Source organism: Tympanuchus pallidicinctus, unplaced genomic scaffold, assembly GCF_026119805.1.
Source record: "Tympanuchus pallidicinctus isolate F22 unplaced genomic scaffold, pur_lepc_1.0 scaffold85, whole genome shotgun sequence".
Lineage (NCBI taxonomy): Eukaryota > Metazoa > Chordata > Aves > Galliformes > Phasianidae > Tympanuchus > Tympanuchus pallidicinctus.
In genome coordinates this window covers 58-69,394 of record NW_026294808.1, presented here as the reverse complement: position 1 = coordinate 69,394, position 69,337 = coordinate 58, and the positions used below count along the sequence as shown (strand labels likewise).

At 51.6% G+C, this 69,337-nt stretch overlaps 3 protein-coding genes across 3 annotated transcripts in view; 1 reads left to right on the top strand and 2 right to left on the bottom strand.

The window, feature by feature from the left end:
* Positions 1-12,400: 12,400 nt before the first annotated feature.
* Positions 12,401-22,936, bottom strand: LOC128074205 (maternal embryonic leucine zipper kinase-like). Its single transcript, XM_052669810.1, is given in 9 exon segments — positions 12,401-13,358; positions 13,894-13,996; positions 15,121-15,213; positions 16,274-16,351; positions 18,373-18,516; positions 19,061-19,177; positions 19,634-19,719; positions 20,003-20,102; positions 21,351-22,936. Coding segments are annotated over 8 exon segments (702 nt in total). The 5' UTR covers positions 20,067-20,102; positions 21,351-22,936; the 3' UTR covers positions 12,401-13,341.
* A 25,468-nt stretch (positions 22,937-48,404) lies between these two features.
* LOC128074199 (nascent polypeptide-associated complex subunit alpha, muscle-specific form-like) lies at positions 48,405-59,624 on the bottom strand. The gene is made up of 9 exons (XM_052669807.1): positions 59,193-59,624; positions 53,091-53,162; positions 52,829-52,922; positions 52,692-52,751; positions 52,080-52,175; positions 51,556-51,663; positions 51,154-51,216; positions 50,369-50,516; positions 48,405-50,086 (listed from the first exon to the last, which is right to left on the bottom strand). The coding sequence occupies exons 1-9, from the start codon at positions 59,622-59,624 to the stop codon at positions 48,502-48,504; spliced, it is 2,658 nt and encodes an 885-aa protein (XP_052525767.1). The 3' UTR covers positions 48,405-48,501.
* Positions 59,625-64,339: 4,715 nt separating this feature from the next.
* The window catches only part of LOC128074198 (maestro heat-like repeat-containing protein family member 7), a gene marked incomplete at its 3' end in the record, with an annotated part of 5,047 nt that continues 49 nt past the window's right edge, over positions 64,340-69,337 (top strand). The window contains exons 1-15 of the mRNA XM_052669806.1: positions 64,340-64,803; positions 65,223-65,311; positions 65,421-65,552; positions 65,650-65,729; positions 66,292-66,400; positions 66,507-66,596; positions 66,720-66,824; positions 66,923-67,097; positions 67,313-67,413; positions 67,516-67,665; positions 67,990-68,144; positions 68,427-68,559; positions 68,654-68,838; positions 68,928-69,065; positions 69,312-69,337. The exon at positions 69,312-69,337 is cut by the window's right edge and continues 49 nt beyond it. Coding sequence (XP_052525766.1) covers positions 64,542-64,803; positions 65,223-65,311; positions 65,421-65,552; positions 65,650-65,729; positions 66,292-66,400; positions 66,507-66,596; positions 66,720-66,824; positions 66,923-67,097; positions 67,313-67,413; positions 67,516-67,665; positions 67,990-68,144; positions 68,427-68,559; positions 68,654-68,838; positions 68,928-69,065; positions 69,312-69,337 — 1,930 coding nt within the window. The remainder of the gene's footprint in view (positions 64,804-65,222; positions 65,312-65,420; positions 65,553-65,649; positions 65,730-66,291; positions 66,401-66,506; positions 66,597-66,719; positions 66,825-66,922; positions 67,098-67,312; positions 67,414-67,515; positions 67,666-67,989; positions 68,145-68,426; positions 68,560-68,653; positions 68,839-68,927; positions 69,066-69,311) is intronic.

The window sequence follows — 69,337 nt, the reverse complement described above, 5'->3', positions numbered from 1 at the left end:
TGAAAACAACAGTTCTATCCCAGCTGAAACGAAGACATTTGCCGACATAAAGAATGATGAAGGGCATCGAAAAGCAGAGGAGCGAGGTTTTTTTTGCATCCTTCAGCAAGGTGGATCACACTGCTCCCTGTGAGCAGCAATCCATCTTGCAGTTCAGAAATACTTGGTAACCTTTCCGGAGACTGCAGCTCTCTGTAGATTTTTGTTCTGAAATTTCTCTTTCTCAGTCAAAGTCCTCCTCCATAGGGCCTGTTCAGTCAGGAGTGAGCAAAAGGCTGAACACCACAATCAAGCAAGCTCCTCCTGTTTCTCACCTTGTGAATTCAGCATCACTGCAACTTGAGCTGTGCGTTGGACAGAAACCTTCCAGTGCTGCTGGGATAAAAAGGGTGCAGAATTGGCTTCAGGATATTTCACAGGCAAAAGAATTCACAGAATCTGATTCAAAATCCCAAAGTATCAAATAAGCAGGACGAAAAATGGCTTCTAAACAAACGATTAAAATGAGATCTTAATGGACGGGTAAAAAGGAGGCAAATAATCTCATGTTCACTGTCAGCATCTGTTTAAAGTGACTAATTGTTGCTGTTAGCAATGCTTTGGTGTTTTTCTTGTTGCTTTTGTGAAATAAAGCCATATATTGCATGTATATAAACAAAATCCACTAATACCTTATTAACTATATTAACGGACGTGAAAAAGTATTTTGGTATGATATTAAAGCTGATTTACACAGCTTTTCTTTGATTGCCAAATGTTTTGTTTTGGTTTTTAAAACACAACTGAATCTGTCATTAAAAAAATCAATTCTTAATCACGTGCCTTATGTCAAGGCTCATTTGTTACATCCCCATCCCTCTCGCTCACCAATAAAGGAGTAAAATTCTTCTTTTTGATAAACTGGGAAAAAGGGAATCTGAATGGTTTTAGTGTAAATGCAAATGAACTTTTTGGAGTGGGATGAATATGGGAACTCATATGTCATGAATTACAGTGACAGACCGGAAGAAAGGTGTGTATTTCACACATTATTTGTCCTGATTACGTTATACTCTGCTCAGCTTGTAAAGAGATGTATCAAGGGGAGTGGTGGTATCGTGTCTGGAGTGTGGACAGCAGTGGTGGAACAAGTTTTGGGGATTGTTTTGGGGAATCTTCAGGGTAGAAGGAGTAATTTGTGGAAATGTTAATAAACTAATAGACAACACAATAGCGCTATGGGAGGGACACAAGGGAAAGAATACCAACAAAACAAACAAAGCAACCAAACTCCTCTCAGGTGTGTGTTGGCACATTGGAAGGATGCTGCAGGAGGGCCAGGGATCCACTGAGAGATGAGGGGCTGGAAGAGCCCAGAGAGGGCTCTGCCCCATTGGAATGAAAGGAATGTGTAAATTACTGAGAAAGGGGCAACAATTTGTGGTTGCAAAGATGAAGGATGGGAATTTGGGGAGTCTACCCTAGCAGATCCATTGCTTAAATTACAGCTGGGGGAGCAGGATAAAGAAGTTTATCTCTCGGTGGATACGGGTGCCTCTTACTGCCTGTGGATGATTTTGTAACAACAGAAGGAGCCAGTGCCCAATAAATGAATGAATGAATGAATGAATGGCTTGCTTTTTGGGGTTAATTGAATACAGACTGAGAAAACAAGTAGGAATACATGAATTGTTGTACATGCCAGGTTACTCTGGCAAGAAATTAAGTACAACTGAAGCTAAGGATCAAACAGTATTAACTGATTGAGAATGGTAAGTCTGCCCTTAACACAAACAGGGGAAAACAAGGCTGTAGCCCCAGAAGTTACAGAGATCTTGAGTAAGATACGCTTAGGAGTGTGGGTATCAGGGATCCCTGGCAGAGCCAAAAATGCAGCCCTGAACAGAAGTGAAGTTAAAAGCAGGAGTGAGCCCAGCAGAGCCCTTTGAGGATATGTGACTGCAGGAGGATCAAAGATAATTTTTGAAGTTTGGATCACTAATTGAACATGAATGCAAATGCAGTACTCCAAAGCTGCCAAACTAACTAACTAACTAACTAAATAAAAATGGAAAGCAAGTGCTATAGTTTGGAACAAGATTTGAGGGTAAGCAATAGAACAGTTGCATGTATTCACTAAGTGGTGAACAATCCATGCACTTGATTAACCATGTTAAGGAATGAGTAAGTGGATCTTCTGGACTTGAAGGATGTCGTTTCCTTTGCACTCAGGGCTCCTTACTATTCTCCTGCCTGTTCTGCAGAACCATCCAACAAAACAAGTTATGAAGAAAGAGGCGGGGAGAAGAAAAATAGAATGACATTCTCTGTGACAAATAATATTTTATGTGTTAGGATTTTTAAGCAGTGCATTTAAGAAATGTCTTTACGTCAAGCTTTGAATGGAAAAAATATAATCCAAGTTTAGTTATCTGCTGAGAGAAATGGTAGCGTAGAGAGCTAAGATTGAAGCCAAGCAGCAGAACACACTGCTGTACAGCGACCATAAATTAACCTTGGGTGTAACAGAGGATCCTAGCGAAGGGAAAGCAGTAAGAACAGCCTGCTGGGCACAGCACAGCAACCCATTTAGTCTTACAGGTATGGCTGTGTGCAACCTGTCTGCCTGCAAAATGAGAGATTAGGACTCAGTGAAGCAGAACACACGTTCTGACCCTGTGTGTGGGCACTGCCATAAGCTTGGCACACAATGCGCTTCTTCATCCCCACAGCTTCTTCTGCCTCCCAGTTCTACCTGTGATAAGCTGACACAAGAGAATTCCGGAATTCTCAAGATAAAAACAACAAGATAATCTATCACCATGGGTGTTGTTGAGCTTCAAAACAACCCACAAGTGAATCTTGCTTCTCACCCATTCTGCTGGTTCCTACCACCAGTGGTCATTCATTCCCAGCAAGAAACATTAGCCAAAAAACAAATACACTAAAAATGTAAGGTTATTTTTGTGTTAAATTCTTAAATTAAAACTCAGGGAATGTCAAAACAAGCAAAAATGTCAATTATTCGACCACTTGGGATTAGTGCTCTAAGATACACGTGGCATTGCCCTGCTAGGCATTAACGAGGCTGTTCTCAACATGCCACATGCAGCCAGCTCTCCCATTTTCTAGGCTGAGAGCAACTCGGATCAAGTCTCAGGGAGAATCCGAACTCTTGGGAGAGGTTTGTGTCCATGCCAGAAAGCAGAGCAGGCAAGCAGAAATCAGAGCTTGCACAGCAGCCCAGCTATGGGCCAGTTACAGCCCTCAGCTGCAGCGCTGGCATCGTCAGCTGATTCCTGATATTTAGGAGGCTTAAATTTCAACATTTGAAAACCAAACAGAGGCCTAATATTGCAGCAGGAGGGGTCGTGCACAGAAGTTATTTAAGCACTGATACGAAACTTGAGTTTGTTGGAACTGTATGTTATGTACACTTGGTCAGCAATTATCAAACTCAATTTATTATCCTTTTTTAAAATTTAATCAGTTATTATCAAGCCCAACCCTTGTGCTGGTCGTACCACCTGTAAAATCTCACTCTGTGGCAATCACTGTTTGCATTGAAGTTTAAGGGACTTAAATCTCATTGCTGCTGTGGTTTTTTAGGCCCATCTCAAGGCATGGGTCTGTGGGCCCCCAGCCCATCAGTCACAGAACCAGGTGAACCAGGCCTGGACCATGGGCACACATTCCATACGCAGCTGTCAGTGAAAGCCATTGACCAGGCTGGGCTCACACTGCAGCCTTTCCTTGCATTTGTTGGTCAGGTTTGTATCGCTGTATGTTCCTGTGAAGTGTTCCTCATTTACGTCATTTCGCATCTGGAAAGTTCTGGACCAGAAACAGAAAAAAATTGGTAACATTTTTAACCCTTGAAATTCATTGAAAACATTCCCAATTCTCTCCCTGCCTGAAGAGCAGCAAAGTGGTAACTTAAAGTTCGAAAGAAGTGATGGAGACTTCTACCTTAGTCAGCCGTGCTGATGAATGTATCCTTCTGGCTCCTGCTTTAAGGGCTGTGGATCGTTGGAGCCCCTGTAAGTAGCTTCTGGATGGGAAAGTCTCATCCAGGAAAGAGCCAGTAATGTGGCTCACATACAGAACAGACTCACGGTTCCTTTGATGAAGGAAAACCTGCAGCACAGTGCTGTGAGCCATAGCCCCTGTCTAGGTGTTAGTGGGCATTTGTGTGCAGAAAAGCTCCACCAGAACTACCTCTGACACTGCTGTGAGTTGGGTATCAGGGTGGTTGGTGGTGCTCACATTCTCACACAATCCTGACGCAGGCTAAAGGTATAATTGCATAACAGAAAAAATCAAGCTTGGAGATGGACTGTTTTGTGAGGGATATCCTAACACCTCTGCCAGCTCCTGTGTTTCCTTCCTAGATCTCAGAAGTTACTTGTATTAACCTAGGGTCAGCGCTTGCCTCTTACACTCAGCAAAGCTAATAGCATTTGGAGAGCTGTGGAGAGTCCTCTCTACGTGTACCTGGCCATTAAGGGCAGTAAGTTAGTGAGCAAGCGATGGAAACCAGCCCTGGTCAGAGCCACTGATCAGCAGGGCCACCTGAGAGCATAGAAAGGGTGATCTGGCCAAGGACTCCTCAGGGGTCTGCGCTTCTCTGGGTTGTGTGCTCAGCTGTGTCGCAAAGGGGAAGTGGGGGCTGTGTCCCCATCTTGGGCAGAGACCTTGGGCAGCCCGGCAGCAGGGCTGTGGGGCAGCAGCAGCTGCAGGAGGCTGCCGCACTGCTCTCTGTGCACTGTCACACCATCCCTTCTCAGCTGCTTGTAAAACCTAACAGAAATGCTTCCTTCATTCACCTTCGTTCACTGAAAGGTGCTGAATTATCTTAGCATGACAACCAGGGAACAGGGGAGCATCAGAAAGAACGCTCACTTTTTAAGCATCACAGAGGCTTAGTAATGAGCTGCAGCAATGTTTTACATAGGACCACAGTTTAAGTCCTGGCCCTCTCGACTTCCCATTTGTTGAAGGTGGCTCTATTTGGTATGGCACTGAGCACATATTTCAGCTCTGTGATCCGCAGCTGTGACTTAGTTAATGATCTCAATAAATCCTGCTTACACAGAGACAAGAAGAGAATTATGCAAATGCATTTCTGTACCACATCTATTAATAACTGGAATGGTACCATTAATGAGCCCCAGCATATCAACACCAATAACTTCCTTTTTGTAGCAGATACGAAAAATGGGGTAGTTTAAGGAATTTTATTTCAGTCAAGTTACATCTGCAGAACGTGTAGCAAAAGCTGACAATTTTGTGAGAAAAGGAAACGTGCCGTGGGCATATACACATCTACACAAAGGGGGTGGTTGAAACTGTTAGAGCTGACAAGATTTCTCAAACACAGCTGTGAAGGAGATCACAAATCACATTTCCAAACCGATTTTTCTAAAATGATGATTAAAGTCTCAGCACAGCATTGTGGCTTTCTGAGCAGCAGTCACACTTGGCAGCTGGATAAAATGTCTTCCACCAGTCTCTTGCAGACCCCCGCATCCCCTCTGAGCCTCTGTCTTCTGATACCAACTGCTTCGTCCTTACTGAGCCCACACACTTCTAGCTCAAACTTCATGGATTCTTTGCCAAAATCTGCCTTTGTTTGGCATTTCAGGGTGTAGCTGTACAAAACAACGGAGAACAGAATAATCATTTAATCATGTTTCAAAGCTGGCGTCGGACAATTTCAAATGAATAAAAGCACTTCATTGCAGTACTCCACTGGCATTCATATTACTGAGAAAACAGCCCAGGATGAAGTCAGCTGAGAGCTGTGACACCCAAATCCAGCAGTGGCACCTTCTGAGGTCCCTTCCAACTCTGAGGATTCTGTAATTCTGTGACCTCTTGGCCAAATATTTGTGTGTTTTAACTACAAGAATGGGCATTACAGTTACACACAGTCTCTCTCCCAGCTGTACAGCTCACCTTTTGTATTACAGTTTTACAGGGGCAGACAACACTCACATCAGCCTCTAAGTGCCACATCATCATTACTGCTCCATGTTCATCACAGAGCTCTACGGGAGCTCGTTTAACTCACGTAACACTGTTTTGCATCGTGGACAATGTTTCATGCACACATCCATTTACGTTCCCTATGCCTTTTCTAAAATGTTTGTATTTTACAGAGTGGGGCAGAGAAAGCAAATTAAAATATCTGCTTCAAGGGCTGTGGAACTGGCTATTTAGGCACATACAAGGTGAAGCCTTTCTGTTTTCCACTGACCCCTTTGAAAGGACAGAGATTATTTCATTCAGCACTTGGTCTGGATTCAGCAGTTGAGCCATGGTAACATCACAGTGTGCCTGAAAGCAGCTCCTTCAGAAAAATCAGCATCGTAGAAAATGTCTTTTTCCTAAAACTGAAGATATTACGGAACCTTTTCACGCTGAAAGCTGCAGAACATCCAACCATGCAGACAAATGCTTCAGCTCCCCAGTGTGATCATCGTACTCTGGAATAACAGCAGGAACGCCAGCCTACAACTTCTCCACAACTAATATCAAAGCACTGCAAGTTCTACAATCAGCACAGAATCCAAAGCAGCAGAGATGGGCCAGGGAAGCACGGAGACAGGCATGTAGCCAGAAGTGCTCCCTTGACAGGATGGCAGAAGACAGGCTTGAAGCCACGTTTCCAGTATCCTATGGCACTGCCCCTACCACACAGCTGGGGAACTGCCTGTGCTGTGCTGCTCTGCTGAGACTGAGCGCTTCAGATGTCAAGGAACACACAAGGTCCCATGAGGCTTTTTTAGCCCTGAAGTATCACAGTGCAAAAAAAACACAACAAAACAACAAGGTACTTTCCAACCTTAAGTTAATGGTCGCAGTTTTGTTTGTTTGTATCGTGTCTAATGCTACATGCAACAGATTTGTCCACTAAGTAACTTCTGCAACCTTCAGACAGCCACGTGTAAAAAGAGACAGAGCACAGCAATCGTCATGTCACAAACACACCAATACTGCAACTGTCACAAAGATCAGAGAAGGCAGGAAGGTAAAACAGCTTGAGAAATGAATGTAGGTTGTGGATGTAAAAGGCAGAGAGAGAAAAAAAAGAAAAAGAAAGTTCTTCAATTTCCTGTTCAACCTCGAATACGCAGGACTCCTTTCTGTAACATCTGCAGCAAAAATTGCATAAGGTTTCATCTTCCACTGTTGTAATCTAGTGCCCATAGAAGTGCATCAGTGATCTTGCATAATGCTGTGGGCAAGGGAAACTGATGCAGAATGATAAAAGCTTTTAGAGGTAAAAAATCTCACTTAGGCTTGTTTCCAATTACTCGACATCCTGAATTATTGGTGCAGCCTGGATGCTTGTCAAATTAGCTGGGTAGGTTTGTAGTCCCAAGTGTCTTGAACTTGTAACAGTGCCATCTTATATTTAACAAACTGCTAATTGGATAAGCTTCCAGATGAGAATACAGAAGCTAAACTGCATTTAACCAAACTGCAGAACACAAAGTAATCCTCTTATTATAGACACGCTTGCATGCATCGACCATGAGACAGCTGATAACAGGATCTTGCATGGAAGAAACACAGCAATAATTAGGACAGCGGTCCTGGGCTTCAGGAGATCCAACTTTGACCACTTCAAGGGCCTAACATCCCATGAGCTGGAGCACTGGAATGTAAGGGAGTCCAATAGAGCTGGTAGACATTCAAGCACCACTTCTTCCAAGCTCACAACTGGGGAATCCTTATGGGTAAGAAATCAAGCGCAGGTGGCAGGAAACCTACAAGGATGAGCACAAGAGAAATCTCAAATGGAAAAAGGAAAGTCTATGAAATGTGGAAAAGGGTCTGTGCACTTCGTAGAAATATAGAAATGTTGTCAGGACATGCGGGGTTACAGCAAGGAAGGCTAGGACACTTTTGGAATTATATCTGGTGAGGGAGGTCAAGGACAACAAGAAAGGCATCTTTAAGTAAATCAATAGCAAAAGGAAGGTGAGGGAAAGGGAGTCCCACGGCCGAATGCACTGGGTGTCCTGGCAACAAAGGACAGTGAGAAGGTGGAGTTACTGAATGCTGCTTTTGCTTTAGTCTTTACTGATAAGACTGCCCTGCAGAAACCCAGACTCTGAAGGTAAGAGAATGAGTCTGGAGAAAGGAAGATTTCCTGATGGTCGAGAAGGATCTGATTAGAGATAGGCAAACTCAAGGCACACAGATCCATGGCTTTGATGGCATGCACCCACAGGCAGTGAGGGAGCTAGGAGAACTGACTGCTGAACAACTGTTTCATTTTCAAAAGGCCAGAGAGAACAGGAGAAAAGGCCTGAGGACTGGAGGACAGTCATGTCAGGTCACTCTTCAAAAAGGGCAAGAAGCCAAGAAACCGTGGGCCAGGAAGCCTCACCTCTGTCACTGGGAAGATGATGGAGCAGTTTATTCTAGATGTCATCTCCAAGCAGTGGAAGAAAAGAGGGTTATCAGGACTGGTCAATGTGGGCTCACCGATGGGAAATCACGTTTGACTGATCTGGTACCAATTTATTCTATACATCCACATTTATTTATCCACCCTGTTTATTTTACACATCCACAAGTCTAAAGAGATGCATCCCAGTCCTAATGGCATTGGCTGATATAATCTTCAAGCCACTCTCCATGATATAAGTTGTGGCAATCAGGTAAAGTCCCTGGAGACTGGAAAAAAGGTGACATCATTTAACAAGGATGACCCGGAGAACTGCAGACCTGTCAGTCTCACCTCTGTGCCAGGAAAAATCACGCAACAGATCCTCCTGGAAGCTACATCTAGACAGGCTGCAGAGTTGGGCAGGGAGGAATTGAATGCGATGTAACATGGGCGAGTGTAGAGTCCTGCATCTGGACAAAAACAGCCCCAGGTACCAGGTAGGCTGGGACAGACCTGTGGGAGAGGAGAGCAGGGGAAAGGGACCTGGAGTCCTGGTGGACAGCAGGATGACCATGGGCCAGCACTGTGCCCTTGTGGACAAGAAGGCAAAAGGCATCCTGGGGTGTAATAGAAGGGCTGTGGTCAGTAGGAGAGAGAGGTTCTCCTCTCCCACCACTCTGCCCTGGTGAGACTGGAATATTATGTCCAGCTCTGGGCCTCTTCATTCAAGGACAAGGAACTGCTTGAGAGTGCAGGACAGAGCCACAGAGATGATGGAAGGAGCAGAACATCTCCCTCACAAGGAAAGAATGAGGGAGCTGGGTCTCTTCAGCTTGGAGAAGACAGAGGGGTGACCTCATTAGTGTTTATAAATATGTAAAGGGTGAGTGTCACGAGAATGGAGCCAGGCTCTTCTCAGTGACACCCAGTGACAGGACAAAGGGCAGTGGGCCCAGGCTGGAACGCAGGAGGTTCCACATAAATATGAGAAAAAAATTATTTAGGTGAGCGTAACAGAACACTGGAATGGGCTGCTCAGAGAGGTTGTTGGGTTTTCTTCTCTGGAGACATTCAAAACCCACCTGGAAGTTCCTGAGTGACCTAAGACAGGAGCTCCTGCTCCGGCAGGGGGCTGGAATAGATGGATCTGTAGAGGTCCCTTCCAATCCCTGACATTCTGTGATTCCATACTGAGGCACATGGAAGGCAAAGAGGGGATACAGGAGAATCAGCATGACTTCACCAGGGGCAAATCCTGCTTGACCAACTAGCGGCCTTCTATGATGGTGTCACTGTATCAATGGACGAGGGAAGAACCACTGATGTCACCGACCTCAATTTCAGTAAGGCCTTTGATATGGTACCTCACAACATACTTCTCTCCAAATTGGAAAGATTCACACCTGATCACATCAGGCTAGTTTCAGACCTTAGCTGCTCACACAACAAGTTTAAGATAAAGAAGCAGACTGCTCTTGTTTTTGCTTGAGAGCAGCACAATTGCTGAAAGAGAAAAGTAAAGCTGGTGCCAGAATGGCTCTACTGAAGTGAATGGCAAAGCTCCTGTTCATGCATTTTGCACAGTATTCCATCTGAACTCCCATTTTTGGGGGTCATGTTTCAGCCCAGCTCCAAGGAGCATCAACATTCAACTCGATTTTCAGCAGCTTTTTGACTACTATGAGAACCATGGGTAAAATGCTTGATAGACTGACAGTGCAGTACAATCAGCTTGAATTACTTGTAAGGCATTAGAAGTCCTCTGATAAAGGACTGTGAAAATATCACAGACTAACATGGAAGAACTTCTTCCCCTTGTAGGTAGATTGTTCTCATTATTTTCTGTACCTGAAAAAATGTAGACGTGTCTCTCCTAGGTAAAACTTACATTTTATATCTATTCCTACTAAAGTTATATGGAAATCTTAACAATCCTTCCAAATTCTACCACTTTCTATTTAATAGAAAGACAATTCAATTTCAAGAAACAATTTTCAGATTCAGGTTGAAGCCAGAGTACTCATCGTGTTTTAAATCTCTTCTGCAGCTTGGAATGTCATTAGTGACATTGATACAATATCTCGAGAAGCACTCAGTTTAGCTTTTCTCATTTATTTTCAAAAGTTACTGGGATGGATTCATTTCTTTAAGAGTTTGTGAGCTGTAATTCCCAAAACTTGTTTGGTTGTCTGAGTGAGGTGTTGATATTTTCCACTTCTTAATGAAACATTTCAGAGCAGTGAGTTCAGCCAGCACCTGACACCTGCTGTGCATCCATAAGTTTCTGTTTTGAGTCTATCTGGACTTCCAGATTTCAGCATGGTAGAAAATAACAGAAAGGCTTAGGAAACAAAACTAAAGGAGAAAAATCGAATAAATGTGAACTTCAGAAATGTAGTTATTAGCTACAGATAGACTGTGGAGTTCAGCAGGGGTGCCTTAGCTCTGAAAGGTATGAAAGATTTCATGTTTGAGAAGAAGCAAGCATTAGAGTCTGTTAATACAGCTTAAATACAATGAGCTTAAATACAATGAGTTACATACATTCATTACCTCTGATATTAATGCTGATATACTCTCTCTGCTCTGGTGGTGAAACACAGCAAGTTCTGTTGCACAGTCTTCATCAAGGTGCCCCAGCTGCAAGAACAAGACCTGTACTGAAGAAACAGCTTCCAAGTCATCTCACAGAGCCAATATCACCATGACAGTCTTCTGATATGCAGCAATCAAGTCAGTAGTTAGCCACCATTTCAGATTTTCTATTTTAAATAGTTAGCATCAGGGCTAAATACTGCAAGGAGTAAACAGAGTCACCAAACTTCAGCAACTGGTCCCTCTGTGGCAACAGGTTCTGCATTCAAGTACAAAAGCCTGTCAGCAGATGAGATTTTCACTAGAGCACAAGTTACACCTCTATCCCCTCTTAATTATTCAGTTGCACGGCATGCACAGCACAGTGGTGTAAGATCAGCACAGCTGTTCTTCAGAGAAACAGTGGCACCCAGAGGCCAGCAGCAGCCATTGGCTGCAAATACACACCAACTTCAGGATCCACAGCAAGAATCTCCCTCACACCCCCAATTCCCACCCCCACCCCAACCCCGCCACCCCAACCTCTCTCACAGGTCAGACAACTGAGAGATAAGGAGCACAAGCACAGTTCCAGAGAATCACAGAACGGCTTGAGTTGGAAGGGACCTTAAAGACCATCAAGCTCCAAGTTGCAAAGCTGCAACTCACCAGATCAAACTGCCCAGGCCTCATCCAACCCGGCCCTGAATGCCACCAGGAGGAGACATCCCTACCTCCTGTTTGATCCACCGCACCTCTCAGCACGGGGCTGCCTGCAAACTTTCTGAAGGTGCAGAAGAACTGGAGACAGTTATTCTTTTCCTAAGAACTTCAAGGTGCCTGGAAGCACAAACAGTATTTATTAGTATTTCGTATATTAATAATACTATTAGTATTTATTCACTTCACCAGAAGGAAGGTCAAACACCTGAGCTGTGAAGAACAGTTACAGCACCTATGGTTACAGTAAATGTTCCACGAGCATTTTGTATGTGAGACGGCGTAGATACAGCCCAAAGGCACACTCAGTACGTTCAGCTTCCTTTGAGAAACAGCTTTTGTGTACTGATCACTTTTAATTACACAGCACAATTAAGAACATCCAAATGCAAGCTGCTTGAAGACTGTGTAATTATTAAAACTGTCATCATTTCTATAACCATTAACTAGTACTACGTTATTATTGGAGAATTTTCAGCACAAGGCAATGCTAACCTTTTCTCCAAGGACATCAGGCGTGGAGCAGTTTAACTTGTTTAAACACTGCATATTTTCTAAGCACTCCATCAATGTTTTGAGCTGATGCAACAGCATTTTGTAGATCACTCTGAATAGAAGCAGCTCTTTTACCTGTAGCAGTTGGTCAAGTAGCAGCGTGCTGCTAGGGGAAAGCCATTTTGGAACAGTGTGTTTTCCTCTCTGCAATAAAAGTTATTTTCTTCACTAAAATAAGAGAGGATTGAGAATGAACCTTGAACAACTAGCTCAAAAGGAGCTACTAAATCATTTGGATGATATTGACATCTCTTTTCTTTCAAAGCGTAGGAACAGAGATTACAAACTCTGCTTTAAGAACAGCTGGAATAAATTTAATGGTAAAAATCAACACGTGCTTGGCTGAGGGCAATGCTGGAAGGGAAACTGCTCACAAGAGCTACAAAATGCCCAACAGCACACCAGAAATACTTTGTTCTAACAGCAGTTATGGCACATAGTCAATTTCCTTTCCAAAATGAAGTGATGTGGAGCATTGCAGGGAAAAGAACACTGAACACAGATGCTGTGATCCTGATTGGATTCAAGCAGTAGACTTAAACCAATTCTGAGTTTTAGATTCCAGGATATCTCAGGATCTGTAACGTGTGACAGTCAATTACACAGCAATGCCTCGGTGTCTGCATTTCAAGCATTTTCAGATCACAGCCACATAAAATTAAAACAAATTCAGTGCAGAAATAGCAAGCCAGTATCTTAATACTTGTGAGAGTATCCATTTTTTACTGCATTCTGACTCAGTTCTGAAACTTGCTCATCCCAGTTCACTTAAACAAGTTCCACCAGTTCAAGCACTGCAGCCCTCAGCTCCTGTGTGCATCAGACAGACAGAACTAAATGGGGCAGAAACAATCTTGGACAGCTTTAAGAGCTCCATTCTGCTTACAGGCTCTCGGTCCAAAACTACCCACAATTTTAAGGAAATGTACACCTGAAGCAGTTGGATCATTTTCCATTCGCCACGTTCTGCAAATTGGAGTAGTGATTAGCACAAAGGATTTTCTGCAGTCCTGCAGAAATGGACAACGTCCTAATTACAAAGGGACAAGGGCTCAGTGCACAACACAGTTCACACCAGCCTGGAAAGCCCTGTCACTTGATTCACACGCTCAGCTTGTTGTGCGCTCTGAAGGGAAACAGAACGAACTGCTGAATTCGAAGGCAATCAGTGGGGTCCTACATTTCCTCCTGGTTCTGGAAGAGGAAATTCTGAATATCTGAATAATATAAAATTCTAATTATCTGAATAATCTGAATAGATGCAGAACTTTGCTCTTCCTAGACATGAGAAGAGCTGGCATTCAATAACTTTCATTGCTGGTAAATCAAACGATGCATTTATATTTTTACTACAGGTAGTACAGGGAGCAGCCAGTTGAAGAACCAGATACAGAAATTAGCCCATTGGCAAGTAAATACTTCTCCTCAAACTCTGCATGCTATCATATTATATAATCAGGCTCCAGCGCCGCATAGGCCAACCAAGTGTAGAACCAGATCCACAAAATACTGGTAGACAAAGCAGCAAAAAAGGGGACAATATTCAGCAGACAGGCCTTTCCACACACAGCACAGCCCAGCATGTTCTGCCATCAGAAAAGCAAGGCCTCCTGTCATGCTCAGCTATTTCCCTTCTCAGTGTATTCTAGCACCATCGATACCTCCTGTTGTCCTCCTGTAGAGTGCCATCACACTGCCATCATCAAAAGGAAGAAACCCACACAGCAGAGCGTACCGCAGTGCACCCATGCTCCAAAAATCTGCCTAAAAAATAAAAGGACAAGTTTACAAACCTGAAGCACCTAAAATGGCTTACTGACAGATTGTATTGTCTGCCCTTGCCAAAGGCCACATGCAGCCTATGAAAAGCTGGCTCTTTCCCTCAGGAAAAAAGCCTTATGGCTCCAGACAAAGCATATGACCCTAATTCAATTGCTCTTCCGCTCAACTTAAAGCACTACTAAAACCAATATCTTCATCTTAGCTCATCACCCTTCTGCAGTACCTTATACCTACAAGGATTTCACTGGCAAAAATGAAATCAAAGCCATCGCAAAGGATTTGGCACAGTTACCTGCTACTGGCTACAACGAGAGCTGCCAGCAGTCAGCTGTGAGGCTCTGCTGCTGTTCTCTTTATGTACAGGCACAACAAGGCTCTACACCTCACAGTGCAATTCTCACTTTGACTGGAAAGAAAAAGGAGGCTTGAAAAGCAGTCTGGGGAAAACAAATAAATAAAGCAAGAATTAGAAGCCATCAACAGCGGTGCAATGGTACCCGAAAGAATTGCTCCAACTTTAACAGCAGAGCAATTCAACAAGCATGAGGGCATTTCAAACCAGACCAGTTGGGACAGATGAACAACTGCAAGTAGTGGGTTCCAAAGTTCTAGACATGAAATCAAAGCTGGAAAAACTCTTCACGTTTTCATCTCTCAATTTTTAGTACGTTGTGCATTACAATGGAAGCAAGTCTTCACACACAACTTGGAAGCTAAAGACAAGTCTAACAAAACACGTAAGATCCTGAGACCGCACAAAAGTTTGACCAATGATGGACAATTAGCAGAGCAAATCGCTCTTCCAAAAACTTACTAATAGAAGGAGATCTCTGAAGTTGCTGTTTTATAGAGCCCCAAAGTAGGGAACAACTGGTGGAGACAGATGAGGATCAGCCAGAGACAAACCAGCCAGCTGTGTGAACTGCGGCCCATTGCACTTTTCAGTCTGTGGCCACTGACAGCTTCTGAGAGCCACTGAGCAACGCAACCCAGCAGAATTCAGGAGGGGAACCAAGGGAGCGCATCTGAGCTCCACTGCCTTTAAACGCTCTCTGGGGAGGGAAAGAGGGGAGAGGTGCAAAACAAACAAACTCTGGTCTGCAGACCTCTGAGGCAATATAGGCTTTGCCCTGGATTAGCTCTGGTGCTGCACATGCTGGGCTTCCACAGCACGTGTTCAGGTGGTCATCAAGGCCTCCCTGGAATCACACAGAAAACAGAAGAGTTTGCTTTAACAGAGTTCACGCTTTCTGTAATGACACTTCAGAAGCTGCAGAGGCTTCTTCTCCTGGGCATATTTTCATTCATTACATATTTGGTTTTCATTCAATAGTGACCTCACTAAGCAAATATTCTCTAAGACCATGAGCATTGTACAACTATGCAGATCCCAAGCTGCTCACTTATCTGATGTATCCTTGGCATGATGCATTATTTCCCTTAGCTGATCACCTACTAAGATGAACTGCCTGTGCAAACACAGATCTGAGAAAGAAGTCATGCAAGAGCTGTTGTGTTTGAGGCTCGCTGGTCATTTAGAACAACTTAATGCAATCACTTCACAAACTTTACAAAGAACAACTGATAGAATACTTCCTTATTCAGAGTATCCTATTACTCTACTTGGGTTTTGTTCTAAACAGGTCAGAGCAAGATGACATTATAGCACTGGGACAACAGCCTGTTGGGCTTGGTTACCTGCGAGAGGCTCTAAATTTGGCCAGGAAAAGCGATTTGAGGATAAGTAATTCTCTTTGAATCAGGAAGGCACTCTTCCCATTGAATTCTTTCTTACCAGCACCCACCTGGCATGTTAAGTAAAGGCTCCTGGAAAGCAGTTTTAAGATCAAGAAACAATTCAGTTCAAGCATAAACAACCACAGGATCTGTTTGTCACCTGCAAAACTCATTTGGTTTTATCCATGATCTCAATCTACACACAGTTCCTTCGAAGAGATAATGGCATGCCAGCCCAGTGCTCCTATGACAGGCCCTTGCATAAGACAGGTGATACACGTACAAGATTATCTACAGCTTACACTATGAAAATAGGAAGTCTGGGTAGAGAAAAGAATCTGAGTGTGCTTCTGAGCAATCTGTTCACTCTCACACAGCTAAGGCCCTTCCAAGCAAGATGCAACTGCATGTCAACCATAGAGACAGCTTGAATGTAGGGTGTTTGGGCAAGTCCCTGTTGCATACTGTAGAAAAACATGCATTACTTGGGGGCACATTATATTTGATTTCAGATACTCTTACCTTTGGCTTTGCACAGAGTCCAAAGTCTGTCAGCTTCAAATTATGAGAAACATGTTTCTCATCAATCAGCGGATTTTCCTGGTGAATGAAAAAGCAGTCAGGAATTATTTTCTCCTGAACACTCAAGGAAACATATTTTCTCTTCTGTTATTTCTTGTCGTGGTCAGCAGTCTACTAAAAGCCCTCTCTCTTTCTCTTAGAGATTTTCAGTGACTGCTAACAAGTTCCCATATCCCAGGTGGGAAATACTGGTTTGTATCTGTTAGAAAGGGCCCGGGGACTAGGAGGACAAGTGGTGAAAGACCACAAGATGAATGCAAGCCAGCAGTGTGTGCTGACAGGGAAAAAAAGCACAACAGGATAATTAGCTGCATTAAAAAGCAGCACAACCAGACCAGGACAAGTCACCCCTGTTTGGTCCACTCATTGGACCACATTTACAATACTGTATTTAGTTTTTGGCTAGGAAAGATAACAACCCGAAGCAAGTTTTGTGGATGGCCTCCAGTCAGTGCAGGGAGCTGAAGCTCCCACTCTGTGAAGAGAAACCGGGGAGAAAGAGGTTTGTTCAGAGTGCAGAGGAACCTCATGGCAACTTCTAAACACCCACAAGGGAGGGATGAAGACAGACTGAGAATCCGTACAGCAGGTCATGGTGGGAGAGTGACAGAAAACAGCTGTTCATTGAAACAGCAGACTGGATATAAGGAAACAAAACTGCTCAAGCATTGAACAGATTGCCCACAGAGAGCATGCAGCCTCATCCTTGGGAGAGGTTGAGGATGAAAACAAAAAAGCTCTGAGAAACTTGGTGTCAGGATTCTCGGAGCAGCAGGTTCAGGCACAAACCTCTAGAAGTCACCTCCATTCCAAGTTACTGTCTGAGCCTGTGAATCCATCAACTTTTCAGCTGGAAGCCAGTTCCTTCCAAAAGTACAGGCAATGCTTTATTTTTCAGAGCGGAAAGATTCTTTAGATAAAAGGATTTCATAAGATGCCTAGGAAAATGCTTGTGCTGTGATGATTTGCTTTACTCAGCGATATCAGCAACTTAAGAAATGCAAAGTTCTAACCTACTTGTGTAGAAAGACCCAAACCTTCCAGTATCTAACCTGTGCTTAAAGCCTTCAGTGACAGAAAACCCACTGGATGGAGCCAGAGGCATGCATCTCATCCCATACTCTGCACAGCCACTGTTTGTTTGAAGGATCACTCTTCCTTGAAGCACAAAACTGGAGCAGTCTACATAACAGACTGACACCACAAGGGCTCTCTCTAGATACAAACTGCAACAAAGGGCGTAAGGAAAGTGTGAAAACAACTTTCATACCAGATCTGTGTCTCTGCTCCACTCCCATTAGGGCCTTGATGTTTTACTCCCCTTTCAGAGGAAGATATTTCTTCAAGATAACAAAATCCAGCTCAGCTGCAGAACATAGTATCGAATGGTAATAATTATCTAACATTTTCTGTAATGGAAGAGTTCTAAGCACAAGATAATGAAGGGTGTCTGAGTTTCAGCTTGGATGGAATTGTTTTCTTCAGTGTCTGATATGATACTCCAGTTTTGCTCTAGACTGCACACTGACATCTGTAGTTACTGCTAGGCAGTGTTGCACAGAGCCAAAGTCATTCTCAGCTGAGAGCCCAAGGAAGTGAGAGGGAACAGAATTAGGATAGCTGACTTAAACTGGCCAAAGGGAGATCCCATACCATATGACATGGTGTGGAAGGAGTTCTGAAGGGCGTAGAAGTTCATGTAAATCTCTTCTACTCCTAGGAGCCTAACTGGACATTGATTGGTAGGTGGTGAGCAATTGCTTTTGCATTCATCGTAACTGTTATCCTTTTCCTTTCCTCTATCTCAGTAAATAATTTTATCTCAACCCATGAGTTCTACTTTGTGTTGTTTTCTCCCCCCTTCCATTATCTCCTGCAGTTCACTGGAAAGCAGTGGATTGAGTGAAGCACTGCGTGATGCTCAGGCACCTGCCTGGTTAAATAAACCACAACCACAAAGGAACAACTTTCTCTCCCAATGGAAAAATAAAAACACGTTCATTATTACTTATGAAAGACTGAATACAGTTCAAACTTACTGGTTTGAGGTCTCTGTGGGCACGACCCTGACTGGGAACATAAGCAATTGCTGAAACAGTCTGTCGAAAAAAGACTCGAGCTTCCTCTTCTGAAAGGTGGTCCTTAGAAACAATATAATCAAACAGCTTCCCTCCAGGACAATGCTTTAATGAGAAAGGTAAAGTTACCTGACAACGTGTTTAGAATGCATCAGAGAAAAATAAGCAGCAGTGAGAGCACAGCAAGCACAGGACACCATTCCCCGTGCTCAGTCAGAGCAGTACAGAGTGCTCCAGTTATGCCATGGGCCAGCACTGTGGCACACCACACAAGCCAAGAAATCTGACCCTTGCCTCCAATCTGGTAACTGAGGCACTGCACTCAATGTCGTGGGTGGCATAAATCACTCAGGAGATGGCAACAACGTGGGGGCTCTGGTGTCCTGCAGACCTTGCAGATGCTACTTTAAAAACTGAGTGTGAGTTAGGAATTAAAACCAGTTCCCTTACTGTGAATGCTGATTAGTGTCTTTTACAGAAAGACAGAATACAGAACACTGTATTCTTAATTTTAAAACCAATGAATCTTGAACCCATTCACCATTGAGATATTTAAGAATCATTTCGTTTCAGCTTCATTTTTATATTATTGTCTACTGCTAAAGATAAAAACAGTAGCTTTAAGCGTGGCACAAACACTATTTCTTACCTCCAAGACCATGAATATTTTCTTTGATGTCTCTATCACATGATGCAATTGGCAAACATCTTGATGACTTCAGTTCTTCATGGCACCAATTTCTGTTCTAACACAAGGCAAGTCATCCTTAAGAGACCATAAAAGCAAGCTATGAAATTGCTAATTAATTTGGCACACCAGGTACCACATCTGACTACTGTGTAACAGAAGATGTCAAAGCCTGTATGTGACAGTACACAATTCAGCATCAACTCAGCAATGGCTGACATTGCTCCCACAGGAATTCTAAAACACAGATCAGCCAAAGCTGAAAGGTAAAATATCCAGTATTTTCATTAGCACTTTGTTAAAGTTGCTGCAATAATGTTGAACTTCCTCCATTTTACAGCCAGAGAGTATTGCCCTCTGAACAACGAGGAACAAGATTCGTGGTGTTCTGCTCATCTTTTTCCACTCCTACAGCATCCTTCACAAGGCAATGGCACTAGTATGCTGCATTTCTATATACCACCTCCCTGTGTTCTTGTGAACTCCACAACTCCAACAGAAGGTGTTATCACATTTAAATATCTTTCGGCTTACCCCTAAAGCAACTTGGTCCATGATTTCTGTTGCAACTTCTTCACCAGTAAGAAGATGCCGTCCGAGTTTCACCTTTGCGAAACCACCTAAAATTCAAAACAGAAACACCTAAAGTTGAGTGTGAATTCTTCTCTAATATAATGGTACAGGGAAAGCAGAGTACCTAGCACACATTGTGTGTAATGTTTTAATTAGAGGAAGAGGTGATCAGCATAATCAATTCCCAACTGGTTTCAAAATTCAGTTTCAAGTTTATACACGTGAAACCTGATGTCGGGATCCTTTAAGAGCAGTTGATCTATTCTCAGATAAAGAGAGTGCTGAGTCAGACTGTTAGGCACGCTGTTTTTGTACAAAGATCACGCTTACCCGTTCCAATTGTTTCATGTAATTCATAGTGCTTGAGAATTTCCTGGTAGTCGATGGCAGACATCCTGAATTCCACAAGACCTTGAGATCCTCCAAGCACCTGCAGTGAGGAAGAGCCAGCAGGGTTTACATCCTACTTAGGACACACTCTTAGAAGCACAAGGGGCAGCTCCAGCACTGCCCATCTCCTCACCAAAGCACATCCTGTCTCACCTGGCAGTAACAAATCACACTGCATGGCTCGGACTTCCCTACTGCTAACAGTACAGAACATTGCTCAGAGCTTCGTGCCACAGAGCAGCAGCAAGGCTGGACTACAGCTTTAGAATCATAGAATCACAAGGTTGAAAACCACCTGCAAGATCATCTAGTTCCAACCGCCCTCCCGTCACCACTGCTCCCACAAGCACTAAACCAGATCTCGCAGCTCCTCATCCAGACGCCTCTTGGACGCTGCCAGGGACGGCGACCCCGCCACCTCTCTGGGCAGCCAGTAGCCTATCCTAATTCTGTTTCTCTCCCTGAGAGAAAAAGTTCTTCCTTATGTCTAACCTAGACCTCTTCTGGTACAACTTGGGGCCATTTCCTCGAGTCCTGTTTGTTGCCTGGGAGAAGAGGCCAAACCCCTCCTCATCACAAGGAGCTTCAGGAAGTTGTAGAGTGCTATGAGGCCTCCCCTGAGCTCCTCTCCTGCAGACTGAACCATCCCAGCTCCCTCAGCCGCTGTTCATAAGACTTGTGCTCCGGACCCCTCACCATTTCGTTGCCCTTCTCTGCACACGTTCCAGGGCCTCAATGTCTTTCTTGTAAGGAGGGGCCTAAAATCAAACACAATACTTGAGGTGCGGCCTCACCACAGCTGAGTACAGGGGGATGATCACCTCCCTGCTCCTGCTGGCCACACTATTTGTAATGCAGGCCAGGATGCCGTTGGCCCTCTTGGCCACCTGGGCACGCTGCTGGCTCGTGTTCAGCCAAGCACCCCAGGTCCCTTTCCTCTTCACAGTCATCCAGCCACTCAGCCCCAAGCCTGGAACGCTGCATGGGGGTTATTGTGGCCAACGTGCAGGACCCGGCACTCGGCCTTGCTGAACCTCGTTAGGAAGCAGCGGGAGCCTCTCCCCATAGGGCTAAGCGGCCCAGCAGCGCTCTGTCCGTTAGCAGGGCCGTCTCAGCTTCGATCCCACCCCGCGCGCCGCTCCGGCACAGCGCAGCCCGGCCTTTCTGCAGGCCGCTCCAGGAAGGGCCGCTCCACCCGATGAGCCCCGCCGCCTCAGCGCAGACACACGGAGCGCTACTCCCAGCCCCCCAACCCCCTTTCCAGGGCAACCCGGCCTCCGCCGCATACCGGATTCGCGCTCCGACGGGCCGAAAGAGAGCGGGGCAGCCGGCAGCTGCACAGAGCGCGGCCCGGCCGGCAGCTCGCGTTCGAACTTCGCTGTCGGAACGCCCACTTCCGGTCAGGGGAGAGGATGGACCAATCACCGCAGCGCCGAAACCGGAACGGCTGTTGTCGTGCATTGCATGATGGGAGGAAGGTAGGAACGGGATGCAGAGCGGTGCCACGGCGGCGCCATGTTGAGTGGGTCTCCGGCTCCACTGCCGCGCCGAAGGGAGATGGAACGCGGTGGTGAAACTGAATTTACGCAGCCCAAGGAGGCCCGGATTGCCGCATAAGCACGTTAATGACGAATCTGTCAGAGCCGTTTTATCACTGCCCCCAAACGCACTCTGAGTGCTGTAGGAGCATCAGTGGAATTTTGAATAAACTCAGCATATTTTAGCAAAGCTGAAACAGCTGCGTGACAGAACTTTGGGAAAAAAGTATCTTTAACGAATGTTGAATAGTGTTATTTAATTATCATCCGGTAATTAAATTAATCAAAAAAAGGGAATCACCTCCCAGCCAATCAGCTCCCAGCCAAGCAAGTGTGACCAGCCCGAGCTGCTCCTACACTCCAGGGCCCATGGAGTCTTACCAAGGGGTCTCCAAGGACTCCCCTGTTGACCTCCGGCTTCCAGTGCTCCCTAATGTGCCACAGAGGTTTCTCAGGGCCCCACAGTTTGCTCTGCAGATATCCAGACACGCCCCAGAGCAGTCATGCATGCTGCAGGGGGACCAAGCGACATCTCAGAGCACCCTAGAGCCTTCTGCATCCTGCTCAGTTTCTTGGTCAGTTCCTTTAGAAAGAAAGCAGGACAGTAGGAATGGATGTGATGCGCTCTCATTGGGAACTGAGCTACTCCAATCCTGAGCTCAGGCAAAGTCTGCTGTCCCAGCCCCCCACAGCCACTGTCTCCCCCTCCGTTGCCCAAGGACTTTTGGGACCTCCCAGGAACTGGAGGGTACCGACCTTCTCATGCCTCCTCAGCTCCTATGCAAGGCCTTCACACCCTGATGTGATGCTGTGAGCATCACCAACCACCACAGCCAGCTATGTGCAGGCTGAAATTCAAGCTCCAGCACAAGCACCTTCAGAATCAGCATCTCCAGCCCATGGCTTTCACCTGGCACATCTCCACCTGGCACATCTCCAACGCAGTTTCTCCCTCTGGGCAAGTCAGCAGTGCCTCCAAAGAGTTTGCTGTCTCAGTAAGTCTCTGCCCACTGCTTCTTCTGGAGGAAAGCCCCGAGGAAAAGCTTTGCCACAGAGCCCCATAAGACCCCATAGAGCCCCATAGTGGTGGGAGCTCGCAGAGAGCTGTGGTGGGCTGCTGCAGAGCACGGCGTCCTGCCCACGGGCACGGAGCAAGTCAGGGTTCTGCGGCTGGCAGAGGGGGGCCGTGCGGATGTGCCGCGGCGCTTCCCGCTTTGTATCAGCAGGAGCCCCGCAAAGCCCTCGGCCGTGTCAGATTGGAGGCGCGGAGCAACTGGGGAAACGTAGAATGCACCTGTGTGTGCCGAGTGGAAATTCACTGCAATTCGCAAAAGACATTTGCGAGATTTTTAGTAGCAATAATGAGAATAAAAGGTCGGTTACGTTCTGTCCGCGCTGAGGGCGGTTACTGGAGCGGCGCGTTGGGGCCGGACGAGGGATGAGCTGCGGAGCCGACTGCAGCGAGATGCGCGGGGCCGTGTGACGTCATCACCCTGCGCCGCGAGACGGAAGCGGCCGTGCGGAAGTGGTGCGGGGCCGCGCGTTGCTCCAACGCCGCAGGGCAGCTCCGGGCTCCGAGCGCCGCTTCAGCTTCTACAGGTGGGTGTTCGGGGGGGCACCGGGGCGGGGGCCGCTCTGCGTTGGCCCCGTGGGGCTTCTGTGGTGCTCAGGGCCTCTGCTCGGTATGGGGAGGTGCGCTGTGTCATCCCGCCCCCAATCCAGGGTACATCGCTGCCTCGTTCTCCTCCACGGTTCGGCCATAAACTCCCCCAGTCCCTCTTTCTGTCCCCCACGGTCACACTCTCCCCCCGATCCCCCCCAACACTGATCTTTAGAGACCCCCCAACTCCAGTTCCCCCATTCCTTTTCGACCTCCCCCCCCCCGCCTCTCCCCTAGTTCTCCATTTTTACCCCCAGGGTTCCTTCCCCACCCTCACCTCGTCCCTCCCCTCCTTATTCCCCCATTCTGATCCTCTCCCCCAACTCCCAATACCCCCCTCAGTTCCTCTTGCCTCAGATCAGATGTCCACAACATAGACACCTCCCTGTGAGGTACCTCACTACTGCTAATTAGTGAGCTACTAATGCTCACATGTGGAGATTAAGGATAGGAAGGAGCAGTTCAGATGCAAATATCTGGTGAAATGTGGGCTGTTACTCCCAGAGCGTGGAAGGACATTCCTTTGTCCAACAACACCTGCACTGTCAGTAGATACCCACATCTGGGACAGCTGAAGCTGTCCCTGCTGTGCATAATGGGGGCAGCCTATAAAGGGATTTAGCCGAACAAATGGAGTCGTGTGCCACAGGAGCATGATTAAGCTTATTTCTTTCTCTTCTGCTTTATCACCTGTATTTTCTAGATCTTCCTTGACTGCAGTGGCTGTTGTATCATGGACATTCCCGCGTGTCCTCAGCTGTTCTCAGCAAGTTTGTCCCAGCTTTTGTGTCTTCTTGCAGGACTTTATTGGATACAGCTAGTGATACATGGAGATAAAATGAGGGATTCCTTTGCAAACTGTATCCTTAAGTGTCCAGAAGTGAAAGAGCCTACGACTCACGTGCAGTACACCATGAAAAAGATTCTCTCATTTTGGTCACTTGAGCTATTAAGGATAGCATCATTAACTGTTGTGTGGTCTTGATCAGGCTGCTTCCCAACTGCTTGATCAAGGAGAGCAGGCAGAAGCCTTTGGTCAGCAATCTGAGGTGTCTGCAGATCAATGAGCAGCTGCCTATGGGAGCTGCAATTGCCCTGGCATTCTCTGGCCGAGCAGAACAACAGGCCACCGAGTTCAGCCAACTTCTTCACACAGCTGCTGGGGGGAAACACAGGTGATGCTCAGCTGGGTGTCACACTGGCCAACAGGGAGCTGGTCAGGGCTGTGATAGTCAGGGCAGCTTTGGCTGCTTTCACCTGACATGGACCTGATACTCACAGAGGAGTGCGAAGGCTCCAGCTGATAGAGTTTCCTTACAAGTAAAGGAGTAGACAGGGGTGGTGCGGGCCTCCTGTTGTGTCAGTAAGCACAGGAGCAGAGAGGGCTGATGCACCTCACGGCTTCTTTGCCTCTGTTTTCACCAGCAACGCTTCCCTGGCTTTCATGCCTGAAGGCAGGATTCCAGAGCACAACTACCAAATGGTGGGAGAACTCCTCGACGGCAGCCCTGCCAAGAAGCTCTTGGGCTTCCCTGGGAGACAAAAAGCTTCACCTGTGTCAGCAGTGTGTGCTGGTAGCCCAGAAAGCCAACAGTATTGTGGTCTGCAACAAAAGAGCGGTGGGCAGCAGGGCAAGGGAGGCGATCATCCTTCTCTGCTCTGCCTTCATGAGGCCCCAACTAAAGTACTGTGAATCCTCTTGTGGTGTCCTGGCCCATCTCGTGGCTTGGAAGATCATGGTGATCTTACTTCTGTCTCGTCAGCTGATGGCAGGTCACAGGAACGCTGGCGGGTTGGGTAGTGGGTGGTTGCTGAGATGATGGATCTCTGCTGAATGACTCTGTTGGATGACTGTGAAGAGGAAAGGGAGCTGGGGGTGTTGGTTGATGCTCGGCTGAACACGAGCCAGCAGTGTGCCCAGGTGGCCAAGAGGGCCAACGGCATCCTGGCCTGCATTAGAAATGGTGTGGCCAGCAGGAGCAGGGAGGTGATTGTGCCCTGTACTCAGCACTGGTGAGGCCGCACCTCGAGTGCTGTGTTCAGTTTTGGGCCCCTCACTGCAAGAAAGACATGGAGGCCCTGGAACGTGTGCAGAGAAGGGCAACGAAATGGTGAGGGGTCTGGAGCACAAGTCTTATGAACAGCGGCTGAGGGAGCTGGGATGGTTCAGTCTGCAGGAGAGGAGCTCAGGGGAGGCCTCATAGCACTCTACAACTTCCTGAAGGGAGGCTGTGGTGCAAAAGGGTCTGGCCTCTTCTCCCAGGCTTGAGGAGGTACAACCCCAAGTTGTACCAGAGGAGGTTTAGGTTGGACATGAGGGGAAACTTTTTCTCTCAGAGGGTGGTCAGGCACTGCAATGGCTGCCCAGGGAGGTGGTGGAGTCGCCGTCCCTGGCAGCGTTCAAGAGGCGCCTGGATGAGGAGCTACGAGATGTGGGTTAGTGCTTGTGGTACTGATAGCAATGGGAGGGGGGTTGGACTGGATGATCTTGCAGGTCGTTTCCAACCTTGTGATTCTGTGATTCTGTGTTTTTTTTCTTTGTAAGAAGAATACACCATTGGTCATCCTGGGACTTCCTGGGTTTTAGAAACCAAACAAATACAACAGCGAGGGAAAGGCAAGCTACAGGAAAGAAATTCACACTAATTGGCCTTTAATCAAGGGGCAAGGAACTTGTGAATAAATTCTGCTAAGTACCACGTGTAACAGAATTTACCTTAAGAACAGTGTCAGCCCATTAGCGTTCTGTGCAGTCTGAGAGTGAAGGAGTGCTGCTTAAGGTGTGAACTTCCACATCATCTTATAGAGGATTTGCTCAAACAAAAAGAAACAATTAAGAAACCCCGGCACACGTGGCAGGCAGGAGGTAAATTGAATCAGTAGAGTTTTCCTCTTAGGGTATGTTCTGTGAAGGCTTTTTTGTGGGAAAGGTTTGAGGGATGAGGGAGGAGGAATTGCTTTCGTCAGCAATCATCCGAAAACACTGTGCAGAAATTGTAACACTTGCAGAAGGAACATATTGGCATTTTGCAGTTGTGCCGGATGCTGATTGGGATGGAGATAAGGAGTATCTGCACAAGACCGTTCTCTTCTGGTTTTAGGAACCCAGGCAGAGCTCAGGTTGCAGCCCAAGTCATATTCTGTTCCATGCTCTGGGTGCTGTGTTACGTTCCCCAGAGTTTCATCTCTCCTTCAGATTCCAGTTCTCCTGACAGGTTAGGCTTGAATTCAGCATATCTGCTTCTCCCTGGTTTTGGGTTCTTCGGGTCTCCTGCCTGCTTTTCACCTTTTTATTAATGGAGAGTGGAGTTTCTACCACAGAGCAAAGTTTCAGGATTAACAGAAACAAACACGAACTTTCCAAACGGACGGAGTCGTTTCTTGGTAAGCTGGCAGTCCTGCTTATCTTCACCATATCAGCTGACCTGGATTTTACCTTGTCGTGGATAATGACTGAGATTTCTGGGGACAACATCAGGTGAATGTAGCTCTGCCTTTTTTTTCCTTCTCCAAATGCCTCGGGACTGCTGTGCTCTCATTAATACCATCAGTGAGTAGATGCTGCCTCCTATTTGAGCCTAGAATGCTTTCCATAGCAGAGTGGTTGGAAATGTAGGGTTTTAACTTAAAACTGTTTGCACAGAGCGAAGGTTGGGTTATCTACCCGTAGTTATTACATTCTCATTTCTTTTATAAAACTTGTTGTCATCCATACACTCTACTCTGTTGTCATCCGGCCCTCTGCTCTGGTTTGTGTGGGACTTTTGGGCAGGAGATAGGGGTGGAGTTTCTGGCGTGCCCTGATGGCAGGAAGGCGGTTTCCAGTGCTGGCAGCCAAAGCTGCCTGGGCGGTGGCTTGAGCTCCGCAAGCGAGCTGTCAGCCGCTTGTTAGCTGTGAAGGCCTCACCTCCCCGGCCTTCCAGACCACCTCCACCCACAGCCGCAGACCCCCATCAGCAGCTGGTGCGTATTCTAGGGCCAGAATCCACTCCGAGCTGTGGATTCTCTGTGCAGTCTGAAAATGAGCCAAACGTTTTCCGATGCATAAAAACTAGTTTTTTTTAATGGTAAATTCTGGGATACACAACTTCTATTTTAACAGCTTGCATTCTGTATCATTGTACAGAAAACCCTTCCTCAGGTTCGGCTCCTCTGTGCCCTGTTGCTGGCCGCAGAGAAGGGCTGCCCGCTGGGCACAGGGAGCGCCTTCTCGCCGCCGTCCCGTGCCCTGCAGCCCCCTCCTCATCCCGTGCGGAACGCCGCTCCCAGCAGCACAGGTGCCATTGTGGAACCTTCCCCATGTCACAGCCGTCACCTTGGTCACTGCCGCCCCACCCGGCGCACTCGTCTCTGAGAGTGCTGGGCAGGTGGCAGCCATGTCCAGCACGAAGAGAGCGAGAGCGGAGGAGGAGACAGTGGTTTTAAATGGGAAGAGGGAGCTGGGGGCCCCAGAACCAAAGAGGAGGAGGGGGCCCACCATGACCATCAGGCAGAGGAGGGAGAGGAGGAAGGGAGCCCGGTTCCATCGCGCCCGGGCCAGCGCTGTGAGCGACCATGGGGAGCCCATGGAGGTGGATCCGCCTCCAGAGGAGCCCATGGAGGTGGATCCGCCTCCAGAGGAACCCATGGAGGTGGATCCGCCTGCGGCACAGCTGGCCTGGCACCACACCACCGTGCCAGGCCCTGTGTTGGCGCGCTCACAGCTCCGCCATCGCTGGTCCGGGCGCTCGGCCCCTTACCCTCTGCGCGGCCCCCGCCCCCGGCATTAGCTGGGTGGCATTGCTAACATCTGCTCCTCCTCCACCTTGTTGCTCCTCTGCGGTTCTGCGGGCCCCCAGCTCCATCTTCCCCCCGTAGGAGTTAGGCTTTGTTCTGGACTTTGTTGTTGATTTTAGTGTTAGCTTAGTTTTAGTGTTGAGTTCAGTTTTAGCGTTAGGCATAGGTTACTGTTAGGAGCTTAGAGTTAGGCATAGGTTACTGTTAGGAGCTTAGAGTTAGGCATAGGTTACTGTTAGGAGTGTAGAGTTAGGCATAGGTTACTGTTAGGAGTGTAGAGTTAGGCATAGGTTACTGTTAGGAGTGTAGAGTTAGGCATAGGTTACTGTTAGGAGTGTAGAGTTAGGCATAGGTTACTGTTAGGAATTTAGAGTTAGGCATAGGTTACTGTTAGGAGTGTAGAGTTAGGCATAGGTTACTGTTAGGAGCTTAGAGTTAGGCATAGGTTACTGTTAGGAGTGTAGAGTTAGGCATAGGTTGCTGCTGCCAGCTGGCAGTAAATGCTGCTCACTCGGTAAGCCCTCCCCTGATTTATCCTGCAGAGAAATGAGTGCGACTGCCCTGAGAAGGAAGGTTTGATGGCGTCTGCGATGAATTGAATTTCTGTCTTGTGACTTTTCTGTTGTAGAACATGGAGGAGCAGAGCGTGAGTGGCTGAGAAATGGAGTTGGGACTCAGGGGAGCCATAGGTGCTGTGTCACAACCTTCCTGAGCGGCCCTTGCAAGGTATGTGTCTCTTACTGTAAGCGTGTGCTAAGGCACTGCTGTTCAAACACAGCTGGTGGCACTGTGTGCAACAGATCTGCTTTCTGTTAAGCTTTGCCCTTCTTTTATGTCCTCCTGTCCTTTTCAGCTCCTGCTCCCCTCGCCTGCAAGTGGAGCAATGCTCAAGCTTGAGGAATCTTTTCCTTGGCAGGTGGAAAAGATGGCGCAGCTGCAGGTTTTGTGTCCTTCGTTGTCATTGGGTCAGTAGACCAAGGAGATGTTCAGAACAGCTCTAAGTCAGCCTGTAACAGCAGTGTGCGTGAGAGAATAACGACTCCTTCTCCCCTCTTGTAGAAAGCAGCCTCCTTGAGAGTAGGAGAGCAGCAGGCTGCCTGCTGTGTGGCTGCTGAAGGGCATTTCTCCCAGCTGAGATCTCTGAGCCCACGCTGGCAGAGAATGTGCTGTGCCACCATCTCTTCTGTGGAGCCACTTTGCAGCTTCTCTGCGTGAGCTGCAGTCGTGCCAGTTTCCAGGTGCCATAAGCCAGTAAGTCGTGCTCTCTGAGGCTGATAGCAAGGCACGGGCAATGGGCAGGGAGGGAACAATCTGTAGCTGTGGCCTACGGTGCTGTGCCCGGCACTGCTGAGCGTGCCATCGTTTGTCCTGCCCTTCCTTCCGTGTGCGCGTGTTCCTGATGCACGCCAGGAGCCTTGGGGTGCTGCTCATCTGCTGCTGCTGCTGCTGTGCTGTGTGTGCTGCCAGGCAGTGTCCAAGCCCTGTGCAGGCGCTGCCTTGCAGGAGATGGCTTTGAGTTCTGGTTTGTGTGGGACTTCTGGGCAGGAGACAGAGGTGGAGTTTCTGGCGTGCCCTGATGGCAGGAAGGCGGTTTCCAGTGCTGGCAGCCAAAGCTGCCCGGGCGGTGGCTTGAGCTCCCCACGCGAGCTGTCAGCCACTTGTTAGCTGTGAAGGTTCCCTGACCATTTCTGCCTTGATTCTTGTAGGACTGGCACAGTCTTGGGACTCGGTCTGGCGAGACAGTGAAGAAAGCCAAGGCAAGTGCTGCTCTGCTGCGGAAGGAAGCCCAGAAGGAGAGCAAAAAGAACCGAGAAGGGCTTGAGCGAGAAGGCCCACAGGACGCTCGAATCAGCTGGAATGCTTCCTCGGAGGTGGCACCAAAGGCAGCGGACTGAGTCACCTGGTTTTCTGGCATGGCCGTGCTTTCCCTGTCACGGACAGTGCAGCGGAACTGAGGCACCTGGAAGGGAAGGGCTTGTGCTGCATTCCAAGCAAAGAGGGCTTGCCAGAGGCAGGTCTTCATCTATGGCAAGAGATGGAGAGGCCGTGTTTCTTCAGCATGTGTCTCTTCAGGGCCAGAGCCAGTCTAGTATGAGATTGAAATACGGCTAGCTGGGCCTGGAGGGAGAGGAGGTGGCGTAGCCACAGGGTCAGGCTTCTCCTCGTGTCTGCCTGGAGGCTGAATGACTCATTGGTAAGCAGAAATCCTGGACACTGTGGTTTCGTTTTGGGCTGTGCTGATAAATGCAACCCAAATCCTTTTGTATTGAATAAAAGCGAAACCAACCTTTTAAAATGGTGCTGCCTCTTTCCGTAGCTGGTCAAAAGGTCCCGTGCTTGAGCTGGCAATTGTGGGGCGATGAACCGGTCAGCTCTCCCCTGAAATTCTGCTGGTTTTCCCCCGTTTCTTTGTTGGTCTTCCCAACGGGTGGCCTTTCAGCCCACCTGTAACTGCTGGCCACAGGCTGTGAGCATCCCTTTGCTCTCCAAGGACCGCTAGCAAAAGCACGAAGGAGGGGAAGTGGCCCGGGAGGAAGAAAGGCGTCCCTGACTCAGACCCTTGAGCTTGCCTTCCCTGATGGCTTTTTCAGCCTTGGGCTGTACTGAGGGCTGCCGTTTGCCCCAGGAAGCCCAGCTGCACCTGCACCTGCACGTCAGCCTGGTGTTGAGGCACGAGGAGTTGAGGTGTGGGTGGGACGGCGTGAAGAGCAGCGCTGGGAGTGGGGAGGAGGAGAGGGCAGCGGGAGAACGTGCCTGGGGCCCAGAGCTCAGCCCCGAGGAAAGGAGCCGGTTGCAAAAAGAAAGCCAGCTTCCACTGTTTCTAAGTGGTCGTTGCATCCTAGGTCTGGGTCTGGATCCAGCGGGGCTGAGTCACCTGCAGCAGCTCCTCGGGGCTGGGTCTGAGCCCGGCGCCCGGGGCTGCGCTGCCTGCAGGAGGGCTGGGGCTGGGGCAGCCGGTGCGGGTGCAGCACGTGGGGATGTGGGAGGGCGTGCAGCAGGGGGGGCGTTGGGCCCGAGCCCCGCTGGCGTTTGTCACAGCACAGGGGCTGCGGGGGACGCCGGCAGCGCAGAGCGGGGAAAGCTGGGCTGTGTGTAGGCCGGGGCATGAAATCTTCCCTCGGCACACAGGGAGCTGCTGAGGTTTTCCCCCAAGGCTTCGTGCTCTCGCATAATAAGGCTCTGCAGCAAAAGCAGCCGGGCACTCCTGATCCTTGGGGCTCAGGAAAGGGCCAGAAGAAGAGGGGTGGCCAGCAGGGACAGGGAGGCGATCGTCCCCCTGTGCCCCCACTCTGCTCTTGTGAGGCCCCATCTGCAGCGCTGCGTCCAGGTCTGGAGCCCCCAGTGCAGGGAGGACAGGGAGCTGTTGGAGAGGGGCCAGAGAGCCACAGAGATGAGCAGGGGGCTGGAGCAGCTCCCTTACGAAACAGGCTGAGGAGCTGGGCTCATTCGGCCTGCAGAAGAGAAGGCTGCGGGGTGACCTCAGTGCAGGCTGCAGTGCTGAAGGGAGCCTACAAACAGGAGGGGAATCAACTCTTGGAATGGGGAGATAACAGCAGGACGAGGGGAAGTGGTTTGAAATGGAGGGAGGGGAGATTGAGGTTGGACGCCAGGGGGAAATTCTTCACAGAGCGGTGAGGTGCTGGAACAGCTGCCCAGAGAGGCTGTGATGCCCCGTCCATCCCTGGAGGTGGTCAAGGCCAGTTGGATGGGGACCTGGGCAGCCTGGGCTGCTATGGAATGGGGAGGTTGGTGGCCCTGCGTGTGGCAGGGGGCTGGAGATTCGTGATCCTTGAGGTCCCTTCCAACCCTGGCTGTTCTGTGATCCTTGTGATCCTTTGCTGTTTCATGCTCCTGCTGCTGCTGCATAGGTTGCTGTTGGTTTACTCTGTTTTCCTTGTTGTTTTTCTGTTGCTTCTGTCTTGATTTCCTGCTCCTTCTGCATTGCAATGCATTGTTTTTTTTCCAGTTTTGTTGATTTTCTTTTCCCTTCTGTTTCTGTTCTTTGAAGTCCTTTTTCCTTTCCTAAGCACATTCCCTTCTGTTCGCGAGGATTTCAGGTGATTTAGCTTTGCTTTCCTTGGCTTTTTAGTACTTGCCCTTTCTTTTATTTTCCCTGGTTTTCTTGGCTTTGGTTTGCTCTTTGGTTTTGCGTTAGTATCTTGGCCCTGCATTGCTTTTAAATGTTCATTCTTTCTTTCCATTGCTATGCATTGGTGAACGTTTTTATCAGTTTCCTTTGCTTGGATTCTTTGCTCTGTCATGATCGTGTACTGAATTCACTGGCTTTCCTCTTGTACCTCTCGACCTTGTTTTGCTTTGCTTTGTTTTCCTTCTTTGTTTTGTTTTGCCTTTTTGGTTTTCCTGCAGCGAGCCTTTTTGCTTTGCTTTCATTGTCTTTGTTTCCTATTTGCTGGTTGGTTGTCTTTCCTGCTCCTTTCTTGGCATGATCTTGTTCCTTTTGCTAGAAGCAGTCTTTTACATTTCAGATATGTTTCTTGGCTTTGCTCTGCATCCGATCTCTGCATCACAACTCTACGTCAGGCTTTATTTTGGGGTGGAGGAATGTACATAGGTCATAGACTTGTACAAGAAAAGCTATTGCTGTGCCCAGGAGGTGATGAAAAAGAGCCCTGAGGAGCCAGGAGCACAAAGGCCGCAGCGTAAGCACATGAGAACCTCGAAGGGCTGCTTTGTGCCTCTCCAGGAACTGCTTTGGAATGGGGCATTTTCTGGAGTTGTTCCCGGTTGTTGCTCGGAGCTGAGGCTTTTCTCCTTGTATCTTTGCAGGAAAGCAGAGCGCAGGGAGCGTCTGTGGTGAGATGCTCAGCTGAAATTGCCTTCCCTGCACCAGCAGCCTGTTTGTGTCCACGTGATGCATGGTGAGGAGAAGCCTGCAGTTCTGTGAGTAAGCCTGGCAAATGGAAGAATGGTTGTGGCCTTTTTGGCAAGCGTGTGAGGAGGGGTCTTTGGACAGGCCGCTCTTTGGTTGGTTTGGTTTTGCGGGGAAATTCCTTTCATTTGTTTTTTTGCCATTTCAGTTGTTAGTTGCAATGGTTGGTTGGTGCTTGTTTGAAAAATATTGGTCATCTAGACAAGCAGTGCTGTCGCACCAGAGAAGTGAGAAATCTCCTGTGCATCCAGTCTTGTCCACGAGCCTTCCATTTAGAGACATTTAGTGCCTCTAAATGCCTGCAGAAGTGGGTGGGGGGATAAATGGGGAAGAGATGAGGTGCAGTTTCTGTGCATGCTCTGTGCACGGAGCAGGCGTCACCTGCTGCGAGCTGGGAGCCCTGCAGAGCATCGTGGATTTGCTTTCCTTCCTTGTTGGAGCGCGGTGCTTTTGTAGGTGCTGTGTGCATTTGAAGTAACTGTGAACTCTGCTGAGACACCAGGTGTCCTAGAGAGAGCCCCAAGGTCCTCAGTTCAGTGAGGGCCTTTTTCTCCATCTCTCTGTTGTTTTTCTTCTTCTTTTCTCCCTGTTAGTGTGACATACCTGGCCCGTCAGATAATTCAGCAGGGAGTGGTGCCTTCTTGCAAAGCTGTGGCAGGTGGGTGCATGCACTTCACTGCTGGTATGACAGAGCTGAAGATGCCTGAGCTGTGTTAGAGCTTTGAGAGTTGGATGGAGAGTTCTTGACCAAGGAAGAGCCCTTTGGTCCCAGCCCCCTGGGGAGAGGTTAGGATTGCTGAAGGGAGAGAGGATTCTTTGAGTGATCTCATGGGTCTAGGAAGGGAGCTGACAGGTTTAGGGTTCCTTTGCCGTGCTCTGCCCAGGCTGTGACAGTGCTGGGGTTCGATTTTGAGTCACTCGGAAGACAAAATGAGACAAAGGGTTTTTTGTGCAGCCTGAAACCCTGCAACTCTGCTGTAGGGGCTGCAGCCCAGGGTAGGTGCCCTGTCTCCACAACTGCTGACCACGTTCTTCCCTTGTCCACAGTGTCCACAGGCCAGCCCCTGAAGCCCCAGTCATCAAGACCCCGTACGTCACGTCCAACGCCATCTGTCTGAGCTGCCCCTGATAGCTGAGGCTACCTCATGTCCCCTCAAACTGCCAGGCATCCAAGCTTCTCCTCCTCTACCAGCTCTCCACTGGCTCCGACACCTTTGCCACCTCCCGTGTCGTGTGGTGGCAATGCATGGTGCTGGATCAGGCCCAGACTCCCACCCTGACAGCAGGCACGTTTCCAAAAGCTCTGCTCACTTCCTCATCCTGCTGGCTCGTGAGAAGATCCTGTTGTCAGCTCTGCCAACCAGCACGGCAGAGGTGGGATTGTTGTGGGCAGCCTGGAAAACAGCAGGGGAAAAACCATTTCCCCCTTTGGCTGTTATCTGTTGAGAAATGCTGTCTGGTGAGTGTTGAGTCAGGGCCTGAACCACTGATGGAGCATCTGGGGAAAGGACCCAGTCAGCCCTGGGAGCACAGGTGAGGGCAGTTCAGTTGCATGATGGAATGAGGGGAGCCTGGCTGCACCTCTCCTAGACCTCATTGAAGGGCTGACTGTGCATGGGCAAGGATCTCTGGTTGGAGATCCCTCCCTTGTGGAGTTTTCCCTGTGGGCCTGGATCTTCAGGGACAGGTGAGCACTTTGTCTTTGTAACACCATCTGTTGTGCCAGTCCCTTTGTGGTTACACCTCCTTCACTGCACTGATCATTCTGGTTGTTAGAGACGTCCTCTGCCCCTTCCCACCTGTAAAGCAAACAAGGCGATGACAGAGCCTTGATTTGAGATAGAGGAGCTATAGGACAGGATATCAAAGAAAGAGGAATCGACTCATCCCTCCCAGCAACAGTTTGGCAGAAAGCGGTGAGCTGAGGAATGCAGCCTTCTGCGTTTGAACTGCGGTGTGCTGAAAGGTGAGAGGGGGCTGAGGGCTGGGGGGGAGACCTGTGCAGGCTGACTGTGTGTGTGCTGCTGGGAGCACTGCTGACATGGAGAGAGAGGAAGGCTCCCCGCTCGAGGTACTCGTGTGCTCACGCAGTGGTTCAGGCTGTGACCTGGCAATTCCACTGCACCTCCCTTCCTGCACTGTCCATGTGCCACCTGCAGGTGTTGCCCAGCTGTTGGGGGACTCGCTGTGACCTCCCTGTCTCACCGCTGCCTTTGCACTGGACTTCACAGCACCTTGATGGTGAGTAGTGGTCCTCTGGAGATGCTGAGCAACAGTTGTGAGCTGCGCCCTTTTCCTGGACCGGTATCCCAAGCCCTTCTCAGCCCAGAGCCTGTCTCTCTCATCTGGTGTTCTATGGATAAGTCAGCAAGATGGGACTTTGCCAGCCACCTGGTTTCAGCTTCACCACCCAAATGACAGCAGGGCAGTCCTGCAGCTCATGGCAGCCCTACGGCTCTGCTCCTTTGCCAGGCTGGAGGGCTGAATCAGCTCCGATTCTACAGATCCTTCCCTGAGTCCTGCTGCTGAGCACCGATACTTGTGCATCCTCTGGGCCACATCAGGACTGGAAAGAGGAGTAGATATCAGGCGGAAGGATCTGGCCTTCTGCTGGTGACAGCCACCTGCATGGCCTGTTCCTGCTTTCTCTTTTCCCCAGGAGGCATTGTGCTTCCCAAGCAGTGCGTGGCCCTTTCTGATGGCAGTGAGCAGCAAGGAGCCGACTGGGTCTCAGCTTCCTTCCTGCCCTGCGCTTGACTGAGGGACCCTGCGACCAGCTCAGAGGTAAGAGGTGGCCATGGGCCCAGCTCTGCCAGCTCTCACTGCAAAAGGGAGCAGTTCAGGGAAAGACACAGCCTGGGTGAGCCTGAGCTTTACTCTGGCATCTGAGGGAGCTGTGGACATCAGCTGTGGACACGACTCATCGAGGTGTGGGTCAGCTGTGGATGCTCAGTGTTCTTAAGCAGCCCAGCTGTATCTCACAGGCTGTAGTCACAATTTCTCTGCGAGGCTGAGATACCCTGAGGATCACGGCGTCTCTCACTTTGCTCTCACGCCCTTGCTCACAGTCTCTGAGGAACGACTTGAGCCCTGTGCCCACGTCCTCGCTCACGTGCTGGAGTCACCTTTATGCATTTTGGTGTCAGGGCTCTTGGGGCAAAACGTGCCTGGACACTGCCACACATGTAATGCCTTTCTGCGGTGCACACTGGAGGATGCAGAACTGGCTGGGTCTGTGATGCTTTAGGAAGCTGGTCTGAGCTCTTTCAGCAGCAGTGAGAACTCTTCTCACCTAGTCTAACCCTTAGAGCAGCATGCAGTGACCGGTGCTTCCTGGGGATAAGTCTTTTTTTCTACTTTCTATCCCAAGTCCTTTCCTTTCCACGGAAACAGCAGAAGTGTTCCTTCAGAGCTGATTTACCCCTGCTGTGTTTCTTTTCTCCTTTTGTGGATGAGCAAGTGCCCCTTTAGGGATGAGCATCTCTTTGCTCCTCCCATTTTACAGCTCATAGCGGGGTGCCCAGGACACCCCACAGTTGTGGGGAGCAGCTGGCACAAGAGAAATAAGTCTTGAGGCTGCAGCAAAGATTTTGGGTCATTTGCAGTGGCTCAGTGGGAGCTTGCAGAGGCAAAAAGCAGCTGGAGATGTGCTCTGCAGTTCTGTGCTGGTTTGCAGATTCCTCAGGAGTTGTCCTGGGTCTCCTGGCTTCCACCAGGAGTGCTCCTCTTCTCTCCACAGATCACATCCCAGGTGCTGTCTGTCTGTCTGTGGTAGGTACCAGAGCAAGGAGGCCTCTCCGTGCCATTGTTGCAGTGATTTCAGTCTGTGGCACCCACATTGGGACGCATGGATGCTCCATCTGGATGTTAATTTTCAGGGGGATTAAAGCTTGTTGGATTATGAGCTCTTTCCTTATTATATGAATTTTGTGCAGTTGAGTCTTGCAGTATCTCTATCATTCACTCTTCTGCCATGAGGTGGGATGGTGCAACGTCCTGTTCTTCAGACGAACTGTGAGTGCTGCCCAGATGGTGAATGAGGCAAGGGATTCACTGCTTCTGACTGCCAAGAATCCTGGGCAACAGTTAGTAGGCCAGTATTTTCTGAGAAGGAATTTATTATCATGTATTTGTTAATGTTTCTGTTAACACCAGAACACTCTGGGGTGTGTTTTCAAACCAGGGTTCCCAGTCCTGCTAACAAACAGTGGGGTTTGTGCACACACCTCCGTGGGCTCGCGTGGAAACAGACGTCAAGCATCAGAAGATTCCTGGGTGCGTGTTTAAGGCTTACTGCGTTCTCTGCAGACTGAAATGGGATTTTCCTGATGCTGTAAATTCTGATCTTATGGAATGTTTGTACTGGGAGAAATTGCTCTTGGTGGCTCGGGTGAACCTAATGAGGTTCAACACGGCAAAGTGCAAGGTTTTGCATTTGGGCCGGAAGAACCCCAGGCACCCGTACAGGCTGGGAGGAGTGGGCCTTGAGAGCAGCTCGGCAGAGAAGGACCTGGGGGTCCTGATGGACGAGAGACTGAACATGAGGCAGCAGTGCGCTCTGGCAGCTCGAAAGGCAAATGGGATCCTGGGCTCCATCAGGAGAGGGGTGGTCAGCAGGGACAGGGAGGTGATTGTCCCTCTCTACTCTGCTCTTGTGAGGCCCCATCTGGAGTGCTGTGTCCAGGTGTGGAGCTCCCAGTACAAGAAAGACAGAGAGATCTTGGAAAGGGTCCAGAGGAGGGCGACTAAGATGATCAGGGGGCTGGAGCACCTCCCCTATGAGGACAGGCTGAGGGAGCTGGGCTTGTTCAGCCTGGAGAAGAGAAGGCTGCGGGGTGACCTCATTGCAGCCTATCAATACCTGAAGGGAACCTACACCCAGGAGGGGAGTCAACTCTTCAAAAGGGCTGACAATAGCAGGACGAGGGGAAATGAATCCAAGTTGAAGGAGGGAAGATGGAGGTTGGATGTTAGGGGGAAGTTCTTTACAAGGAGAGTGGTTAGGCCCTGGAACGGGCTGCCCAGGGAGGTTGTGGATGCCCCGTCCTTGGATGTGTTCAATGCCAGGTTGGACGGGGTTCTGGGCAACCTGATCTGAATGTGGATGTTTGGTGGCCCTGCTGGGCAGGGGGGTTGGAACTACATGATCCTTGAGGTCCCTTCCAACCCGGGTGATTCTGTGATTCTGTGAAATAAATGCTGGAGTTCTTCAGTGCAGAGCTGTCACGGTTCTGGTCTGCCTGGTGCTACAGTGGAAGAGCCTGGGCTGTTCTGGAGAGAACTCTGCTCATTGTGCTTAAGCAGGAGCATGGCCCTGCGCTGTTATTCAGGAGAAAAGCTGTTCTAATCAGCCTTACCTCAGGATCTTGTTTCTCAAATCCAAGCAAGACAGGACTGTGCATGCGTGTGCATTGCATATAATGCTGGTGTTTGGTTTCATGAGGTTCACAGATTGGTGCCTGCTTGCTCTGAATGCTCTTGGAATGCCATGACTCAGTGTCTCACTGACAGTGTGACAAACAGGACCTGGTTCTAGCAGGTTTGTTTCCTTGCCTAGCTTTATTTCCACTGCTGGGTAACTGTCCCTGCAAGAGCTGCTCAACAAAAGGAATGAAATGCACATTTTACTGGAAAATTACCGCTGAGTTTTGCCCATTTCCTTTAAATGGAAAAGTGAACCTAACATGCCTTGCTGTTATCAAGGGATTTGTTTGCTGGAGGCAAGCTGAGGAATGGTGCCTGGGGCCTGTGGGCACAAATAGATCCCAGTTTCCTGTTCGTGCAGCAGCCTTTAAATGTTGCATTAGCAATGTTAGTAAGGCCAGACAGATCCAGGGACGTCTGTGCCCGGGGCTTGAAGTAAAGCTGGAGAAAAGCAGAACAGTGTAGGGGAGCTCGGGGTTGCAATTTAGGAAGCGGATACTGAGGGAGGCTAAAGGCTTTGCTAATACTTGGCTGGATGTAAGAAATGTTCTGTGCTAAGAACGTGTTTTCCATGTCAGTGGTGCACAGCATTTGAGGTACTTAACTCAGTGCAAATGAGAAAAGCTGATGCTTTTTGTCTACTTGGTAGTGGAACAAGGAAAATTGAGGAAGGTTTTTAGAACAACTTTATTCTTCACATCTTTCCAGGAAAAAAAACCAATTCAGTCGGCCTGGGCTCTGTGTCATTTGTTATGTCTGAGCCCTTGGAGCTGGATTTCTGCTCTTGGCTTTTCACAGGAGATTGGGCCAACAGAAAACAGCTGATCCAGGAGCTCAGCTGGATCCAGGCCTACCTGCTGCTTAGTAAGTCCCTCCAAGCTCAGTGAAAAACTTCAGTTTTCTTCTCCAAGTTACGTTTGTCTGAGTTAAGCAAGCACTGAAGCAAATCTGTTTACCTCTGTTTTTCTTTCTGTGCTGCTCTTTCATTTCTGGACCTCCTGTAAGAATGACCACATGCTTTGCTTTTCACTGATTCTGGGGTATCACAGTGAACTTTCTCGTCACGTATCTCGTCGTGAGCCATAGTTAAGGATGGAGGAGCTTTTCCTCCCTGCACATCTGCTGCTTTCCTGGCTTTCAGTAGAAACCCCCTTGTGAGCAGTGTAATGGCTCAACCCTTCCTGCTGAGCAGCACAGGGGGTTGTGGCTGAGTGCTGACAGTGACTGTGCAGGGTGGGCTGGTGCAGCACACAGCTGTGATGGCTCTTTGTTCCTCACTGATCCAGGCCTTTTTCAACTTAGTTACGTTATTTTGGTTGTTTCTTGTTTTTTAACATGATGTGCAAATGTAACGACCTGAAACCCGAGAGAGAAGAGCAAACCACAGCTGCTCTTGGTTGTGTCCAATGAATAATTCAATGAGTCCCTCTGTATATTTCTAAGAGATTTGAAGTGGTCTCTGGATCGCTGCTCATCTCATTTCACACTGCCCTGCAGTGTTTTCCCTTTCGGTGCCCTTTGGCTCTGGTTCTTAACTCTGTTATACAGGCTCCACTTCAGATCTTCTTCCAAGGCCCTGCACCTGAACTGTTGTCTGCTGCAGAATCTCTTGAGTGCTTTTAGCACAACGTCCCCAAGCTCCTGCTCACCGCTGCAGTGCCGTCCTCAGGGAATTCCAGAAGCTCTGCTCAGTGTGGCCTCTTCTGCCTTCCAGCAGCACGGCCTCAAGCAAGCAGCTCTCTGCATTTTCGTAGCATGCTTTCTCTCCACAGTTGATTTTCAGCATTCTGGCTGATAGAGTTACCACTCTTCTCTGGACCTGATTCAAAGCGATATTAAAATGAACGCTCTTCTAACACAGTTCACTAAAGATGAAGTTCATATTGTAGGAGTCTGAGCATGGGATCATTTGCTTGATGCGTTGTTATTGTGATGGACTAAGAGCTAAGATATTTTTAAAGTCACGGGAGCTTTTGTGTATAAGAGTTTGGTATGAATAATAACGTTTCTGGGTTTTTACTCAGGGGGGTGCAAGTTTGTGGCACTCTTTCATTTAATTTTGGATGGCACTTGTCTGAAAACCACGCTATGCTCATTTCTGGTTTGCAGATAAGGCACTTTTAGGGCAAGCTGATAATGCACCAAAGTCTCTGAAACCCTAAAGTTGTGGTTAGCATGAAGTGTAGGAAATTAGGTCGCCATTACCTCACTGTTCTGTTGTGGTTTTTTAATTTATGTTCTAAATTTTAAATCCTGTCACATCTCCTGTAGTGGCCACCGTTGCTGTTTCACCAGTAGAACCCAAGATGGACGGAATCTCAAGCTGGCAGCTTGAGGAAGCCTGAGCCTGAAGGCCTGAAGCTTCAGAGAGGTGACTTCACTGCATGAAGGCGGCACCAGGAGAGAAACAGCAGGAAACGTCTGAGTGCAGACTCATCTCTAACACTGCAGCAAGAGGTTAGATTTGGGATCAGAGTGTTTTGCAGAGCTCCTGGTAGGAGTTGCTCTCTGGAGCCACAGCTCTGCAGTTATTTGCCTTCTGGAAATGCATATTTATTTGGATTAACTTCACAGGGAGTCTAGACAGTGCTAGCTGGGTCTTGGCTAGCTGACTGTTAGATGTGTGAAACGAGGTGGCATAAATTTGCCCTCACAGCTGTAAGTAGTGAGGTGAGAGTTAAACTCACCATGGGGAAAGGCAAAGGTGGGAATGCCTGCCCAAAACCAGCCTGGAATTTGAGTGTGGTGAGCACATCCCTCATGCTAGTGACTCTAAACGCAGCGGTTGCTTTGATTTACTATTTGTTTGTCACAGTGATGATCCTTGTAGGATCAGTAATGATCCAGGGCACTGCCTGCTCTGCACAATATGAGGAGTCGGACTCCATGCACACAACCAGGTGGTTGCATCCAAGACGGAGTTGGGGGTTAAAATGATGCTGTTCTGTGTTGTCTGAGATAGCAGAGAAAATGCAGTAAGTAACAGCCTGCTTGCTGGAGCAAAGTGCTGCAAGGCACAGACACATGGCTGGTGCTGGGTATGTGTGCAAGCTGGAGAGAGAGCAGTGGTGCTGGAGTTGTGGGTGTCTCATCAAACTTGCACAGCAGTTGCCTGGTAGATGATATTTTTGTATTCCTTCTGGTATTACTTTGGTACACAGGACTCCCAGCCAGAATCAGAGCTCTGAGGTCTGTTTTGAACTTTGTTAATACAAAACTCTCTCACTTCCCTGCTTTCTTAGCTGGTATGGACAGACCAAACTAACCAACCCCACTGGAGCCCTAACGCTCCTTTTGCAGCTACTTCAGACCTCTGCCATCTCCCATTGCTTGTCTCTGTTCTGGTGATTTGGTCTGCAGACTTCAACGAGCTTTCAGTGATGCTGTTGTTGCTGTTGTTTTTAAAGAGGGAATGCCCAAAGGGTTCCGGTCTGAAAAGGGCTCACGCTTGCACTGTGATCAGGAGCAGCTCAGGGGTGTTCCTCGTTCTCACTTGGCCCCAAGTATGAGGTGAGCTGCTTTCTGCAGGAGCTGACTGGCATCACACCCAGGTGCCTTTGGTTCCCACTCAGCCTTATGACTGATGCAGGAAGAAAAACTGGAGTGGTGGGGCTGGGTCATGTGTTGGCAGTACCCCAAATAACAGAAGAGAAAGACGGGCAGGGCGCTGCAGGTGCAAACCTCTTCTCTTCCTGCTGTTGCACGTTTGTGTTATTCTGGATAAAGCAGAGCAACCCGGCCTCGTCTGGGGTCTGCAGGCACAGCTCTGATGGAAGAGGCAGCAGAAGGGCTGTTGGAACATGACTGTGGTGTTTTAAAGTAGCAGCTGAGCACAAATGTTTGCTGTTGGGCTTCTTGGGAGAAGGGGCACAGGCAGATACAGCTCCCACGGTGCTCTGTTAGCTGGCGTCTGTTGTGAATGCTGAAACCTCAGGCCTCCTGTACTGACTGCAGGTTTTCACTTTACTGGGGTATTTGCAATGCATGGTTGTCATACTGTAATACTCGGATAAACTTTTTTTCTGTCTCTGGGTGAGCACTTCCACTGCCCCCTCCTGCTCTGTGTGATTCTGGTCTTTCAGCTAACTTTTGACTCCAAAACTTCGGGGAGTTCATCGTGCCTCACTTTCAGACTGACCATTTGATCTCCTTGACAGCAGAAGTAGAAGATGCTTCACCACCTCCCTGCACTGCTGCACTCCATGCCATCCTGTAGGGCTCCTCTGTGCAGCTCTTCAGTGCTGTGAAAGGTCCTGTAAAGGATCGCATTGCTTGGCTCGGTGCTGAAGGCAGCAGGGCACTCAGTGTCCTTGGTGTGCTGCAGCAGCAGTGGAAACAAGGGTGAGCCAGCTCGTGTGCATCTTAGCTCTGGCAAGGATGATCAGAGCCATAGCTCAGCAAGAACCAGCATTCCCTCTGCAAGTGAAAGGTCAGGAGTGCAGAAAGCTCACTGCCTTTTTAGGAAGGTTGAAAGTTTGTCTCCCCCCCCCCCCCCCCCCCCCCATCCCTTTTTTTTTTCCTGAAAGGAAAGCACAGAAGGATATTTTCTTATGCAAATATGAGGTGTTTTGCTGAGAACATTTTATGTCATCTGTTTTTCCATTTTGGAAGGCTAGGAACCTCTGGGTCAAATCCATTCAGTCCTGCCATCTGCATGACTCACCAGTGGCCGCTGTGTTTGGTGCCCACCCACCAGAAAGAAAACCTGTGCACATGTGTACACATATGTATACTTTCTCTACCCAAAAAGCACAGGCACAAACAGTCTGTTACCAGTCATTCTGCTGGAATGGGTGGAAAGATGTTCTAAGTAGCTTTTTTCTTGCAGGAAGCTTTGTATCTAGAAATAAAAGCCCCTTGTAGATGTGTGCAAGTGTTGATGAGATCTAAATTGAGAAGATTTTGAAAATCCAGATGGAATTTCTGGTCAAAACACCCTTGCCAGCTGAGAAAGCAGAGTGTAGTCGTGCCACAGAGAGCTTGGGCTCAGTCAGGCTGAGGGAGTGCTTGCAGTGTCACTGAAGATCCCGAGGCAGGGGGGAGGTGGTTATAGGGGTTATAGGGTTCTTCGTGCTGCCTTACGTCTTCAGGATTTTCTCAAAGCCAGCCTGGACATTTCCTATGTAATAAATCCCCTCTTTAAAGCCCACACCAGTCGCACCCTGTGTTTAACTATAGAATGAGGGAATGAAATGTGTTGAAGGCCGGGTGGAATTTTGTTCCACGTCTGTTCCATTAGACAGTTTAGCAGATGCAGTTGCTTTTTCGTTCCATATTGCTACTAATGTCATACTTTTGTCTGACATTAATATCCATATTTCTTTTGTATTAATCTATTCAGTTTACATTACAAGAAAAACTCTGTAGGAACAGAAATTGATTTTCCTGATTAGCACAGGATCTGGCCATAGTTCTGACACTAGAAATAGTGAGTGATGGAAGCAATAGCACAGGATGTGGCCTTTGTGAAGGCATCTCAGCTGGCACAGTAAGTTACAAAGCATCAGCATCAGAAATGTTTTCTCACTCACTTGAACGGTTTCTCTTTCCCACAAACACCTGTGAAGTCCTGCCTTTCTTTCTTTTCCTTGGAGCTTGTGTTAAACTGCACTTGTTGCTGGCATTTACATTCTGGGTTTTTCTGGAAGGAAATGAATGGGTCTGGTACACACGTGAAAGCAGATAAACGAAGCATCACGTGTGGTGTCTAAAATGATGTGTCTGCTCGTGAACATGCATGCTGCCTTTTTGAATCTTGAGATCAAATGTGGCCCGGGGTGGTTGGGTCTGACACGTTTCTGGTCAGAACCGCTGTGAGTAGGGTTGTGTGAGTGCCTGCACTTGGTGAGAACGTGATGAGAAAATTGGATGTGAAGTCTGCCCATAAATTTGATTTATATCTCTGTCTCATCCTTTCTTGGCAATTATTTCAGCAGGCCCCAAACAAATAGTCACACATCTTATAGACACAGTGATGGTCTGATGGTTGGTTGTTCACACTGTCACCAAACCCCAGCTGTCTGTTTTTAAGACAGCGAGGCAGAGCTGTTGCTCAGGTCCTTCTGCATCGTTTGTTGTAATGCAGTAAACTGTAAATGACAGCATATCACTACTGCAACCTGCTCTCCTAGGTTTCGATTTTTGGAACTGTGAAGCAAGAGCTGCAAGATTTTGGAGGCTGATTATAAGGAGAAGTTAATTGTTATTTCTTACATTTTAATCTGCTGGGTAAGTTAAAGCAGCCAAGAAGGAGATCTAGGGTAGAAATGGTATGCAGTTACACACTGACAAATCTCTACCTGTCCTCTGTGGGAAAGCTCTTAAAATGTTGCTTGTTGTCTTCTGCTTGTTATCTGAAATGCTACTGGAGGCAGCATTTTGTTTCTCACTCCATGCTGCAGCATTCTCGCTTGTCTGCACAGCTGACCCAATCCTGAATGTCATCAGGGAGGAGGTGTTTAACTTGTGACACCACTAATCCTTTCCTTGAGGCTTTTTGTTTGTCCTGCACAATGTCCTCCCATTGCTGCTATGAGCTGGGACGTTCTCAGCCCAGCAATGAATTTGTGTGACTGTATATGCACTCAGGTCTGTTGGCTTTAACGTTTAAGATTGGTGGCTGCTTCAGTATCGCACTGAACTGGGACCCGAGGCATTTTCATGTGTACAGCACTGTGCCTTGCTGCAGCTCTCTGCCCATGGGCACAAGGCGCTTGCTGCAAGTGCCTGGCTGTGCGTGGGGAGCATCCCAGCATCCAGCCGAGGCCTTGTCACAAACTGAGGAAAGCTGCAGCTCCTGGTTGGTCCGTATGTGTGTCTTCTCCTCGTGCTGATGCTCGTTTCTACGTTGCTGATACAGATGCACTGGGATAGGGCTGTGTGCTGTGGAGAAGGCTGCACTGCTGTCAGTCGAGCCCAGAGTCTGCGTTGCTCTTGGTGCACATTGGCGTCAAGCCTGTGTAGAACATCGCTGCCCTCGGCTGGAAGGACTGACAGTCCTGGAATCACATCTCGTGGCTCACAAAGGACCCCAGCCTCAAGGTGCTCTGCTGCCATGGCACGGCGGCCTGTCCTGTTGTCCCTAGAGGCTGGTTTGTGCCTGGTGCACGGTGCACTCAGACTCACGCGAGCCTTCCGTCAAGGGGGCAGCTGTTACTCTGGGAGCAGTTCCAGCCTGGGCTTCTGCTGGAGCTCCGTGGCGTTGCTTTCTCGGGTTGGTGGAGAAGTGGACTTCCCCAGTGAGAAGTACAATTTCAGAAAGGGGCACAGAAAGAACCCAGAGAGAAAGCAAGGCAAACCTCACAATGACTGCCACAAAACAAGTGCTACAAAGAGAGAATTCACTGCCAGAAATAGCTGACAGTCCAGTGATAAAGGACTCCCCTTCCCTTCCCTTCCCTTCCCTTCCCTTCCCTTCCCTTCCCTTCCCTTCCCTTCCCTTCCCTTCCCTTCCCTTCCCTTCCCTTCCCTTCCCTTCCCTTCCCTTCCCTTCCATCTATCCTTCTTTCTTTCTTTCCTCCTTCCTTCCTTCCTTCCTTCCTTCCTTCCTTCCTTCCTTCCTTCCTTCCTTCCTTCCTTCCTTTTCCAGCTGACTGATGGCTGCTTTCTTTGTGGCCACAGCTCCTGAGGAGCGCTGAGAGCTGGGAGGAAACAGGGGAATGTTGCACCCCCTGCAGGATCCCGAAAATCAGTGACGCGGGGCAGGTGCTGGGAGGAGCTGCAGGGTGCAATGCTGGCAGCCGAGCTCCGCTTCTGGGAGCACGATGGACTGCGCCTCTGAGAAGGCGACTGCAATCACAGTGAGCAGTGGCAGCAGGCACACCAGGTTTGCAGCACTGCCTTCCTCCCGTCTCTCTCCACTTTCAGATTCTCGATCCAGCCCACAGAGCCAAAATCACAGAATCACAAGGTTGGAAACGACCTGCAAGATCATCCAGTCCAACCCCCCTCCCATTGCTATCAGTACCACAAGCACTAACCCACATCTTGTAGCTCCTCATCCAGGCGCCTCTTGAACGCTGCCAGGGACGGCGACTCCACCACCTCCCTGGGCAGCCATTGCAGTGCCTGACCACCCTCTGAGAGAAAAAGTTTCCCCTCATGTCCAACCTAAACCTCCTCTGGTACAACTTCCGGCCGTTTCCTCGGCTCCTACTATTAGCCTGGGAGAAGAGGCCAGACCCTTTTGCACCACAGCCTCCCTTCAGGAAGTTGTAGAGTGCTATGAGGCCTCCCCTGAGCTCCTCTCCTGCAGACTGAACCATCCCAGCTCCCTCAGCCGCTGTTCATAAGACTTGTGCTCCGGACCCCTCACCATTTCGTTGCCCTTCTCTGCACACGTTCCAGGGCCTCCATGTCTTTCTTGCAGTGAGGGGCCCAAAACTGAACACAGCACTCGAGGTGCGGCCTCACCAGTGCTGAGTACAGGGCACAATCACCTCCCTGCTCCTGCTGGCCACACCATTTCTAATGCAGGCCAGGATGCTGTTGGCCCTCTTGGCCACCTGGGCACACTGCTGGCTCGTGTTCAGCCGAGCATCAACTAACACCCCCAGGTCCCTTTCCTCTTCACAGTCATCCAACCACTCATCCCCAAGCCTGTAACGCTGCATGGGGTTGTTGTGCCCAAATGCAGGACCCGGCACTTGGCCTTGTTGAACCTCATCCCATTCACCTCGGCCCAGCGATCCAGCTGATCCAGATCCCTCTGCAGGGCCTCCCTGCCCTCAGGCAGATCCACACCACCTCCCAACTTGGTGCCATCTGCAAACTTACTCAGGGTGCACTCAGTGCCTTCATCTAAGTCGTCAATGAAGATATTAAACAAGATGGGCCCCAGCACCGACCCCTGGGGGACACCACTTGAAACAGGTCTCCAGCTGGACTTCACTCCATTGACCACCACCCGTTGAGCACGGCCCTCCAGCCAGTTCCTTATCCAACGGAGGGTAAAACTGTCCAAGCCATGGGCAGCCAGTTTCCACAGAAGGATACTGTGAGAGACCGTGTCAAAGGCTGTGCTGAAGTCTAGGTAGACATCAACAGCCTTTCCCTCATCTACCAGTCTGGTCACCCAGTCGTAGAAGGAGATGAGGTTGGTCAAACACAACCTGCCTTTCATGAACCCATGCTGGCTGGGCCTGATCCCATGGACGTCGTGTGATCTCTCCCAGGAGGATTTGTTCCATGACCTTCCCTGGCACTGAGGTCAGGCTGACAGGCCTGTAGTTTCCCTGATCCTCCTTACGGCCCTTCTTGTAGATGGGAGTCACATCAGCAAGCCTCCAATCCTCTGGAACCTCTCCAGTCAACCAGGAGCCAAGAGCGGCTCAGCGATCACCCCGCCAACTCCCCCAGCACCCTAGGATGAAGCCCATCCGGTCCCATGGCCTTGTGACTGTCCAGATGGAGGAGGAGCTCCCTAACGGCCTCCACCTCCATCTCCGGGGAGACATGCTGCGTGTCAGACCAGATATCCAGATCAGGGCACAAAGTGCCCTGAAGATAACAGGTCTGACTATTAAAGGCAGATGTAAAGAAGGCGTTGAGGACCTCAGCCTTCTTCTTGTCATCTGTGGTCACATTCCCCGCCGCATCAATTAGAGGATAGAGATTATCCTCGGTTTTTCTCTTGCCATTGATATATTTGTAAAAGGATTTCTTATTCTCCTTTACTGCAGTGGCCAATCTAAAAGAAAAGGAAGAAAATGTGCTAGTAGTTCTTTCTTGGTTCCTGTTGCAGAGCGAATGGTTGCCTGCTGGTCAGAGCAGGACGGTGCCTGCTGTCTGCTGAACCTTACGCAGGAGCGCTGGTGCTTTTGCATCATGCACTCCCACCCTTGTCCCCTGTCCTGTAGGGCACCCACAGCCTCTGGGCACCCTGGGCCAGGGCCTCGCTGCCTTTGGGAGAGGAATTCCCTCTGCACATCTACCTCAATTTGCACCTTTTGAGTTTAAAGCCATTCCCACTCGTATGATTGCTGTCAGCCAATGCCAAGTGGCACACAAGGCCTGGCAGCAGGTCAGGTAACGACACAGCAGCACGTGGACACCTGTGGTGTTATGTTGTTTATTGGTAATCTCAGGTACATGACAGCAGCGGTTCTGCAGATGTCCGACGGTGTCCCAAACCCGCATGCTGGCGGTGCTCTCACCTCCCGATGGAGAGTGGAGGGGAGCGGAAGGGCAGATGTAGTGCTGCGGGGTGCTGGGGGCTGCTGGCCGAGGTCTGTTTCCCCCTGGCAGTGGTCTTCCAGTTATCCAATGAAGCCCCTGAGCTGACGCCCCGGGGGGGCCACTCCCACCGCCTGAAAGATGCTTGAGGGGAGGGAGAGAATGGTGCTCGGGGCGGCTGTGGGCTGCTGAACTGCTCACGCTTCCCCCAGGCCGCAGTTGTCGGTCTGCTGGGTAATTGCCCCAGGCCAAGACCCTGGCGGGGCTGCTCCCACCTCCTGAAGGATGGTGGAGAGGAGGGGGAGGGCAGCGAGGAGGCCTGGGGGGGCCACTTCCGTCCCCTGAAGGATCGCAGAGGGGAACGGGAGGCTGGTGACGGCGCCCGGGGAGGCCGGGGGCTGCTGGGCCGGTCCTGCTTCCCCCTGGCAGCGGCTGTCCTGTCGGACCGTTTCCCCAAGTCGGCACGCTGCGCGGATCGCTTCCATTCCCTGACAGGTGATGGAGGGAACGGGGATGGCAGAGGCGGCGCTGGGGGGGGCTGGGGGCTGCCGGGCCTGGTCTGTTTCCCCCTGGCAGTGGTTTTCCAGGGGTGTGATGATGCCCCCGAGCTGAGAACCTGGGGGCGCTGCTCCCACCTCCTAAAGGATGATGGAGAGAAGGAGGGGGGCAGAGGTGGTGCCGGGGGGGGTTGGGGGCTGCCGGGTCTCTCAGGCTCCTCCGAGGCAGCGGTTATCCAGGTGCTGGACGATGCCCCCGAGCCGACATGCTGAGGAGACTGCTCCCGTTCCTTGAAGGATGGTGGTGGGGGATGGGGGGGCGGTGTTGATGCCCGCTGCGGCCGGGGGCTGCTGGGCCTGTCGCTCAGCTGCTGGGGAGCAATCGGTTTGGTGCTGGCCAATGACCGCAAGCCTCCACCCCCAGCTGGTTCCTTCCGTCCCTTGATGGATGGTGGAGGAGGACGAGGGGGTGGTGTTGATGCCCGCTGTGGCCGGGGGCTGCTGGGTCTGTTTCTCATCTGCTGGGGAGCAACCGGTTTGGTGCTGACCGATGACCACAAGCCTGCACCCCCGGCTGGTTCCTTCCGTCCCTTGATGGATGGTGGAGGAGGACGAGGGGGCGGCGTTGATGCCCGCTGCGGCCGGGGGCTGCTGGGTCTGTTGCTCAGCTGCTGGGGAGCAATCGGTTTGGTGCTGGCCGATGACCGCAAGCCTGCACCCCCGGCTGGTTCCTTCCGTCCCTTGAAGGATGGTGGAGGAGGACGAGGGGGTGGTGTTGATGCCCGCTGGGGCCGGGGGCTTCTGGGCCTGTCGCTGATCCCCCGCGATGCAGAGCCCGGGCTGGGGGGCCGCGGGGGTCGAGGCGGGGGTAGCTGAGCCCGGCGGCTGTTCAGCCTGACAGGGGCCGCTCTGCTGGTGCCCTGCGGCTGGTGGGCAGGTTGTTCCCGCACAGATGGTTGGTGGTTTGTCCGTCTGTCGGGCCACTCGAGGTCAGCAGACTCCTCCTCTGACGGCGAGCTGTAGCTGCTGCTATCGTCCCGCGCTCCGTCAGCTGCAGCGAGGCGCCTGCGGAGAGAAGAACGTGCTGAGGGCGCAGCAGAGCCCCTGCTCTCCTTCCTCATGGCAAAGAGCCGCCCTCGGCTCTCAGCCCGTCTCAGGCCCAGCACTAAGAACGGGCTGCAGGAATGGCCGCGCCACTCCAACGTCTGACAGCACAGATCTCAGACCATGTGAGCCAACGGCTGACCCGCCTCTCTGTGCTGCTTTAACTACAAATGCCTCCTGGCTCACGGCAGCCCTGCAGTAAAGAGTTGGGCGGGATGGGGCTGGGGGTGAACAACAACTCACTGCTTCCTCTTCCTGCACCACCAGAAAAGAACGCAGCACAGAATCATCGCTAGCAACAGGGAAACCGGCACAGATGCGGCAAGTTCCAGGTACAACTTCTGTGCATCTTTAACTTGCTCGGCGTTTGCACGTCCTTCGTCATCCACACCTGCAGGAATAAAGTGGTTGTTGCTGTGTCTCGTGCCACACCGGCAATCTCGCAGCAGCTCTGACACGGCCACAAAATGCTCTTCTCATTTTGCTGGCCTCCTGGAACAAGTGAAAATCCCCAGGCTGCAATGCTTTCCCTGATTCCAGGGGGAAGCTAAGGGAGTTCCCAAAGGCGCTGCACATCAGCGCACTCTGGAGCCTCTGTTCTGCCTCTCAGCTTTGTTCTCACTCTGGCTCTGCCACCGTCCAAATGTTCCTGGGCCATGGATTTGCTCCTTCTTCTCCATCATGCTCTAAGATTGCTTTTGCACTCGCCCATCCTCGCCTCGTGAGGCTGGGCAGTGCTGCTGCAGGCACACCGTGACCACCTGGGGCACGTTGTCTGACTAAAGAAAACTCCTTAGAGCAGAAGGAGAGCGTGTGGATCTCTTTAACCAATTGTGCTATGAGTGACATGGACAAGAACAAGCCCTGAGCTCCCCCCTCCCACTGGGAACCCACTCGGAGGCAGAGTCAGGCCCTCCCTACAGGGACCTGAACCTGCCTCTCCCTTTTTGCCTTTCCCCCGGCGTGGGCACAACTTGCAGGCTCCGAGTTTTCTCCCCTTTATGAACTCCTGCCTGATTGTTGCTCACCTGGATTCTTCAGAAAAAAACCACGGATCCAGTTGTACTGGGCTTCCTGGGGCTCTAACAGCACTGTGAAGGATGAGAGAAAGACAAAGTCTCAGCGTGGTGCAGCCAAACAGGAGGCAGGACGGGGGGGCTCCCTCTAGGGAGTCAGTGCGTCCCTCTGGAGCTCAGTTTGCAGGAGGGATCCCGCTGCAGGCTGCTGGTGTGCCAGGCGCCTCCAGGGAGGCACAGCAAGATGTGGAATGCAGGGACTGTGGGAGGGAGGTACGTCGGAGGGTCCTATTTCCTCTCCTCCCCTGCTGAATGTGGTTCCCCTGGCCAAAGTTCCTAAATCCCTGGGAACTGGGGGTGATGGGAGGGGAGCAACCTCTGACCACAGCCACGGAGCTCTAGGAGGGGCTTTACCTGGAGCGCCAGTCGTGTGCTTGGCCTCTGTTTCTCCCAGAGGGACGTGCGCTGTGCGACGGCTGCCTGCCTGAAATGCATCCCTGTGCTCAGGCTTTCCGTCTGCCTCTTTAGAAAGGAAGTAAGAGAGTGGGGCTGTAAGTAACTGCTTCTCATCAGGAAGATGGTATCTGCAGGAGGCACCAGTTCTCTAGACACGTCAGTAGAGTTTAGGAACAAAGCCTGGGCTTTTTGTGGTGCACTCCATTCCTGCTCCAAACTGTGTGCCATCCTGTGAGACAAACTCAAGTGCTGCACACTTCCCAGTTTGCGAGCACAGACAGCAAGACCTGTCCTGCTGGGAGACCAGCAGCTTGCAGGCAGGCTTCTTGTGCGATTCTGGCAAGCTGCAAGATGATGCCACCAGCCAGTTCAGATCATAGGGCTCTGGTCCATCCTGTCCTGCTGGGCACGTTACAGTTTCTCCATGTATCTACCTAGAAACTCCGCTTCCCCAGTCTTTCAGTGAACAGAGAGACACCCACCCTGTGCTGCCTTCTCCTTCATGATTTTCTTCAGGACATGGGAGAGCCTCTGAGAATATCTTCCAGTTCTCGATGTCTCTTTCCATATCTCAGGACCTTAACAGAAAGCACGAAAATACATTTCAGACAAACAAAGGATTGAACTGAATGGTCTTTTTGGTGAAGTCAATAAAGACAACAGCCGCCCCTGGGACGCCTGTGGGGCTCCGGCACGGCAGGCAGCCAAGGATTTTTGCCCGGCCTTCCCTGCAGGCACTTCTGCACCCAAAGGCTGAGGAGAACTTTCCATCACACGCTGCCATCTACGCAGCTGCGGAGCAGAGTTATGCAAGTGGCAGAGCTGCCAGGTGGGCAGCTGGCTGGCGCTCAGCAGCTTTCCCCATACTCTCTCCAGGTTGTGTGAAACAATCCTCAGCAGCAGCATGGAAGAACATCTGGGTTTTCTTACTGGAGAGATCTGTGATGTTACAGAGACGAAGCCAACAGGACACTGGGAGCTCGCAGCACCCAACAAACGGAGTAGAAATCACCGGGCAGTGAAAAGCTGAACCCTGCCTCAACTGCCAAAACCACATACGAGCAGAGAGCGTGAGATGAAGGCTGGTGGCTCACCTCTGGCATCCTGTCCAGGCTCAGCAACAGGACTCCGCTTTGGTACTTCACCGAGAAGACCTGCAGGCACAAATGTGATCAGACACAGGTGAGGACAGCTTCCACTGCACCTTGGCGCCTGGACTTTCTGCAGTGACCTTTGAGGACTGGTGGCAGGTCGGGGAAAGACATGGTCCAAACGGCAAACGTAGAGGTTCTCTCCTCCAAAGAGTGGCCAGGGCTGCTTTCCCACTGAAATGGGACAGTTAGCCAAGTAAAGAAATACTCAGGACTGTTCTGTGTACAGAACAGGGCCTTTAAGGCACAAAGAGACTTGAAAGACCTTTGGAGGCTCTTAAGTACCTGCATAAACTACAACTCCACTAATTTCTCCTGCCTTCGAAGACACTCACAACTTACCTCTGGGTTTCCCCTGAGGCACAAAAGCAGTATCCACCCAATCCTCGGGATAAGGAGCATCAGCGCCATCATCTAGAATCAAGAACAGGTGAGACACGTTCCCATGGCATGTCAAAATCTCCTTTTCCCCTGGTGACTGGGGAGGGGTCAGGTAAGGCGATGGGAGACTCGGGCGGTGATCGCCAAGGCTGCAGAGCGGCCAGGGCGACCTGGAGCCTGGCACTGGGCAGCTTTCCAAATGCTCTCTCCAGGCCACGTGCAACGCGCCGCTGGGACCGCTCGGAAGGACACACAGCCATCAGGGCTTTCGTACTGGCAAATCCCTGCTGCATCTCACACTAAAGCACTGGAGGAAACGATGCCTGTTTGTTGCTCTGGGCTCTGGCCGGCAGGCTCTGTTGGGAGCTGGGATTTGTCTGCGGGGAGCAGCAGGAAGCCGGAGCAGAAACGCTCCCGCTGTTCCCAGCACACATCTGCTGAGCTCCTCCAGGACACCCCGGGCAAAGAGCTGCTCAGCCAGCACAGAGCCACGGCCCGGCACGGCCTGCAGAGCATCGCTCCCTCACGCCCTCGCCCGGCTCCCGCAGTGCCGCCCGTCCCCCCACCCCAACAGCCCCACGGCAGGCGGCCCCGGGGCACAAGGGGACGAGAGCCCGGACCTCTCGCCCTCGCCACCGCTCAATTTCAGCCCCATCTCTGCCCACCCACCTGCTGGTGCTCGCCACGGAGCAGCACCAGTCTCCTGGGAACACGTGGCCGCCAATAGGAGGAGGAGAGCAAGGCGGGCGGGGGCCGCGGCCCCCCACACTCGTGCCATGCTGCCACCACCAGCGCTGCAGCCAAGTGAGTGCCGACAGCCGGCACGGAATGCCTGGGGTGGGGGCTGAGCATTGTGAGCTCACGGCACCAGGCTGAGCATTGTGAGCTCACAGCACCAGGCTGAGCATTGTGAGCTCACAGCACCAGGCTGAGCATTGTGAGCTCAGGGCACCAGGCTGAGCATTGTGAGCTCATGGCTGTTCTGCCACCAGGGCCGCTGCCCCTGCGCTCGCTGCTGTGCTGGGCGAGGATTCCCAGCCCTGCGGAGCAGCAGGAGGCCACTGACTGTCATGTGGAGCGCTGGAACGGCCGGGCTGGGAAGGGACATTAAAGGGACATTAAAGACACAGAGATGCTGTCAGAGCAGAAAGAAAATCACTGCAGTGTTGTTTGTGCTGCTTGGTGCAAACCAAGAGATTCACTTTGCTCTTTTGATGCCGAAACAGAAGCCAGTTTTTTAGTGCCGTTTCCCCTTCAACCCTCCCCACCCCAGCCTCTCTCCCCTCCCCTCACCCCTGCCTCTCATTTTCTCCCTCCTCCTTCTCCCCTCTCCTCCTCTTCCCCCCATTTCTCCTTTCCCCTCCCTTTCCCCCTTGCCTTATGCTCAACTTTCCTCTCCTGCTCTTCACCAAATTCTTCTGCATTCTCCGCCTTTTGCTGCTACTCTTTCCTTGCTTTCCTTTGCAATGCTGTGCTTTTCTCTCCACATTTCTTGCCACCCATTTTTTTCTTAGCTCTTATTCTTCACTTTTTACTTGGCTTTTTTCTCCTATTCTCTTTGCCTTTCTTCTCTTCTCTTCTTTTAGTCATTTTTTCTCTTTTCATATATCCTTTTCTATCTCCTCTTTTTTGCTTTCTCCTTCTTTTTCTTTTCGATTTTTCTTTTTTCTCTTTTTTTCCATTAAATACCTGTTTTCTTCTCTCTTTTTTTTTCTACTTTTTAATTTTTTTGCTCTTTTTTTCTTTTGTTTTCTCTTCTTTTCATCTTTTTTTCTTATTTTTATTATCTATTCCTTTTTTCTTTTCTCTATTTTGTTTCTTTTTCCTTTTTTCTATTTTTCATCTTCTTTATCTTTTTTTTTTTGTCTTTTCTCTCTTTTTCCTCTTTTATTTTCCATTCGCTTTAATCTTTTTTCCTTTTTTTCCCCCTCTTTTTTCTCATTTTTTCCTCATTTTTCTCTTTTACCTTTTTCTCTCTTTTTTTCTGACTTTAATCATAGGTTTTCCTTTAACCCTCCCCTCAACCCCCCTCCCCTCTCCTCTTCTCCCACCCCCTCTTTTCTCCCTTTCCCCTCCCCTTCCCCCTACCATTACCTCCCCTGCCCTTCACTTACCTTCTCCTCACTTCCTCCTTCTTCATGCTCCTGGCTTTTGCTGCTACTCACACCAACTCCCAACACTTGCCTCCTCTGCTTGCTGCTCTGCCCACTGCCTCTCAGCTCTGCTCAAGCTTCACGCCGCCTGCCTGCCCTTCTCTCTTCCCTTCAGGCTTTCCTCCCCTTGCTGAGCGAGGCCATGCCCAGTAGCTCCCCTTCAACCTCCTCTGCACTTTGCCTTCCTCCAAGAGATGCTTGCTTCTGGCCCGCACTCCTGCCCGCTGCCGGCCCACAGCCCGCATCTCTTGGGAGACGGCAGCTGCCCTCACCTCCTCCCAGCACGGCTTCTCAGCTTGGCATCAAGCCCACAACCCAAAGCAGCTCCTCTTACCTTTGGGCCCAGCTTCTTCTCCTTCCGCGCAGCTCCTGTGGCAAACCGGGGCTCAGCTCTTCCCCATTCCTCCATTCCTGCAAGGTTGCACGGTTTCATTCTTTGCCTTGCCTTGCTTTGCTGTGCTATGGTTAGCTTTCCTACTTGCTCTCTCTACATTTACATGCATTGCTTTTCACTTTTTATTCTCTTTCTTTCCTCTATTTTCCTTACAACCCTCCCCGTTTTTGTTGTTGTTGTTGCTTGTTTGTTTCTTGGTTGGTTTTTCTTTTTTAGTCTTTTTATCTTTTCTTACTTTTTATTACTTTTTCTTTCAGCCCCCTGAAGTTACTTTATATCCACCCTTTGGCCCCCTTTATCCCCCTTATCATTTCCATATCTGGGCCTTTACCTATGCCTCCTCTCCCCACATTACCCTACAGCCCCCCCGTAGCCCCATATTACCCTATACTTTACTACAGCCTATGCAAGCCTCCTGTAGCTCCCCCACAACCTTTTATAACCTCATATCTCCCTATGTCCCACCTCTACCCCTCCACAGACCCCTATTGCACCTGCTTCTCCATATCACACCTATAGCCCCATCTAGCCCCATATCCCCCTCTAGCCCACCTATTTGCCCCCTACAGACATCTATACAACCACATTCTCTAATATCCTCCCCTAGCCTCTTATATCGCTCCCCACAGCTCTCCCCAGCCCCTGGAGCTCCTCCACAAACCCCCTCCAATGCTTCCTATAGCACCATGTTCCCCCTAATCTCCTCACGGCCCTCTATTACCCCAAATCCCCCTAGACCCACCCCTGGAGTCCCATATACCCCAATCCCCTACCACAGCCCACTTCAGCCCCGTATGCCTCCCTATACCCCAACAGCCTTCTGCAGCCTCCCGCAGCCCTCCCCACAGCTTCCTAGCCCACCTCTACTTCGTCGTCAGCCCCCTGTATCTCTCACACAGAATCACAGAATTGTAGGCGTTGGAAGGGACCTCCAGAGCTCATGGAGTCCAACCCCCTGCCCAAGCCGTTCCTACAGCAGGTCGCACAGGTCGGCATCCAGGCAGGTCTTGAACATCTCCAGAGAAGGAGACTCCACCACCTCCCTGCAGCCTGTTCCAGTGCTCCTCCCCTCACTGTACAGCCGTTCCTTCGCACATTTGTGCAGAACTTCCTATGCTGCAGTTTCCAGCCATTTCCCTTTGTCCTGTCTCCACTCACCACTGAAAAGAGTCCGGCCTCACCATTCTGCCCCCACACCTCAGATACTGATAGACCTGGATCAGCTCCCCTCTCAGTCTTCTTTTCTCAAGGCTGAACAGACCCAGTTCACTCAGCCTTTCCTCATAGCAGAGATGCTCCAGGCCCCTCGCCATCTTGGTGGCCCTCCACTGGACTCTTCCCAAGAGATCCCTGTCTGTTTTGTGCTGGGGAACCCAGAACTGGACGCAGTGCTGCAGATGAGGCCTCAGCAGGGCAGAGCAGAGGGGGAGGATCACCTCCCTCCACCTGCTGGCCACGCTCTTTGCAATGCACCCCAGGACGCCATGTTGGCCAGCAGGGCACACTGCTGGCTCATGGCAACCTGTCGTCCACCAGGACACCCAGCTCCCTCTCCATAGAGCTCCCCTCCAGCAGCTCCTCCCCCATCCTGTACCGCTGCATGCAATTACTCCTCCCCAGATGCAAGACTCTATACTTGCTGTTGTTAAACCTCATCCGGTTTCTTGCTGCCCAGCTCTCCAGCCTGTCCAGGTCTCGCTGAATGGCAGCACGGCCTTCAGCCAATCCTCCCAACTTCGTATCATCAGCAAACTTGCTGAGGGTGGCCACCATCCCCTCATCAAGGTCATTGATGAAGATGTTGAACAAGACCGGACCCAGCACCGACCCCTGGGGACACCGCTGGTTACAGGTCTCCAGCCAGACTCTGCACCGCCAACGATGACCCTCTGCGCTCTGCCAGCAGCCAGTCCTCAACCCACCTCACTGTCCACTCGTCTGTCCCACAGCTTTGTTATAAGGATGTGGTGGGGAACAGCATCAAAAGCCTTGCTGACATCAAGGTAGGCCACATCCACTGCTCTCCCCACATCCACCCAGCCAGAGACAACATCACAGAAGGCCACCAGGTTGGTGGAGCACGACCTCCCCCGGTGAACCCATGCTGACTGCTCCTCATCACCTCCTTTTCTCCCAGTTGTCTGGAGATGGCATCCAGCACAGCTGTTCCATCACCTTTCCAGGGACAGAGGTGAGGCTGACTGGCCTATAACTGCCTGGATCTGCCTTCTTGCCCTCTTTGAAGACTGCACTGACATTGGCTCTCCTCCAGTCTTCAGGCACCTCCCAGTCCTCCAACACCTCCCAAAGACACCGAAAGCGGCTCAGCAATCACCTCTGCCAGCTCCCTCAGCTCCCATGGATGCATCCCATCGGCTCCCATGGATTGGTGAACATTGGTGCTGCCTGGGCGCTCCCGGACCACCTCTTCCCTGACTGCAGGGAGGTCTTCCATTCCCCAGAGCCTCTCACTCACCTCCAGGGTCTCAGATTCCCAAGGGGGAGCTTTATCACTGAAGACAGAAGCAAAGAAGGCATTCAGTATCTCCACCTTCTCAGTATCTCCGCCTTCTCAGCATCCCCCGTTACCAGCACACCCCCGTCACTTAGCAGGGGAGCCACATTCTCCCTCGTCTTCCTTTTACTGTTAACATACTTAAAAAAGCCTTTTTTATTATCCTTTATCCCCTTTGCCAGATTTAATTCCGGGTTTCCAGTGAAACAACAGCTGGACCACCTGGTATCTGTGTTCAGGCCCACCAGGCCTTCTCCCTAGCAGTTCTCCATGTCAGTCACAAAGCAGTGCACTCCCATCACAGCCCCAGTCCTGACTTCTCTTGTAGCAGGTTTATTCTGCACCATTACTTTTGCTCTGTGAGGCTGAACCTAGAGAACAGCGTCCAGGTCTGGGCTCCCAGTACAAGAGACAGCTGGACATACTGGAAAGAGACCAATGGAGGGCTACCAAGATGGTGAAGGGACTGCAACACCTCTTCTAGGACAAGAGGTTGAGAAAGAAGGGGCTGCTCAGCCTGCAGAAGGGCAGCTCAGGACTATTCCACCCAGGGCCATCAATCCCTGCAGGGAGAGGCAGACAGGACGGAGCCAGGCTGCATCCCGTGGAGCCCAGTGCCAGGAGCAGAGGTTGCCACCAAACATCAGGAGCACTCCTGCACTGTAAGCGCCGCAGCACTGGCACAGGGACCCAGAGAGGCTGCAGTGTCTCCTCTTGGAGATCTCCAAACCCATCTGGACGTGGTCCTGGGCACCAATTCTGGTGGCCCTGTTGGAGAATCACACGGGTTGGAAAAGTGACCTTAAAGATCACTGAGTCCAACCACGACCTGACCACACTACCCCAACTGACAACCCTCCTCCAAATCACGGCCCTGAGCACCACAACAAATGGTTTTTAAACACAGTCAGGGATGGTGACTCAACCCCCTCCCTGGGCACTGCAGTGCTTAACAACACTTACCGTACAGAAGTTTGTCCTGATATCCAACCTCAACTTACCCCATGTCTGCGCGGCCTGTGGAACCCACAGGTGTGACAATGGGCTCTGGCTTCTGGGGTGCTTCTCAAAGGAAACCAGCGCATGGCGTCAGGAGCAGAGGAGGAAGCAGCCGATCCTGCCGCTGATGCTGACATTCTGCGTCCCCCCAGGACTCCCACACCTTCCTCTTCCCAGGAAGAGGCCCGCACGGAGCGGGGCGGAGCGGGCTCGGCCTCGCTGCGGTCCCCCGCGTCTCCGCCCTCCACATCGTCCTCCCGCAGCTCCAGCCGGGGCCCGAACCTCCCGGGCACCGGAAGCGGAGCGGGCGCACGGCGCGGAGCGGGGCGGCGCCGCAGGCAGCCGGGACGGGGCCATGCGGGACGCGCGCGGTGATGACGCAATGACGGCGAGACCGCGGACAGGAAGAACCCTGCGCGGAGCGCCCGCCCCATTCAGCGGACCGGCCAATGGGAGAGCGAAGGAGGCGGGACAGAGCGCGGGCTCTCCACCAATGGCGGACGCGGAGCCGCCGTGATGGAGCGTGTGATGCTGCATCGCCTCGCGTCCCCGCCGCAGCCCGCCCCGTACCTCGGGGACGCCGGGCGGTCAGGGGAAAGCGGCGCAGGAGCACTGCCGCCGGCCCCGCTCTTCCCCCGTCGGAACCGAGCCGTCCTCCGTCGTTGCGGCGGGGCGCCACCGGGCTGCGAGAAGCGGCGGCTGACCGCGAGCGGCGGGACCCGGCCGGTGTCCGGGAGCGGCTCCTGGCTGAGCCGGGCAGCCCCGGAAGAGATGGAGCGACCGCACGGATCGAGACGCGTTCGAGCCCGGCACGGAGTCAGCAAAAGCCTTCGGCTCTCGCCCGATTCCAATCATCGACGGCGCTGTGCTGAGCTGCTGCCCCGCAGCCGCAGTCTCCAAGGGCCGGTTTCCATCTGTGTGTCCCCGTGCGGTGCTCCCGGAGCCGTGTGAAGCCCACGTGGAGCCGCTTCGTGTTGGCCCCGAGGAGGGAAGCCGTGAGGGGGGATGATTGTTCGGGTGGGAGCTGGTTGGGAATACGGTCGTTTCTCTGTTTATTGCTTCTGTGTTAAATGATTAAATGTTTAGCGTTCGTTTTTCAGCACTTCTGTGTGCAGTCAATTCTGCAGCTCCAAAGGGGGGGGAAGGAGGATCGGAATGGGGGAATAGGAGCGGTGGGACGGGGTGGAGGGGAGAAGGGACGCTTAGGGTAAGAATAGGGGGAGTCGCTTGGGGGGAGGGGAGGAAAGAAGCCCCTGGTAGTCAGAATGGGGAGTTTCATGGGGGAGGGAGGGGGGATGGAGAGGGGATTCGAGGGGTCAGAATGGGGGACTGAGGAGGAGTCCTGGGTGGAGTGGTAAAGAGGATCAGGGGGGAAGCGAGGGGTGGGACGGGGGGGGGGGGGGCGGAAGGGAAGGAGGAAAGGGACCCTGGGAGTCAGAAAGGGGAACGAGGGGGGGAAATGAAGCGGGGGGTGGAGGAGGACTGCAGAGATCAGAATGGGGGAACTGGAGGGGAAGTGGGGGGGCTGGGCAGATGGGAGGGGGACCGAGGGGAAGGGTGCGACCCTGCGAGTCAGAAAGAGGGGCTGGAGGGGTTGTGGGCGAACGGTCACACAGAGCACCTCCTGCCGCCGAGCGGAGGCCCGGAGTCACACAGAAGCCCCAAGGGGCCAAATCGGGGCGGCACGAGGCCCCCTGCCCCGGAGCCCCATCTGAACACCCATTTTTAGAAGCCGAGGCGGCGCTGGGAGCCCCAGGGCAGCGTTGGAGCAGCGCGAGGCACCGCACCGCTTCCGCATGGCCGCCTCTTCCTCCCGGCGCAGCTTGATGACGTCACGATCGCCATAGCAAGGAGATGGCGACAAGCTGGGAGCTGGGCCAAGCAGCACAGATTTAGTCCAAAGAACGGAGAAATTGGGCCCGTCTGGAGGCAAAGGCTGCAATTCTCATTAAGGCTCCTTAACGCTCAGCTGGGGGGGCTCTGCCTTCACGGCTTTTTGTGATCTGCTGCAAGGAGAGCTGCCGTGGGGCAATGCGCCAACAAGGCCGCATTGTAACAGTGCTGGAAAATGGGCCCGGCTGAGAAAAAAGGCCAGGATGCCTCTTCCAAAGCAGAATGCCAAGAAATGCCAGGAAACTACACAGAAGATACCCAATATGGAGCTTTCTGGTTCCCCCTCTGTAATGCCGAGCTGCCAGTGTGTTGAACAAAACACGTGTTGAGTGTGCTGCAGCAGAAAGCCACGATCAGCCCTGAGTGCAGGGCCAGGAGCAGTCCTGAGTTCACTGCTGCAGCAATGGCACAGCTCTGCTGGGTTTCATGGTGCCATATTGGCACAGCTCTGCTGGTTTTTAGGGTGACACATTGCACAGCTTTCCTGGGTTTAATGGTGGCACAGCTCTGCTGGGTTTAATGGTGGCACACTGCACATCTCTGCTGGGTTTAATGTTGACACATTGCTCAGCTCTGCTTGGTTTAATAGTGGCAATGTCAGTCATTCTGGAGACTCACTGTAATAACCCCGCCTTTGCTTGGACACCTAATGCACATGTAAGCAGCTGGTTCTTTAAGCACATGCATTTCTTGCCCTCTGATAAAGCAGATTTTATTTGCAATTCATTGCCGGGTGTCCCGCAAGCAGAAGCACGTTTGCAGTCAGCGTTCCATCTTTTATGCCCTTTTATGACCTGATGCTTCTCTTTTCCTCTCCTAGTTCCTAAACTTGGACCTAAAACTGCAGCCACAGCACCAGAGAGGCTGGCACTGTCCCTAAAGCTGTGGCCGCAGCCAGAGACACCGGCACTGGTCGCCAGGCCTGAAGCCACAGCCAGGAAGGCCGGCCCCAGTCCTGGGTCGTAAAGCCACGGCCATCGTTAGGCTGGCATTGCCCACGAGGCCTGAAGCCTCAGCCCCAGCCTGAGCAGCACCGGCCGTGGGGCCTGAAGCCACCTCCAGAGAGGCTGGCACCAGGCATACAGCTGTGCGTTCCTACTGATCCCTATGGGACTTTTGTATATGGGTCCAGACTGGTTTGCTCCTACTGCTCCTATGGGTCTCTGCTGACCACTAGGAGTCCATCCTGGTCTTTTCTGGTCCGTACAGCTGCGCGCACCTTCTGGATCCTTCTGGTTCCTCTGGGACTCCATTGACTATGGGAGGCCATACTGGTCATTACTGGTTTCTGCTGGGCTGCATGAGAGTCAAGTCCAACCCCAACCCACCCCCACCAGAGCAGCTGTCAGGACTCCCTCTGCTTTTTGCTGATTGCAATTTTTGCTTTGCATTAGAATTTTTTCTTTTTTGTGTGCGGGTGTTGGTTTTTTTTTTCTGACTCTTTTCCCCTGTTTTATTCTGTTCCATGATTTTTTGTTTCCGGGGCAGAACGGCGTTCATCACTGTCCCTCGCTTGGTATTTTCTGCACGTGGGTTGCAAGTGGAGCCTGTGGTTCAGTGTCCCAAAATGACTGCAAAGTGCTACCAATTTGCTTTATAAGAAGAGAAGGGCAAGTCTGTGTTCTTAGTGAACAGACATAAGGTTGCAGTTTGACTCTGTGAGGATGAGCAACGCGTGCTGAGCGTTCACATCAGCATCGCTGCGGTGAGTGCAGCCATCGGCTGCTTTGGGGGTGGGATGCAGGGATGTCGTTTTCAGACAGGAGCCCTGCGGAGCCCGTTTGTGAAAGGGGGGCAAGCTTGGCCGCCGTGTGCTGCGTTGTTCCTGTTTCACGTGTGCGCTTGAGAGTTCAGCTGTGAGGTAGCGCGGCCTTTCTAAGCGTATCCTGGTATTTGTTAGCATTTTGGGGTCGCTTACAGGTTTCCCATGTTTTCAGATTTGTTTTCTGCCTGTTGTTTTTTTTTCTTTTTCCCCCCATTTCGTTTTTTTGCTTACTGTTTTCTTGGTTCTTTTCCTGTTTTTTGTCATGGCGTCAGTTTTTCGTGGGCCTAGTTTTTGTTTTTGCATTAGGTTTCTCCGGGTGCTGGACTCAATTTTGCGTCCGTTTTTGCTTTTCTTGGGCGTCTTTTCATTTTCTCATTTGGAATGGCTGCCCAGGGAGGTGGTGAAGTCGCCGTCCCTGGCAGTGCTCACGAGGCGTCTGGATGAGGAGCTACAAGATCTGGTTTGGTGCTTGTGGTAGCAGTGGTGACGGGAGGGCGGTTGGACTGGATGATCTTGTAGGTCCTTTCCAACCTTGTGACTGTGATTGTGTGATCCACAACACAAATGGAAACGGCTGGAAACTGCAGCATAGGAAGTTCTGCACCAATGTGCAAAGGAACGGCTGTGCAGTGAGGGGAGGAGCGCTGGAGCAGGCTGCCCAGGGAGGTGCGGCAGTCTATGGGTCCCAATGTGTCTCTATGGGTCCCAATGGGTCTCTATGGGTCCCAACATGTCTCTATGGGTCCCAACATGTCTCTATGGGTCCCAACGTGTCTCTATGGGTCCCAACGCATCTCTATGGGTCCCAATGTGTCTCTATGGGTCCCAACGTGTCTCTATGGGTCCCAACGTGTCTCTATGGGTCCCAACGCATCTCTATGGGTCCCAACGTGTCTCTATGGGTCCCAACGCATCTCTATGGTCCCAATGTGTCTCTATGGGTCCCAACGTGTCTCTATGGGTCCCAACGCATCTCTATGGGTCCTAATGTGTCTCTATGAGTCCCAACGCATCTCTATGGGTCCCAACGCATCTCTATGGGTCCCAATGTGTCTCTATGAGTCCCAACGTGTCTCTATGGGTCCCAACGTGTCTCTATGGGTCCCACTGCTCACTGGAACAGGCTGCCCAGGGAGGTGGTGGAATCTCCTGCTCTGCAGATGTTCCAGACCTGCCTGGATGCCGACCTGTGCGCCCTGCTGTAGGAACTGCTTGGGCAGGGGGTTGGACTCCATGAGCTCTGCAGCTCCCTTCCAACCCCTACAGTTCTGTGAAGCCCCTAACACCAACCACAACCCCACAGCAAACCCCAATCCCAACCAGCAACCAACCCATAACTCCAACCAGAACCCCAACCTCAACTCCAACCCCAACCCCAACTATAATCCTAACCCCAACCCCAACTCCAGCCCCATCTTTTGTTGGTGAACTCATCAGGGAAATCATGAACCCCCCTTCCCTCCTCCCCCCCCCCCCCCCCACCCGGAGCGGCTCAGCCTTCCTGTGAAGCACACGTTTCCAATTTTGGGATTTGTGTTTCCGTTGCCATCTTTTTTAATGATTCAGTAAAATAATTACAATAAGAAATCCATTCCTCAGCTCAGACTGGGGAAGTGAGCAGCCCTGAGCAGAGCTGAGCGCTGCTGGGGGTCCCCGTGGGCGGGGCGGTGAGGTCCCAGTGGGGCCCTTTGTGATGCGTCCCCGTGCCCCACAGCTCCAGCTGCCGGCGCTGCGCCCCTCACTTTCCGTCAGGACTCTGATGAGAAAGCACGCGAGCAGACCTGCGGTGCAAACCACCCCTCGGGTCAAATCGCAGCGCTTACCCCCGCCCGTGGCTGCCCAGGCCGTGGTCGGTCCCCAACCTCAGCCCTCATCCTCTGCGATGGAGGAGAGAAAGCCCTCCTGCCCCGCAGAGAAGGGCAAAACCCCCCAGGAGCCCCCTGTTGTGCCGCCCGGTGAGCGAGGGTCCCCGCAGGGCTGGGGGTTGGTGCGGTGCGGGGCTTTTTGCATGGTGCTGGGGCTGCGTGGGGTGGCAGAGGGCAGAGCCCCCTGCTCTCCTCGCTCTGCTCCGGGCTCCTCTACCCCACGTCTGACCGCAAATCTTAATCCTAGCCCCAGCCCTCAGCCCAACCTTAACCCTCAACCTAACCCAACCCCAAGCCCAACCCTAAGACCAACCTGAACTCTAAACCCAGCTATCAACCAGAACCTAACCCAACCTCAACCCGAACCTTAAACTTAACCCTAAACCCAACCCCAGCCTCAACTCCAGCTTCAACCCTAACTTGAACCCCAACCCCAACCTCAATCCTAACACTAACCACAACCCTAAACACAACTCTAATTCCAACCCCCCCTGCACTCCCAATTCCAGCTCCCCGCTCGGACACCCCTGGGATGCCCGTGTGTGATGCGGAGCGTTACGCGATGGACGACATCGAGGCCTTTGTCCAGAGAGCAGAGGTGACTGCGGCCGCTGCCATCGCGGCGGTGCCCCATCCGCACCCCCAGACCCATTTCAGCCGCAGGAGAGCTCTGCCCCCCTGCTCACTCTCCCCCCACTCTCTGACAGCCTCAGAACGAGGAGCAGAAGATGAAGTTCCTGCAGAGCATCCGCACCATCTGCAGCCGCGTGGCGGAGAGGAACGTGGCGCAGGAACTGCGCGTCTTCTGCCGCCGGAACAATCTTGTGGAGAACATCATGGTGAGGGGCGCTGGGTGCTGGAGGGGGGCAGCGGGCGGCTCCTCTCCTCCCGGCGCTGCGAGCACTGAGTGCCCGGTGCCATCCTGCTGTGCTGCAGGTGCTGCTGGCGGAGGAGCCGCACAAAAAACTGAGCTCCGAACTGCGGCTGCAAGCGATGGCCACCATCACCACCCTCAGGTACTGCCCAGCTGCTGCCGGCTTGGCCCCGCAGCATTCAGACGGCCCCACACGGCCTGTACGGCCCTGCAGGCCCAGGGGACGATCCTGGCCGTTCTGGGCTGCTGCTCTCCTGCATCGGGGCTGGCCAAAGAGCTGAGGGAGTCCTGCGGCCCTGCTGGGCCTCAGCTCGAACGCTGACCGTAACCTGACCCTCGTCCTAAGCCTAACGCTAACCACAACCTAAACCCTGACCCTAACTCTAGTCCTAACCCTAGCTCTAACCCCAAACCCAAACCCAGCCCCAACCCCAACCAACACTTGAGTGCTGGTGGTGGCAATGGTGACGAGGAGACGGTTGGACTAGATGATCTTATAGGTCGTTTCCAACCTTGTGATTCTATGATTCTAACCCACACCCACCACAGCAGCACTCAGGACTCCCTCTGCCCCACGCATCCCCGTGGAGGAGGGGCTTCCTCCCAGCGTTGCCCCCCTCGCTCTGCAGAGTGCTGCCCATGGCAGGGGTCCACTCCCCGTCCCCAGCGCAGCGCTCCCAGCTTTGCAGTTCTTGTTTCTGCAGCAAGGTGGAGGGGTTGCTGGAGGAAAAGATCCCTCTCTTTGATGTGTGCTTCCAGAGCATCCTCCTGCTTCCCTTGGAGCAGGACCTGGACGTGAGCCTTTACTCTCAGGTGGGTGCTGGGGAGCTGCAGGACCCCCTGCCTCGCAGGACAGGCTCTTGCTGTGCATCCCCCGTCCCCTCCCCTCTGATCTCCCTCCACTCTGTCCATCCTGCAGACTCTCAGGGCTCTGGATGAGATGCTGGACACCTTGGTGTTCATCCACCCCACTGCAGGCATCGGAGAGGAGTTGAAAAACGCCTTCCAGGTGAGCTGTGCCCACAGGGGCCGCACGGTGGAGGGCTGTTCTTCCGCCATCCCCACCACCCCAAAAACCTTCTGGGGTGATCCGGGGGGGCACAGGGCAGAGACAGAGCTCCTCTTCCCACAGGTGCTGCTGCCCTTCACCTCCACTCAGAACTCAGCTGCGTGCCAGAGGGCAGTGGGACGCATCTGGAAGCTGTGCCATTCACTGGCGTATTACTGCCAGGAGAGGGTAAGGGCCCGACCCCCATGGCGTGGGGTCTTTGTCCCTCCTTGTCCCCGCTCTCCCCTCTCTGGGCGTGCGCTCAACGTTCTGCTCTCCACGCGCAGCCCCATCACTCCTCGGGACGATTCAGACCCATCTGCTATGACGAGTTCCGCCTGCCCGTGCTGGGGCAGCTGGTGGGAAGCCTCATCCTGTGCTGCGCCTGCCAGGAGGACAAAACGCACCGCTGTGCTTTGAGCGCTCTCCATCACCTCTACAAATTCATCCTGTGGAGAAGCCGTAAGAAAGCGGCCGCTGACTGCCTCCATCCATTGCAAAACGTCCCGCGGGGCCGAGCGTGGATGGCGCTGCGTCAGCTGCTGTTCCGAGCAGTGAAGAACCCCCCGGTGTTGGGGAGCTGTGCCCCACGGCCCTGCGCTCGGGGTGGGGGCGGCTGTGCAGCTCCCTGCAGGGCTCCCACCGCTCACACACCCTCGCCTCGCTTTCCTTTCCAGGCTGGGAAGTGCAGCCGGAAGAGCAGGGGAAGCAGGAGCAGTGGGAAGATGAGCACGAGTTCTCCCTCACCTGGACCACCAACACCTCGGAGATTTTGCTGGTGAGGAGAGATCGCCGTGCCGGGACTCGTGGCTGCAGGGTCTGTGGGGACGGGGCAACGTGGCTGACGTTCCTTCTCCCCTCTGTGTTTGTTCCTCCCCAGCGCTTTGCAAAGCACTTCCACTCTTGGGAGACAACTGACCTCATCCTCGTGATGCTGCAGGGCATGAAGGACTGCAGCAACTGCAACGCCCAGGCTGCTTCCAACTTGATGGGTGTGCTGACGGCTGACTTCAAGCCCACGCCCAACGATGTGAGCAACTGGCAGCTGCTTACTGGGGGACTGAGCCCATGGGGGTGGGGTTGAAGTGGAGGCTGGGGGTTGGGTTGAAGTTGGGTTGGGTTCTGGACTTTGGGTTTGGGTTGGATGGGTGCTGGGTGGTGAGGTGGGGTGGGGTGGGGTTGGGTTTGCTGGGGGTTGGGTTTGTGTTGGGTTGGGTCGTGATGCTTAGAGTGGGGTTGGGTTGGGTGCTGGAAGGCTGTGTTGGGTTGTCCTTTGAGATTTGAGACTTCAGGGCACTTGGCCCCTCTTGGGGACGTCTGGAGTGAAGTTTTGCTGTCCCCGTGACCCTTCCAGGTGCAGCGCATCGTGACAGCCATCCACAGGAGCAGGAAGCTGATCACAGAGGAAAAGGCACTGAAGCACATCCGTGACGTCTTCCCCAGGCTGGCTGCCGCCAGCCCTCATACAGTGACACTCAGCCTGCTGCGCTGCTCCCCCACCTGTGACAAGTGCGCTGCCCCCACCCCCTGCTGAGAGAGACCCCCACCCCACATGGACAGGGAACCCCATCCCAAACAAGAGAGGCCCCCACTCCACACGGAGAGGGAGATCACCCCCTGTGGGGAAGGATGCCCACCGCACGTGGATTGGGACCCTCACCCGATGCGGAGAGGGATCCCACACCTGGGGAGACCCTCACCCCACCCATAGAAGGACCCCCACCCTACGCAGAGAGAAACCCCCAGCCCACGCTTAGAGGGGCTCCCGCTGAGGATGGCTCTGTGCCGCAGGGACGCACGGGAGCTGTGGGAGTTGGCGCTGTCCTCAGAGGACGCGATGCCACAGATGATGCAGGAGCTGCTGCGTCTGCTGGAGATGGCGCCGCTGGGCCTGGAGACCGAGTCCAGCACCCTTAGCCTGGCCGTGAGTTTGGGGTCTCCCGGGAACGCTGCCTCCTCCCTGCCCCCAACCCAGGGGAGCAGCTCGGTGCTGAGCGCTGTGCGGGTGCTTTCCGCAGGCGGTGGCGGCGCTCTGTAAGCTCCTGCAGAACCTGGAGTACGGCCCGCAGGTGCAGCAGCTTTTCCCGGAGCTCTTTGTGGCTCTCGTCCTCCAGTTGGTGTCCTGTGAGGAGCTCTGTTCGCTGGAGGTCATCGCCATCACGGAGGAGCCGTTTGGCCCGGTTTCACTCACCTCTGCTGCCAGGTAGCACCACCGTGGCCCGGTGGCACCACTCACGCTGAGCCCTGGCCCCGCGCTGACCCCTGACCCTACGGTGCCCCATTTCCATGCAGGATGGTGGTGGAGACGTTGCGCCTTTTGCTGCTGTGCTCTGATATGGAGGACCTGGCGCTCTTCATGGAGACCTACAACCTGTGGGCGCGGCTGCCTGGCGCTGCCCAGTGGCAGAATGGCCTGTGCAACTTTGCCAAGTACGGCCCCAACCCCCTCCACGTGCTGCCCCACACTGCCTCACATGGTGCCCCATGCGCTGCCCCACATGCTGCCCTCTTGAGAGAAGTAGGGATCAAGTTGGCGAGTGCTCAGAGGTGCCAAGGCGTGGTGTGCAGATGGAGGAGCACACTGTGGGGCAGGATGAGCTGTTCCGGTCCCCCCCCCAGCCCGGACCTGGTGGGGTCAGCCCCCAACACGGGCTCAGCTCTCCCCCCATCCCACAGGGTGCTGATGAGGAGATGCCAGAGTC

Excerpts from the sequence above, each read along its gene's own strand:
- LOC128074199 (XM_052669807.1), bottom strand. The coding sequence starts at position 59,624 with ATGGGGCGGGCGCTCCGCGCAGGGTTCTTCCTGTCCGCGGTCTCGCCG. Across the intron at positions 52,176-52,691 it reads GCCTGGACAGGATGCCAGAG|GTCCTGAGATATGGAAAGAG; the intron begins GTGAGCCACCAG and ends CTTTCTGTTAAG. Across the intron at positions 51,217-51,555 it reads GCACACGACTGGCGCTCCAG|TGCTGTTAGAGCCCCAGGAA; the intron begins GTAAAGCCCCTC and ends CATCCTTCACAG.